Below are 72,089 nucleotides of genomic sequence, written 5' to 3'. Positions count from 1 at the left end.
CATACCTTGGCCGATTCCTCCTAATGCCCGAAACACCTCAACTATGTACCGCACCACAAGCTCCACAACTTTGGCCCCTCACCAATGAAACCCAACCTCCAAAGCTTGATTTCAAGCTTCCCAATTCTCAAATTGACTCCATCCAATAATCAATTTCAATCTATTATCATAATTACCACTATAATCAAAATAGAGTTCACTAATTCCACATATATACCAAGGGTTTGAGGGTGCTTACCTGACCCACAGCTCAAGCGAGCTAAATCCGACAATATCCGCAAGTTAATTCAAACCTAAACATTGAAATCATACAAAATTCAACATAATCACACATTGAATTTTGAAATTTGGGGAGGAGAAAACTAAAACTGAAAAGTGGATTCCTTACCAAATTAGTTACTAGGTTTTGTAGAGCTCGTCGCGCTGGTTGTGTGGCCGTAAACAGTGCGACAATTGGAGCTCTGGATTGAAAGATTTGGAAAATTGAAATTGGAGCAAGGGTTTGAGATTTTCCTTCTCTCCCCCCCCCCCCCCCCCCCCGCGCCAAAGTGTTTCTATCATGTTTTATAATGAGAGAGGGAAGAGAGAGCTAAAGCTCTTTTGTTTCACTTGGATTCAAGAAATATTTTCACTTGATGAGTGTAGTTCCAATATTTTCACTTGGATTCAAGAAATATGAATTTTTGAGATCCATGGAAGGAATACATTGATTTCGATTGATCTACGTTTGAAGTGTTGGGTTAATTCAAGAGCTAACTGAGTTGACTCATGTCCACATAGTTTCTAGAGCTATCCATGGCATATAGCTTACCACACCATGTGAAAGAATTTGAGATGAGTTAATTTGCCTAGATGGCAAGGGAATTTGGTATAATAGAAGAGGGAGAAGTTACAGATGAGATGAGAAAGAAGTGAAGATACACAAGGATCATTGAGTGAGGGAGCAACTTGGAGGGAGAGTGTAATAGAACTCTTTGACTCTGAAAAACTGACTTGCTGCATAATCTCTACTCACTTAACTAATTTTATCTAGTTTCTCTATTTTCTTTATGTACAAGAAAGTGAAGTAATTAGCTTGCTAGTTTTGCCAACTTTACTGATCGGTAACATGAAGGATGCATTCTTATTCTATGAAATAGTTGAAGAAGAATTATAAATTAAAAAATTAAACATAATGCTTTGCCTCTAAACTTAAACTCAAGAACAATATAAAAAAACCAATATATATAACCTTTAGTCGCACGAAATTAATTATGAAAATTTTCAATTAATATATGTGTTACTAATACACGTGCATAATAAAGTTATAAACGTAAATATCATATAAATGCTAATTATGTATGATTAACAATTATATTAGAATGATTGACAGTTAGTATAATTAGAATTAGAATGATTTATAATTGAAATGATTGACAATTAGTATAATTATTCATTAAATACTAATTTTTATATAATTATAAAGTAGAAACTTTCTTAAAATAAGTTAAGAAGACAGATATACATACTGGTACCAGAACACGCCACATCAGCATTCTTAGTGCCAGAATACAATTGCTTTATAAAATAATATAATGATAGGTCACTTCTACCATGTCTAACTTTTCAACTCCCAAACACAAATAAAAAAAAAGATGGATCCCACCTTTTTATCTCTCACTTTTTAGACAAATTAAGTATAAATACTTTAGATATCATAGAATTTTTCTTTCAAGTATCACTTCATTTTTTAAAAAAAATAAGTATACTTTTAATTGTTCATTCAAAGGTTTGACAAACATAAGACTTATTGTAATCTTGTCAATAAAATAACTGTAATGAAAGGTAATTTTATATTCAAATTTATGCAGAGACAGTACTTTTTAATTATTATTTAACTTTTTCAACTCAAAAATCTTATTTATTTATCTTAAAAAAGTTGAATTTGATTTGCATATATTTTTTTGAAATATAAACATATGGACGCAAATATTATAGATATGAACCCAAATATTAGTGTCTAGATATTGTGTTTGATAAAGTAATATACAAAATACCATAAATTATGAAAAATCTATTTTACCCTTTATCTCTTATCACTCTCAATGATTCACTACCAACATAAAAAAAACACTAATGCAACATCCACTACAAGAGAAATGGAGATTAGCAGTGAAACCAATTCAAGCGGTATAGTGAACTGCCGTGGTTAGTGACGTGGGCAATTGATTTTGTGACTTTTTCTAGCAACCGCTAGTATAACCACTGCTATTTCAATATTTTGTGGAAGATAATTTGGCGGCGATTCAAAACTGCCGCGATATGCTTTTGTTAGCATTGACTGCATGTTTCCAATATGCCTCAATTGTTGCCGCGTAAGTTTTAAACTTTTTTCTGCGGTTTTAAAACCGCTGCTAATTTCAATACAAAGTGCCGTAAAAAATTTGGATTTTTATTTAAAAATCCCAACTATTTTTTTAATATATTATAGGTATATTTTTAGCGCTTTTTGAATTTTTTTAATATTATAAATCTTATTTTTTTCATCTAAAAATCTAAATTGATGGAAAAAAATAAACTGCAAAACAAATTAATATATTTATAAAAATAACAATCTTGTTAAGAGTTGCATAGTCAAATTCTAAACAATGTTTGCTTCAAACCAAAATAATTCCAATCTTAATATTCTATTTTTTGCTCTGTCCTTCCATGAAATTCATCCCTACAGAGATGCCTGGGGGCAGCTCCTCACCCTGCCGTTGAAATAGATATCTCAAAGCATTTTCTATTGTTTGCCTTTTTTTCTTCTCTGCTACTACATCATCTCCCATCACCTTCCTTTTCAACTTCTCGACTTCCAACTCTACCTGTAGTTTAAGCAGCTTCCTTTGGGTCTCCTCTATTTGAAATCCGTTTCCCGGAGGATGTGAATTAGACCGAAGAGTTGACTAGGAGTCGGTTTGAAACCCACGCCGCGTACTTTCTCTTTTTCGAGAGCTTGAGCAAGTGAATCATTTTGAGACAACACTCTAGAAGACTCATCCTGTTGCTCAATCTCTACAATTCTTTCCTATAGATATAAATCCGCATACATAAGCCATCGCGAACTATAGCATATGATATTAGACTTTCCACCGAAATTTATAATTAAAACCAACCGGATACAACAATGAAAGACAACATCGTACTTGCACCAATTGTCCTAGCTTCTTCATGTATATAGGAGCTATCTTTTGTTTTGTGCACTGCGGTCCATAACTTTCCTTTACTGACTTTTCTCCCTTGTAGTTCCGACTGTAACAATATAAATTATGCCATTACTGTATTCCACACAATTAAGAAAAATTATAGATGAATAGATAGTTCAAAGAGTGAATTCAAATGTAAATTACCTCTTCTTCCTTTTGCCTTGTCAAGCTTTTCGAACCGCCAGTGTGGGTGTATACTTGTTTTGATCGATTCACAGTATTTTCCTGCACTTTTTCTATTGTGCCATCAGAGATAAGAGTGATGAAAAACTGATTTTATCAGACTCAATGCAAGATAAATAGTGTTATTATGTTACATATGATATATTAGATTAGCTGTATCTCAGGTTTACTACAATACTTAAGGAACCACTCCAATACTCTCTATCAATTCCCAGCGGACGTTCTCAATATTTTGTTCAATCGTTGATTTTGGGTGGTAATAATCATCATCCTTCCAGGATTTTCCTATATTTTTCAAAATAGTGTTCTTGATAGTTCCTCCACTATCTTCATCAAAGTAAAAAATTTGCTGCAAAGATAAGTTCAATTTGTTAATAATTGTTAAATGAAGCAGATTTAATTTAACACCATTATAAAATTTTACCTTTACACATTCGTTATAAACTTTGTCTTTAGTGGTAATCGTTTTCCAACTTTTCTAACAGATAGAAAATTTTTCATAGTCAGCACCTAATAGACCAAGAACGCCGCTCAATAGACCAGCTTCATCTCCAATTGGTTGTAGTTTGCTATTGAACTTGAGTATGATCCTTCTACCGTTAGGCTGCTCTATAACCCCCCTCACACTTAAATGAGCTTTCTTGATTGTGCCATTGGAATCTGTGAAGATTATAATAACCTTATATATGTAACCATTGTGGACAAGATACAAGAAAAATAAAAAAATAGAGTCTAAATTATGTTGAACAAGAAAAATTCAAGATACGTTACTGATGACCTTAACATTCCAAAATTATGTAGTCTTGCATCGTTTGCGCATCTGAGCTCCAGATGCAACAAAGAGGTCGTCAACGTGTTGATCAAATGAATCTACCTGATTTGCATTAGCATCCAAGTCTTCAATGTGCCAATTAAAAATATACTACTCAGCAGAATGCGATAGTGTTTCAACATATCTTGTAATAAGAAAAACGGTAGACTAAGGCCCTTCAATGTGGCATAATACCAATCCTTAACAAACTAAACATTTATCAAGTCACGAAAAATTCAACAACCAAGTCCAATTATCCTATACAACCTGAAAAAAATTCTTCAACTAAACTACTACATTATCCTCAAGGCTTCAAGTGTCATTATGCCTACACATCTAAGACCTACTCATTCCTCTTCTTGGGAGACATTTCACCGTAAGATCCCTCGCTCTCTTCTAGTGTTTTATTGAGGTCATAAGATAGTATGGAAGCATTTTGTCTAGCAAAATCATCCTGATCAAAACTATCGCCAGAGACAACGTCATCGTTCTCCATTGAATCTGGAACTACCTCCCCAGGTTCTCCAGATGTCTCTTGAATCTTGTCTCGAGATAATCCTGAAAGTTAGATCATAGCCAAACCAGCCCAATATATGAAGAATTAGAGTGAAAACATAGTCTTATTACATTAACATCATAAAATTCGTGTCTTCCTTATGTTTTCAAAGTTGTGCAAGGCCATGTTCTATGAGTTTGAATTCCTCCCATGCTGCAATATCCAGTTAAACGATAAGAGGATTTTCATAACGTGCCTGTACAATATACAAAATTAATATCGAAGAGGGTGTAATAGTTAAAGCCATCGGGTGATCATATATATCAGATGTATATAATACATACAAGTATATAGATATGTTATCTTAGAGTCCTTCCCTATTTGCAGCAGGTGAAATATGACTGTAATAAATTCTAATACTCGTTGCCTATCCTATATTCCTTCAAGAGTCGACCACTTTAAAGCATGAGCATCAAAAGTAGTCAAGAATAGGATATCCACTACCACCACCATCTTAAATTGATCATTAACATCACACATTCATTGCCGTTACTACTGCATATTCATCGTCATCCCCCACCACCACATATTAAAAAACATTACCATACAATCACCACCACAACCACCCAAAATAAAAAACACAAATCAAAAGGAAAGAAAATATGAAACAGAGGCAGTAGGAGGAAGAAGAAAGGTTCGATGCCACGATGGTTGAGCCATAATGAGAAAGGCACAACATGACAAAGGTGTCGCAATAGCCTAGATTTGGGTTGATAATAGTGAAATATGGGCAATTAGGTTCATGATGATAGAGGCAAACGGAAATGGAAGGAGGAGAGGGTAAGAAGGTAAGAGCAGAGAAAAAAGATTTCGGTTGATAACAGTAAAGAGGAATTGGATAATGAGAAAGAATACAGTGGTAGGTTTGCAGTAGTGAAAACATAGGAAATGGCTATAGTTGGGTTGGCATTAGTAGTTAGAGAAGTAGATAAAAAGAGAAAGATTATGAGAAAGAAGAGGCAACAGAAAAACAAAAGTAAAAAATATGAAAAGAGAATTTTAAAATTTTAAAAATTAAATAAGAGAAAAAATATAAAAGATTAGTGTAATTTGCATCTTAATGTCTTAATTATATGAAATACACAAATTTAATGTCTTCTTGTCTATTCATATACTTTAATATATCAAAGAATTATTTGTCTTAATAAAACAAATAAAAAATTGTATTATCACGTTTGTGTCCAGTAGACATACACACAAAAAAAAATTATATAAACTAATTACTAACTCAAAAAACCGTGTTTTTTTTATCAAAAAACAAAAGAACAATAACAAAAAAAAGTCTTGATAAAAGTACAGAATTTAAATTCTATACATTGATAATATAAATAATTTTTACACAAATATTTAATTATATATTATCATATTATTATAAATAACTAATTTTTAAATTTATTGTTTATAAAAATTTATATAAAACATTAATTAATTTAATTAAATAACTATATAAAACTATTTACATAATAAATACATCAAAATTAAACTCTAAAGTCTATTAAAACATGAAAAATATGTTAAAACGTACTAAGAAGCATGATCCTTAGTCCTTACTCATATTCCGGTATTTTTTCCTTTTTGACAGATCTGCTTCAGAACGGGCCGGCCTAGACAACAGAAGGAGACTGGAGCTTGGATGCGGAAAAACCTTCGACCCGAATCCTACCACTACCCACGAGCCGCTCCACATACCGTAAGCGTGAAGTAGGAGTTTCGACAGTTTTTTGGGCTTACGGAAGTGAACTAATCACTATACTCTTTGGACCATTTTCATTGATGTCTATATTCGTGGGAACGCCCAAATAAAAATGATAATTGTCATTAAGGCCCAAATTGCCCCAACGATTTGGGCCATTTTGCATGAGCAGAAGGTGCACGTTGACGTCGGCTTGCACCAGCAGAGACAGAGACCATATCGCTGAGTACGATGCGAACTGCGAAGCATATAGAGAGCGTATATTCGTAAAATGTCCGGTCTCACAGCTCACAGGTAACAACTTCAACCGCTACCACTGACTCTTAAAGTACCATAATACCCCAGTCCAGCAATGATCATTAGCAAATATCTAAATGTCATTTGCATCAATCTACTACTTTAATACTCAATAGTCAACAACACACTACCAAAGATGGCACGCACAGCATCCCGAAAAAGGCTTTCTTGCTTCTCTCTTTCTTCAATTAAGGTACACGCCACTATCTTCAATTCATCCATTACTTCTTCTCAGTAGTTCTGTTATATTCTGTTCGACCCTTGCAAGGTTTTGGTTTCCTATGCTTTATTTTCCTTGGTGGCAGGCTTTAATATGTTTGTATATAGAATATAGTTGTAATCGTTTATTATATATTGCAAATATTATAAAGCATTTGTCACACACTCTGTTTACTCTTGAAATTGTGGTGCTGGTGGTGGAATGAATGTAGGGTTCTACTTAATACATGCCAACTTATGCATTAGTTGACATATTTATCTTCACATCATTGTTTCGTTTCTCTACTATTGCCTGTCATTAGCTACAATATAATGTATAATTGTATTGTGTGTCTGTTATAGTTGGCTTTTATGTTTTTCTCTTTATTCTGCTTGTCCATTACTGCGTTGCTCAATATGATGATGTATAAATTGTAAACCTACTTGAATACTGGAAAGAGCGGGGGGTTTATTTGGTTTTGGGTTCCTCTTTTTACTTTTAAATGAATTCCAACACTATATATATGGTCATCAATCACACTAATGATGAACGTTATAATATATTGCTATAACTTGTTTGGCCCACTGCAATTTGGAATGTCTTAAGTCTCAACCTCATCACTAATTAACTAACTACCTATTATGGATACATCTTTTGAGCTTAAGAGAAAGGCCACTATTCCAGCAGTAACTTTCAATTAGTAATAATATCTCTAGTAAGACTAGGGACAGCCACAAAAATTCTTGAGCGTTATTTGTGTTACTAATGATAATTTAGCCTTACTAAATATGGTCCCCTTTAGTTAATACTAGCAGATAGAAACATCCTTATAGTTGTAGTTCTTTGTAAATATTCCAGATGATCCTTGTTTTACACCGTTAAGCAAACCAAACTAACTTTAGATTTAACAAGGAGTGCTTGGGGCATCTCCTCATGGCTCATGCTCTGCTTAGAAGTTTGTTGCTATTTAATTTCCTTGGGAGAGCTATGAAATTATTGTTTTGTGCTTTAGGCGCTTTTTCGTACACAATTGTGAGTGGTCTCTGATAATTAAACAAGTTGAACATGGGGTCGTGAACTGCTTTAGCCTTTAGGAGTTATAAGTATGCGCGACTCTTTCCAGCTCTCATTCTGCAGTTTGTCCTAGAATGAGATATTAATTACATTATAAATTATAAATAAATAAATAAATACTGGTATCTCACAAGTTTTTTTGGTGACTAGGTATCTCACAAGTTTGATAAAGCATTAAAAATATAAAAATATTACTAGTTTTTTCCCATAATATAAATCATTTGAAATTATGTCGATTTTGTCCTGACATTATATATTATATCAGATAAAATTTATAGAACTAAACTACTTTTACAAAAAGATCGTAGCTCGTAGGGGACAAAATTACACATTGACTAAAAAGATCAGAGTCTCTGTAAAAAAAACAAATAATAAATTTTTTAGTTATTATTTTCACGTAAAAGAGTTTAATTTTTTACTAGTAATTAATTTTAACATTCATTATCTAAAACTTAAAAGAATTTAATGTGTATATTTTTTATATTTGATTTGGTATTAAATCTATTGTACAAATAAAAATAATTAATTTTTATGTTTATTGTTTAAAAATAATATTTTTTCTCTATCTCTATATATATAAAAATATAATTTGATATTAGTATAAAAAATTTATATTGATAGTTATAAATTAACTTAAATTCTCTTTTTGAAATAATTGAATCTTGATTCTAATTATTAATTATAATATTAGTATACTCTCTAAATTATATATAATAAATATTTGAAGGAAGATGGTTGAAAATATAAATTAGAAAGATAAGCGATAAAAATTTAAAATTAAATAAAAAATAAAAAATATATATAAAATAATAATATATTTTTTATGTGAATAATATTGTATGATATTTCTTAATTATATTTAATTATAAATTTAATATATTTTTTATAATTTTATGAATTTATTTGTATTATATTAATATTTTTTTGTAGAATAGAAAGATAAAAAATGAGAGAGAAGAGAAAGAGAAAGATAAAGATGAAGAAGAAGGAGACAGAGAGAATTTGTTAATTTCAGAAGAAAAGATTTTAATTTAATTGTATTAAAAGAATATCTTATGACATATTTTGGTTTGTCAAATTAGTAATATAAAATATATATTATAAGTTATATATAGAATGGGAAGGATAGAGAGAAATAGATAAGAAGATGGAGGAAGGAAATTTGTTAATTTTGGAGAGAAATATTTCATCTCGATTTTAATGAGAGAATATTAAGTGATATATTTTGGTTGTTAAATTAGTAATTTAATATAGTTATATTTTAATTTTAATATTGTCAAATTTGTAAGTAATCATTGATAATGACATATAAGAGAGATAGAGTGGATAAAAGAACAAAAGAGATAGAGAAAGAGCGAGGGAAGAGGAGAGAACTCTTTGATTTTGAAGAAAAAAATTTGATTTCAATTATAATCAAAGACTGATATTGATACATTTTATATTAATTGTAAAATTAGTAATATATAATAGATATAATAGATAGATGTGCAAACTAAAAGCTAATTATTAAGTATTTGTGTATAAATGCATGTGTTATTAATTTATTTTTAAAGTGTATTTTATATTTTAATATATATTTTATGCTAATAATTAATTTAATAATTGATTTTTGTGTATAAAGTATAATTGTTAAAAATAACTTTATAGGCATATAGACTTACTAAATATCATAGGGTGTTTGAAAAATTTATATAAAAATCTTTAAGAATTAAGAATCCATGATGAGAGAGAGAGGGGGAGAGGGAGAGAAAAAGGGGGGTGGGAAACCCTAGGAGGGGTAGAAGTAGGTTTTTTGGTAGAGATCTTAAGGTTTGGAATCGAGAAGAATACTATCGGTTGGAAAACAAATCATTCTCTATTTTTGTAGAACATCCTCCTAAAGATATTTCTAGGAATGAGCTGCATCATTTGTTCAACTAGACTGGGTGAATAAGTGATATATATTTGTCACGAAAACAAAAAATGCAACATTTTATATTTTTGTGTTCATCCGATATACAACGAAGGGGGAGAGCTATGAAGGCTATTGCAGAAATGAATAGGATGAGGTTACGAGGCAAGATTGTCATAGTAGGAGAAGTTAGGTATCAACGTACAAATGAAATGAAGAATACGAAGGGACATCAAGAGGCAAATGACGTGCAGAATACTGTCAAGATTCAACCTCAACATGAAGAGCGCCAAAAGGTTGCAGGGATCAATGTAAAAGAGCTGAAGAAGAAGAAAATAACAGGTGGCCCACACGGCAATGGGTGGACGAAGAAGTTGGAAGTGCCTGTGGCAAAAGTGAATCTGCACTGGCTACAGAGGAGCTTAATAGGCAGAACGACAAAGGCTATTGACTATAACTCTTTGAAGACCATGATCAGTAAGAATTTACCTCAAGTGGTGGAAGTCCAAGAAATAGGAGCGTACAAAGCACTCCTGACATTTGAAAGTATACTCAGTGCTGAAGAAGCCTACACGTTTGAATTGAACAACCTCCTGAAGGTTTTTCATAGTGTATGGAGATGGGATGAGGAGGAGCGTAGTGAAACTCGAAGGGTATGGTTAGAGTGCTTTGGCATTCCCTTACATACGTGGTCAACAGAGACATTCAAGATGATAGGAAGGCAATGGGGAGAAGTTGTTGGATGTGACAAAGCCATGGAATCATGCCTCTCTTTGAGTGTGGCACGGGTGCAAATTAACACTTATATTATAGACAGAATCAACGAGTGGATTCACATCACAATTGGTACTAGTGGATTTAACATCCTAGTTAAAGAGGTTGGACACGAGAGTTTTGGATTGGAGTGTAAGGTTGAGGAGATAGGTAAACCTTATTCCTTAGAAACATGTGAGATCTTAGGTGCTAGCAGTTTGATAGTGCCATTTGTAAGCAGAGATCCGATGGCTGAGTTGGTGATGACGGTGCCAAGGGAGGAAGAAGGTGAAAAGGATAGATTGGTAATTACTGAAAACATATTGAATGAATGGAGTTATGGCAAATCAATTCAAATTCAAATTCCAAGGGTTACGGATGGCACTGATGTAGAAGGAATCGTTGATTTGAAGGGATATTGTGATTTGGTTAAAGATACGGAATCAGAAAAAATGTTCAGTTAAGGATATGATAATGTTAGGCCGGATGAAGGGTGCTGTTGGAGAAAAAAGGCTGACCAAATAAGGCTAATTGGTTGGGCCAAAAATAATGTGGGAGACACATGTGCTGAAGGAAGCAGTATGGGATGCTCCTTATTAAACAAAGGCCCATTCCATGCTGAGCAGAAAGCAGATGGCCCAATTCACGTGGAGAAGAGAACAGATGGGAGGCTAACGTATTCGGGTCGGGTTGGACTCCATCCGGGTCGCTGCTCTCCAATTGCCATGATGAGCACCGCTGCTGAGGACCAAAACGAAGAGGAGAACCTGAACCTGGACCAAAACAGAGCAGCCAATACACAAAGAGAAGGAGACCACCGTGACGACAACCAAGGACCCAACTGGAGAGATGATAGGGTCGTAGGTTTCGTGACGGGAAACGACACGGGCGTACATGAGCCAACAAGACGTTGTCCTATGCTTGTTGGGAACCCATTGCCGGCAACGACAAGAGTCTGTCCCTCTAGTGAGGACGAGCTTGACAGAGACACTGAGGAGACTGGCTTGGTGCCCGAAAAGAACATAGTGAGCCTCTAGGATGAGCTCCTTGAAGATTGCAACGATGCAATAGATGATGGGATGATATTGGGTGCTGCAAGAATTGATAAGGGCAGTGATGCGTGAGCATCTTTCCTATCTTTTCCTAGTGAATTTGCATCTAAATTGTTGAGTTTAATAAAGAATTAATTATATTTTAGCCAATATGGATGCTACTTTGAGTCTTTTACAATTTTGTTTATTTTAGGTAGCATTCGGCGGGATTTAATGGAGGTTCTGCAGCACAAGAATCAATGGAGATGGCAGCGAGGAGCGACGCGCACGCGTGACTGACGCGTACGCGTGATTTGAAGATTTGCAGGGCGACGCGTGCGCGTACCTGACGCGTACGCGTGATTTAAAGATTCGCACGGCGACGCGTGCGTGTACCTGACGCGTCCGCGTGACTTGCAGAAAAGACCATCGACGCATACACGTGACTGACGCGTACGTGTGACATGCGCCACGTGCAGAAAAATGCAGAAAACACTGGGGGCAATTTCTGGGATGTTTTGACCCAGTTTTCAGCCCAGAAAACACCGATTCGAAGCTACAAAATGGACAAAATAAGTGGTCCCCACCCATCAGCTGAAGACTTATTAATTAATTCGAATTTAAATTCAAATCTTATTTGGAGGAAAAGATATTATTTTTAGTTTTAGATAGATTTTAAATTAATTAGGATTAATTATAAAAGGAATGCCAACATGGTGATTCAAACGCAACATTATTCCATTCCAATTTACAATGCTAGTTTTCTTCTCTGAACCATGAGCAACTAATCCTTCATTGTTAAGGTTAGGAGCTCTGTCTATTTGTATGGATTGATTCGTTTGCTCTTTCTAATTTAATTCATGTTTTGATTTATATTTCAATAATTGTTTTCGTTCTTTATTTTATGAATTTGGGTAGAATAGAAGTATGACCCATGTTCTAATTGAGTTCTTGTAAAACTTGGAAAAGCTCCTTACTTAAGCAACAGCTTGAAAATATATTATCATGAATTTCTAATTGTTTGTATTTAACGGGATACGTGATATATAATCCCCTTATTTTTGGATAATTAGGATTCTTGTGCCATATAAACTGGAATTTGATCATCACCTTCTAATTGGAATTAATTGACCAAGGAATTGGCAGTTAATGAATTTTAGAAGAGAATAGGAAGGTCTAAGGAATTAGGGTCTAGTCACATATAGTTTGCCATGAATTAAATCTTGCATGATTAAAATAGTTAGTAAGAAAAATCAATCCGGAAAATAGATAACTCTGAAGCCTTAACTGTTTTCTCCATATTTTATTCCCAACTCATTGCTGCTTGCTTTTTGAAATTCTTAATTTACTGTTAATGCTCTTTGAATACCAAAACATTCTTTTCTGTTTGTCTAACTAAGCCAATCAATTAACCATTATTGATTAGTCCATCAATCCTCGTGAGATCGACCCTTACTCACGTAAGGTATTACTTGGTACGACCCGGTGCACTTGCCGGTTAGTCTGTGGTTAGAAACACCGCACCAAGTTTTTGGCGCCGTTACCGGGGATTGATGGTGATTAACAACTATCAGTTGTTTGATTGCTTAGATTATGCGTTTTAGTTTTAATTTTATTTAAATTTTATTAAAAAATTTCGAAAAAAAATTTAATAAATAAATAGCACCAATATTTTTCTTAATTTCTGAAATTAAGTTTGGTGTTGACTAGTTATTTTTATTTTATTTATTTATTTATTTATTTTATTTAGTATTTTTATTTCTTTACACATGTTACCTCACTGGGAATTCTCTGTACTCTGACATAGAGATTCCCATCCTTTCTTGTTTTCTGTTTGTGTATGCGCAGGAACAAAGACAAAGAACTGAACCTGAAAGGACTTTCAGGCGACGTTTACAACAGGCAAGACTTTACAAGGCTGCAGAGTCACTATGGATCCTAATGATGCTGATAATGCCAATATGGCAAACCCGAATGGGAATGAACAACAAAGGAGAGTACTTGGCTCTTTCTCTGCTCTTACTGCAGATCTGTATGGAAAAAGCATTGTGGTGCCTTCTATAGCTGTGAACAACTTTGAGTTGAAGCCACAACTAGTCACCCTGGTGTAACAAATCTGCCAGTATCATGGTCTTCCCCACGAAGACCCAAATCAATTTATTTCCAATTTTCTGCAGATTTATGATACTGTGAAGACAAATAGAGTGAACCCAGAGGTGTACAAACTCATGCTCTTCCCGTTTGCTCTGAAGGATAGAGCAAAGCTATGGCTAGATTCTCAACCCAATGAGAGTTTGGATACTTAGAACAAGGTGGTTACTGAGTTTCTCACTAAATTTTTCCCACCAAAGAAGCTAACTAAGCTTAGGGTGGAGGTTCAGACCTTCAGGCAGAAGGATGGTGAAACTCTGTATAAAGCTTGGGAGAGATACAAGCTACTGACTAGGTAATGACCTCCGGACATATTCTCCAAATGGACTCAACTAGATATCTTTTATGAAGGTTTGGGTGAAATGTCCAAGATGTACTTAGATAATTCTACAGGAGGTTCATTGCACAAGAAGAAGACACCGGAGGAGACTATTGAGCTTATTGAATTGGTTGCTAGCAACCAATATTTATACTCATCTAACAGGAATCCTGTGAACTCTGAGGCTCCTTAGAAGAAGGGTGTCATGGTAGTAGAAGCTCTTAATGCTATTCTGGCTCAGAACAAGCTTATGTCTCAGCAAATAAGTCTACTTACTCAACACATGGGTGGCATGCAAGTCTCAGCTATCAATACCCAAAATCCACCTTAAGAGGTTTCCTATGACATGGCAGGAAATTTAGTGCAAAATGATAACTATGATTATGCTCAATCCTCTTCCGAACAAGTCAATTAAATGGGGAGTGGTTCTAGAAATCCCAATAATGACCTATATTCTCAGACATACAATCAAAGATGAAGAAATCACCCAAATTTTGGGTGGAAAGACCAACCTCAAAGACCTCAGAATTTCAACAATAATTCTCAGGGCGGCTTCCAACAGAACAATTACAATAACCGCCAATCTCAACCTCAGGAGGCTAACTCTAAATCCAAGGAAGATTCTAATTGGGAGATGATGAGGAGTTTTATGCAGGAAACCAGAGCCTCCATTAGAAACTTGGAAGTACAAATGGGCCAGCTGAGCAAGCGAATATCGGAGAGGTCTGCGAGTACATTTCCAGGTGATACAGTGGTGAACCCAAGAGAAGACTGCAAGGTTATTCAATTGAGAAGTGGTAAAACAGCTGGCTCTGGGACAAGGGCAAATGAAGAGCTAGTTGAAAAGAAAGCTCCAGAGGAGAAAAAGGAAGAAGTGGAGCACGTCCCTCCAAAGCGTGCAGACAACCCGTTCCCTGATTCTCTAGACACGTATCCTACATTGCCAAAGGCTCCTGAATACAAGCCAAAAATGCCATATCCTCAGAGACTTCAGAAGGCTTCCAAAAGAAAAGCATTTCTCTAAATTTTTAGATGTCTTCAAAAAGCTACAGATCAACATTCCCTTTGCAGAGGCTCTTGAGCAAATGCCTCTCTATGCTAAATTTATGAAAGAACTATTGACCCACAAGAGGAATTGGAATGAACAAGAAACAGTGGTGTTAACCAAGGAATGTAGTACAATTATTCAACACAACCTTCCTGAGAAGATGCCCGACCCTGGGAGCTTTGTTATTCCTTGCACCATTGAAGATGTCACCATTCAGAGAGCTTTATGTGACCTTGGAGCTAGCATCAATCTCATGCCACTTTCAGTAATAAAAAAGCTTCAAATTGAGAAGGTAAAACCCACTCTTATTTTTCTTCAACTTGTTGATCTTTCTATTAAATTACATGTGGGTGTTGTTGAGGATTTACTTGTTAAAGTAGGACCATTCATCTTTCCTGTTGATTTTATTATATTAGACATGGAAGAGGAGGTAAAATCCTCTATTATACTTGGTAGACCCTTTTTAGCTACAGGTAGAGCTCTGATTGATGTACAAAACGGTTAATTGACCCTGAGGGTCAATGAAAAACAGGTGGTCCTTCATATTTTTGAAGCTTTCAAGTACCCTAATGATTCTAAAGGGTGTATGAAAATAGATGTTATTGAACCACTTGTTCAAGAGGTACTAAAAGCTTAGGTGCTTGATGACATTCTGTATCCTATCTCTGAGTATGAATTAGTTGAAGTTGATAATTCACCACCCTAGAAGGCTATGGTTCACACGCCTAAAGAAGAGGAGGAAGCCCCCAAGCTAGAGCTCAAATCCTTACCTCCTTCTCTGAAATATGTGTTCTTGGGTGAGAATGACTCATATCCAGTGATTATTAGCTCTTCCCTGAAGCCTGAAAAGGAAGAGGCGCTTATTTCAATGCTCAAGAGCCATAAAACAGCTCTTGGATGGACCATTAGTGACTTGAAGGGGATTAGTCCAACCAAGTGTATGCACAAGATCCTCCTTGAAGATGGTGCTAAAGCAGTTGTACAACCACAAAAGAGACTCAATCCAACCATGAAAGAGGTGGTCCAAAAAGAGGTAATAAAACTATGGGAAGCAGGAATTATTTACCCTATTTCTGACAATCTTTGGGTAAGTCCTGTGCAGGTAGTTCCCAAGAAAGGAGGGATTACAGTGATCAAGAATGAAAAGAATGAGCTTATTCCCACAAGAACAGTCACAGGATGGAGAATGTGTATAGACTACAGGAGGCTCAACAATGCTACAAGGAAGGATTATTTCCCCCTGCCTTTCATTGATCAAATGCTTGAGAGGTTAGCCGGTCATGCATTTTATTGCTTTCTAGATGGATACTCTGAATATAACCAAATTGCAGTGGACCCTCAAGATCAAGAAAAGACAGCATTCACATGCCCCTTTGGAGTATTTGCCTACAGAAGAATGCATTTTGGACTTTACAATGCTCCAGCAACTTTTCAGAGGTGTATGCTTTCAATTTTTTCTGATATAGTTGAAAAGTTTATTGAGGTATTTATGGATGACTTTTCTATTTTTGGTAATTCTTTTGAAACCTGCCTTAAGCATTTATCTCTTGTCTTGAAACGATGTCAAGAATCAAAGCTTGTTTTAAATTGGAAAAAATGTCATTTTATGGTTACAGAAGGTATTGTTCTTGGACATCGGATTTCAAGTAAGGGAATTGAGGTTGATAGAGCAAAGGTAGAGGTAATTAAAAAATTACCACCACCAACTAATGTTAAGGCAGTCAGGAGTTTCTTGGGTCATGCAGGATTCTATAGAAGATTTATAAAGGATTTCTCTAAAATTGCTAAACCTCTAAGCAACCTGTTGGTTGCTGATGTTCCTTTTATCTTTGATTCTGATTGTTTGCATGCTTTTGAAACTCTAAAAGCAAACCTTACCTCTGCTCCCATTATAGCTCCCCCTGACTGGGATCTACCATTTGAATTAATGTGTGATGCTAGTGACTTTGCTATAGGAGCTGTTTTAGGATAGAGGCATGGTAAGCTTGTACATGTCATTTACTATGCCAGTCGTGTGTTAAATGATGCCCAGAAGAATTACACAACTACAGAAAAGGAATTATTAGTTGTTGTGTATGCTGTTGATAAGTTTAGGTCCTATTTACTTGGTTCTAAGGTTATTATTTATACTGATCATGCTGCTTTGAAGTACCTTCTAACCAAACAGGATTCTAAACCAAGATTAATCAGATGGGTGTTGCTCCTTCAAGAGTTTGATATTGAGATAAAAGACAAGAAAGGGTTAAAAAATCAAGTAGCTAACCATCTTTCCATAATTGAGCCTGAAGCAGGAGTACAACCACCCACAACTGTGACTGAGACGTTTCCGGATGAGCAATTGTTCCTCATTTAGCAGGCACCATAGTTTGCAGACATTGCAAATTATAAGGCCATGAATTTTTCCCAAGGAAGTACAGTAGGCAACAAGTGAAGAAGCTATTGACTGATGCAAAGTACTACATTTGGGAGGAACCATACCTTTTTAAAAGGTGTTCAGATGGAATCATCCGGAGATGTGTCCCAGATGAAGAAAAACAGTAGATTCTTTGGCACTGTCATGGTTCTGAGTATGGAGGCCACTTTGGTGGTGAAATGACAGCTACAAAGGTCCTTCAGAGCGGGTTTTACTAGCCGACTCTCTTCGGGAACTCAAGAACATTTGTAAAGCACTGTGACAGATGTGAAAAAGCCATAAATATCCCTATCAACCATGAAATGCCACAGCAGGGGATTGTTGAGGTTGAGTTGTTTAATGTGTGGGGTATTGATTTCATAGGACCTTTCCCACCCTCACATTCAAACAACTATATTCTAGTGGCAGTTGACTATGTGTCCAAGTGGGTGGAAGCTGTGGCTTTGCCCACCAATGATGCCAAAGTGGTAATGAGCTTTCTTCAGAGATATATCTTTAGCCAGTTTGGTGTCCCAAGGACACTCATTAGTGATGGAGGAAGCCATTTCTGCAACAGACAGCTGGACTCTCTTCTGCAGAGATATGGAGTCCATCATAAAGTGGCAACCCCCTATCACCCTCAGACAAGTGGACAGGTTGAAGTTTCCAATAGAGAACTTAAGAGGATTCTAGAGAAGACCGTCAATGTTTCAAGAAAGGATTGGTCTAGGAAGCTTGATGATGCTCTCTGGGCTTACCGGACAGCGTACAAGACTCCCATTGGCATGTCTCCTTATCAGTTGGTCTATGGCAAAGCCTGTCACTTGCCAGCTGAGCTGGAGCATAAAGCTTACTAGGCAATCAGGTATCTGAATCTTGATTCAGAAGCTGCAGGAATCAAGCGAATGCTTCAGTTGAATGAGCTTGATGAATTCAGATATTCAGCCTATGAGAATGCCAAGCTCTATAAGGAGAGAACCAAGCTACTTCATGACAAAAAGATTGCCATCAGAGTCTTTGAGCCAGGACAAAGAGTGCTTCTATATAATTCAAGGCTCAAATTCTTTCCCGGGAAGTTGAAATTCCGATGGTCAGGACCGTTTGTGATTACCAGAGCTTCACCATATGGTCATGTGGAAATACAGGAAGAGAATTCTGACAGAAAATTTACAGTGAATGCACAGAGGTTGAAGCACTATCTTGGAGGCGAGATTGATCGCTAGAGGTCCACTCATCTGCTGAACTAGCAGAACTGGCCGTCAAGCTAATGACGTTAAACAAGCACTTGTCGAGAGGCAACCCGATAAATTCGTATCCTTAGCTATTTTTTATAGTAATAGTTTTCTTTTTTTATTTTTATTGAGTTTTTACTATTTCTCTGATCATGCAGCTATGTTATTCCAGGAACCGAACACCTCAAGCTAAAAAAAAGGCACACGACGTGCAAGCGTTGCTCACGCGAACGCGTCAGTCATGTGTGTGTGAAAAACAAAATTTGACAGAGAGTTGCGCGGGAGTGGCGCTTGACACATGCTTGGCACAGAAACAATACCACGCGTGCGCGTCGTTTGCAATTATCGCCAACCACGCGTGCGCGTGCGCGTGACTTGCAAAATCGACGTAAAGGAGTGTTTGGGCAGAGAATTGTGCTGCCTTGGGGCTGGAAGCGTGTTAGAGGCACAAATTTACTCATGCGTACGCGTTCCTGACGCGTGCGCGTCATTTGCAAAAATGGTCCTCCACGCGTGCGCGTGCATGACGCGCACGCGTCGTATGAAATTATTGGCTCCCAAGCCACGCGAACAGAGAGTTTCGCGTGTGCACGGCTGGATTCACGCGAATCGCACAAAACCAAGGCGCGTGCATGACGCCCATGCGTCATTAAGGAAAATTCGCGACCCACGCGTACGCGTGCTGCACGCGTACGCGTCGCCTTCGCCGCACAACTACACTTGTTCGCTGTACAGTTTTCACTTTTCTTTCTCTCTCTTCCAATCCTAATTCTCTCTTGTTCTTTTATCTTTATATTCTTCTTTCCTCTCACTATTTGTTTTTATTTTTAGTTCTTCTTTGCTTGAGGACAAGGAAACCTTTAAGTTTGGTGTTGACGCTTCGCTTATAGGTTTTCTGGCACAAAAGGGAGGCAAATCATCTTCACGGAAGAGCACAACCTGAAGAATAAAGCGACCACTAGGATAACTAAGGTGGTTGAGTTCCTTTCATTCTATATTCCTTCCCGCTTTTACTATGTTATATTCTGGTTTCCTGCTATTTTTCCTGGTTGTTGCATAACCCTTTATTAGTTAGATTCCTAGGTTCTAGTTTAGTTTTCTCTTAATTGCTCTAATTTTGAAAAGATGTCTCATGTATTACTCACTAAGCTTGAATTCAAAAAAAAAATACAAAAGTGATGTATTGCGTGAGAAATTGAGTTTAATTTTAAGAGTAGTCCTATTTACTTAAATGTGGTGGTATTTTCTGTGATCTTGAATGCATGACATGAACAGTGCATATTTAAATTTGAATCAAAGAATGTTGATGTACAAGGAATAGGAATTTAGAAAATTATTATGATTTCTCTAAAATTAATGAAATTTTAATCCTTGAAGCAAAAGAAACAGCAAAAGAAAAATAAAAGCAAAGTCCAAGGCTCTGAGCATTGATGAGCGGATAATTTGTATACTTTTTGGCATTGTTTTTAGTATGTTTTTGATATGATCTAGTTAGTTTTTAGTATATTTTTATTAGTTTTTAGTTAAAATTCACTTTTCTGGACTTTACTATGAGTTTGTGTGTTTTTCTGTGATTTCAGGTATTTTCTGGCTGAAATTGAGGGACCTGAGCAAAAATCTGATCCAGAGACTCAAAAGGACTGCAGATGCTGTTGGATTCTGACCTCCCTGCACTCGAAGTGGATTTTCTGGAGCTACAGAAGCCCAATTGGCGCGCTCTCAACGGCGTTGGAAAGTAGACATCCTGGGCTTTCCAGCAATATATGATAGTCCATACTTTGCCCAAGATTTGATGGCCCAAATCGGCGTTCAAAGTCACCTCAAGAAATCCCAGCGTTAAACGCTGGAACTGGCACCCAAATGGGAGTTAAACGCCCAAACTGGCACTAAAGCTGGCGTTTAACTCCAAGGAGAGTCTCTACACGAAATTTCTTCATTGCTCAGCCCAAACACACACCAAGTGGGCCCGGAAGTGGATTTTTATGTCATTTACTCATCTATGTACTAGTTTTCTATAAGTAGGACCTTTTACTATTGTATTAGGGACATCTTGGTAGCTATCTTTGAGTTTTATGCTATCCTAGACCATTGGGAGGCTGGCCTCACGGCCATGCCTAGACCTTGTTCTTATGTATTTTCAACGGTGGAGTTTCTACACACCATAGATTAAGGTGTGGAGCTCTGCTGTACCTCGAGTATTAATGCAATTACTATTGTTCTTCCATTCAATTCCGCTTGTTCTTTGTCCAAGATATCACTTGTTCTTCAACATGATGAAGGTGATGATTGACGCCCATCACCATTCTCACCCATGAACAAGGTGACTGACAACCATTCTTGTTCTACAAGCATCTGAGGCTTAGTGAATATCTCTTGGATTCCTGATTGCACGATGCATGGTTGATCGCCTGACAACCGAGTGCTCGCCTGACAAACGAGCCAGCCATTCCGTGAGGTCAGAGTCTTCGTGGTATAGGCAGGACCTGATGGCAGCATTCAAGAGAATCCGGAAGGTCTAACCTTGTCTGTGGTATTCTGAGTAGGATTCAATGATTGAATGACTGTGACGTGCTTCAAACCTATAACCTACTGGGCGTTAGTGACAGACGCAAAAGAGTGATTCTATTCCGGTAGGGGAGGGAACCAAACCGGTGATTGGCAGCACTGTGACAGAGTGCGTGCATTAGCTTTCACTGCGCGGATGGGAGGTAGCTGCTGACAACAGTGAAACCCTACACGAGCTTGCCATGGAAAGGAGTAAGAAGGATTGGATGAAGACAGTAGGAAAGCAGAGAGACGGAAGGGAAGGCATCTTCATAAACTTGTCTGAAGCTCTTACACCAATGATATACATAAGTATCACTATCCTTAGCTTCTATGTTATTTTCGTTCATCACCATATACATCTGAGTTTGCCTGACTAAGATTTACAAGATGACCATAGCTTGCTTCAATACTAACAATCTCCGTGGGATCGACCCTTACTCACGTAAGGTTTATTACTTGGACGACCCAGTGCACTTGCTGGTTAGTTGTGCGAAGTTGTGTAATGCCATGGTATTGAGCCACCAAGTTCTTGGAGCCATTACCGGGGATTATTTGAGTTGTGAAAAAGTATTGTTCACAATTTCGCGACACCAAGTTTTTGGCGCCGTTGCCGGGGATTGTTTAGGCTGGACAACTGACGGTTCATCTTGTTGCTTAGATTAGGTATTATTTTTTTTCGAAATTCTTGAAGATGAATTCTAGAGTTTCATGATGATTTGTTGAAATCTGGCTGGCTGAGAAGCCATGTCTAATCTCATTGGACCGAGGTTTCAACTTATCACCACAAGAACTTGTTGATTTCTTATCAATCTTGCTTTTGGAGCAGTGATTTGCTAAGGCTTGGCTGGCCTCTGGCCATGTCTAGTGTTTTGGACCGAAGCTTTCTTTGAAAGCTTGGCTGGCTGTGAAGCCATGTCTAATTCCTAGACCGGAGTCTTAGACTAGCATTGCACTGATTCCTAGAATTCTCATTAAGAATTTTGATACCTTTTCCCACTTAATTTTCGAAAAACACAAAAAAAAAATTACAAAATCATAAAAAGACCAAAAATATTTGATGTTTCTTGCATAAGTTTAGTGTCTCATCCTAAGTTTGGTGTCAAATGCATGTTTTTGTTATAATTTTCGAATCCATGCATATATTTCTTTGTTTTGATCTTTGAATTCTATTGACTTGAAGCATTTTGTGTGTCTCATATGCATTCTCATATTGTTAGTGTCAGTAGTATACAAACTGCTAAGTTTGGTGTCTTGCATGCATTGTTAATTGATTCCTTTTGCATTTTGATTATTAAAAATCCAAAAATATTTTTAATTTGTGTCTTTTCAAGTCAATGATACAAAGAATTGAAGATTCAGAACATACTGCAGAGGAATTACACAGAAAAAGCTGAGCATTCAAAAATGCCCAGTGAAGAAGGCAGACTGGCGTTTAAACGCCAGCCAGGGCACCTGGTTGGGCGTTTAACGCCCAAAGAGGTAGCATTTTGGGCGTTAAACGCCAGAATGTATACCATTCTGGGCGTTTAACGCCAGGATGGTGCTAGGGGAAGATTTTGTTTTCAAATCAATTTTTTTAGTTTTTCAAAATCAAATCTTTTTCAAATCAAATCTTTTCAATCAAATGTTTTCAAAATCAATTTCTTTCCTTTTTAAAAGATACTTACTAACAATTAATGATTTGATTGAACATCTCAAAATTGTTGCCTTTTCTGTTGAGGAAGGTTTTATGTTTGAATCATATCTTTTCTTGTTAGGCAAGTCATTAATTTTTAAAATCATATCTTTTCAAATTGTTTTCAAATCATATCTTTTAAAATTGTTTTCAAATCATATCTTCTCAATCACATCTTTTTAAAACCATAACTTTTCAATTAAATCTTTTTAACCACATCTTTTTCAAAATAGTTTTCAATCAAATCTTTTTAATTTCTAATTTCAAAATCTTTTTTCAAAAATCACTTGATTTCTTTTTCACTTTTAATTTTCGAAAATTATCAATCAAATTTTCAAAATGTTTTCAAAATCTTTTAAATGAATTTTCGAAAATTCTCTTCCCTCCTTCCCACATCCTTCTATTTATGGAGTACCACTCCTTCTGAATGCACAATTCGAACCTTATCTAACTAAAGTTCGAATTCTTCTTCTCCTTCTTCTTTCTATTTCTCTTTTCCTCTGACATTTCAAGGAATCTCTATACTGTGACATAGAGGATTCCACATTTTCTTTTTCTCTTCTCTTTCATATGAGCAGGAGCAGAGACAAAGGCATTCTTGTTGAAGCTGACCCTGAACCTGAAAGGACCTTGAAGAGAAAACTAAGAGAAGCCAAAGCACAACTCTCTTTGGAGGACCTGACCGAATTCTTCAAAGAAGAAGAAGACATGGCAGCCGAAAACAACAATAATGCAAACAATGCAAGGAAGGTGCTTGGTGACTTTACTGCACCTACTCCTGATTTCTATGGGAGAAGCATCTCTATCCCTGCCATTGGAGCAAACAACTTTGAGCTTAAGCCTCAATTAGTTTCTCTAATGCAACAGAATTGCAAGTTCCATGGACTTCCAATGGAAGATCCTCATCAGTTCTTAGCTGAATTCTTGCAAATCTGTGACACAGTCAAGACTAATGGGGTTAACCCTGAGGTCTATAGACTGATGCTATTCCCTTTTACTGTGAGAGACAGAGCTAGAATATGGTTGGACTCTCAACCTAAAGAAAGCCTGGACTCTTGGGAAAAGCTAGTCAATGCCTTCTTGGCAAAGTTCTTTCCACCACAAAGATGGAGTAAGCTTAGAGTGGAAGTCCAAACCTTCAGACAGAAGGATGGAGAATCCCTCTATGAAGCTTGGGAAAGATACAAACAATTAATCAGAAAATGTCCTTCTGACATGCTTTCTGAATGGAGCATCATAGGTATTTTCTATGATGGTCTCTCTGAACTATCCAAGATGTCTTTGGATAGCTCTGCCGGAGGATCTCTTCATCTGAAGAAGACGCCTGCTGAGGCTCAAGAACTGATTGAAATGGTTGCAAATAACCAATTCATGTACACTTCTGAAAGGAATCCTGTGAACAATGGGACTAGTCAGAAGAAAGGAGTTCTTGAAATTGACACTCTGAATGCCATTTTGGCTCAGAATAAAATATTGACTCAACAAGTCAATTTGATTTCTCAAAGTCTGTCTGGAATGCAAAATGCACCAAGCAGTACTAAGGAGGCTTCATCTGAGGAAGAAGCTTATGATCCTGAGAACCCTTCCATGGAAGAGGTAAATTACCTGGGAGAACCCTATGGTAACACCTATAATTCTTCATGGAGAAATCACCCAAATCTCTCATGGAAGAATCAAGAGAGACCTCAACAAGGTTTCAATAATAATGGTGGAAGAAACAGGTTTAACAATGGTAAACCTTTTCCATCATCTTCTCAGCAACAGACAGAGAGCTCTAAGCAGAATACCTCTGACTTAGCAACCATGGTCTCTGATCTAATCAAAACCACTCAAAGTTTCATGACTGAAACTAGATCCTCCATTAGGAATTTGGAAGGACAAGTGGGTCAGCTGAGCAAGAAAATTACTGAACTTCCCCCAAGCACTCTCCCAAGTAACACTGAAGAAAATCCAAAAGGAGAGTGCAAAGCCATAAATATGGCCGAATTCTGGGAGGAAGAAGAGGCAGTGAACGCCACTGAGGAAGGCCTCACTGGACGTCCACTGGCCTCCAATGAGTTCCCCAATGAGGAACCTTGGGAATCTGAGGCTCAAACTGAGACCATAGAGATTCCTTTAGACTTACTGCTGCCATTCTTGAGCTCTGATGAGTATTCTTCCTCTGAAGAGGATGAGTATGTCACTGAAGAGCAAGTTGCTAAATACCTTGGAGCAATCATGAAGCTGAATGACAGGTTATTTGGAAATGAGACTTGGGAGGATGAACCCCCTTTGCTCACCAAAGAACTGGATAACTTGTCTAGGCAGCATTTGCCTCAAAAGAGGCAGGATCCTGGGAAGTTTTCTATACCCTGTACCATAGGCACCATGACCTTCAAGAAGGCCTTGTGTGACTTGGGGTCAAGTGTAAACCTCATGCCCCTCTCTGTAATGGAGAAATTAGGGATCTTTGAGGTGCAAGCTGTAAAAATCTCACTAGAGATGGCAGACAATTCAAGAAAACAAGCTCATGGACTTGTAGAGAATGTTTTGGTGAAGATTGAAGACCATTACATCCCTACTGACTTCATAGTCCTGGAGACTGGGAAGTGCATGGATGAATCAATCATCCTTGGCAGACCCTTCCTAGCCACAGCAAAGGCTGTGATTGATGTTGATAGAGGAGAGTTGATCATTCAAGTGAATGAAGAATCCTTGGTGTTTAAGGCCCAAGGATATCCCTCTGTCATCATGGAGAAGAAGCATGAAGAGCTTCTCTCAAAACAGAGCCAAACAGAGCCCCCACAGTCAGACTCTAAGTTTGGTGTTGGGAGGCCACAATCAAACTCTAAGTTTGGTGTTGAAACCCCACATTCAAACTCTAAGTTTGGTGTTGGGAGGTTCCAACACGGTTCTGAGTATTTCTGAGGCTCCATGAGAGTCCTCTGTCAAGCTAATGACATTAAAGAAGCGCTTGTTGGGAGGCAACCCAATGTTTTATGGTTGACTATTTTCTTTTGTTATTTTATCTTTTTTTTGTAGGATGATGATCATAAGAAGTCACAAAAACAATGAAAAAAGCAAAAACAAAATGAAAAACAGGAAGAAAAACAGCACACCCTGGAGAAGAAGAAGCTGGCGTTCAAACGCCAGTAATGCTAGCAGTTGGGCGTTTAACGCCCAGTCTGGCACCATTCTGGGCGTTTAACGCCAGAAAGGGGCACCAGACTGGCGTTAAACGCCAGTAAAGGGTAAAAACCTGGCGTTAAACGCCAGGAATGGGCACCAGCCCGGCGTTTAACGCCAGAAAAGGCTCAAAACGTGGATTTTGATGCCATTTGGTGCAAGGATGCCTTTTCCTTGACACTACAGGATCTGTGGACCCCACAGGACCCTACCATCACTCTCTCTCTTCTTCCCCCACTCACCAATCACCTCAACACCTCTTCCCCAAAAACCCCTCACCTATCAAATCCCATCTTTCTCTTCACCACTCACATCCATCCTTCATAAAACCCCACCAACCTCACCCTTCAAATTCAAACCACTTTCCCTCCCAAACCCACCCTCAAATGGCCGAACCATTCACCCTCCCTCTCTCCTATATATACCCTTCTTCAACCCTTCATTTTCACACAACCTAAACACCCTTTCTTCCCCTTCTAGGCCGAACACACCACCTTCCCCCTCTTCCTCATTTCTTCTTCTTCTACTCTCTTCTTTCTTCTTTTGCTCGAGGACGAGCAAACATTTTAAGTTTGGTGTGGTAAAAGCGTTGCTTTTTCGTTTTTCCATAACCATTGATGGCATCCAAGGCCGGAGAAACCTCTAGAAAGAGGAAAGGGAAGGCAAAGGCTTCCACCTCCGAGTCATGGGAGATGGATAGATTCCTCTCAAGGGTGCATCAAGACCACTTCTATGAAGTTGTGGCCTTGAAGAAGGTGATCCCCGAAGTCCCCTTTTCACTCAAAAAGGGTGAATATCCGGAGATCCGCCATGAGATCCGAAGAAGAGGTTGGGAAGTACTTACCAACCCCATTCAACAAGTCGGAATCTTGATGGTTCAAGAGTTCTATGCCAATGCATGGATCACCAAGAACCATGACCAAGGTGTGAACCCGGATCCAAAGAATTATCTTACTATGGTTCGGGGGAAATACTTGGATTTTAGTCCGGAAAGTGTGAGGGTGGCGTTCAACTTGCCTATGATGCAAGGAGATGAGCATCCTTACACTAGAAGGGTCAACTTTGATCAAAGGTTGGACCAAGTCCTCACAACCATATGTGAAGAGGGCGCACAATGGAAGCAAGATTCAAGAGGAAAGCCGGTCCAATTGAGAAGGCATGACCTCAAACCCGTGGCTAGAGGATGGTTAGAGTTCATACAACGCTCAATCATTCCCACTAGCAACCGGTCCGAAGTTACCATAGATCGGGCCATCATGATCCATAGCATCATGATTGGAGAAGAAATAGAAGTTCATGAGGTTATAGCCCAAGAACTCTATAGGGTGGCGGACAAGACCTCTACCTTGGCAAGGTTAGCCTTTCCTCACCTCATTTGTCACCTCTGTTATTCAGTGGGAGTTGACATAGAGGGAGACATCACCATTGATGAGGACAAGCCCATCACTAAGAAAAGGATGGAGTACACAAGAGATCCCACTCATCATGAGATCCCTGAGATTCCTCAAGGGATGAATTTTCCTCCACAAGACTATTGGGGGCAACTAAACACCTCCCTAGGAGAGTTGAGTTCCAATATGGGACAACTAAGGGTGGAGCACCAAGAACACTCCATTCTCCTCCATGAAATTAGAGAGGAACAAAGAATCATGAGAGAGGAGCAACAAAGGCAAGGAAGAGACATTGAGGAGCTCAAGCACTCCATAGGACCTTCAAAGGCAAGGAAGAGCCGCCATCACTGAGGTGGACCCATTCCTTGATTTCCTTGTTCTTTATTCCTTTGTTTTTCGAATTTTAGTGCTTTATGTTATCCATGCTTGTGTCTTATGATCATTAGTGTCTTAGTGTCTATGCCTTAAAGTTATGAATGTCCTATGAATCCATCACCTTTCTTGAATAAAAATGTGCTTAATTGAAAAAGGAAAAATTGCATGAATTTTGAATTTTATAATAGTTTAATTATTTTGATGTGGTGGCAATATTTTTGTTCTCTGAATGTATGCTTAAACAGTGCATATGTATCTTGAATTTGTGGTTCATGAATGTTGGCTCTTGAAAGAATGATGAAAAAGGAGACATGTTATTGAGGATCTGAAAAATCAATAAAATGATTCTTGAAGCAAGAAAAAGCATTGCTATTCAAAAAAAAAAAGAAAAAAAAAAGAGAAAACGAAATAATAATAAGAGTTGTGATCCAAGGCAAATAAGAGTGTGCTTAAGAACCCTGGACACCTCTAATTGGGGACTTTAGCAAAGCTAAGTCACAATCTGAAAAGGTTCACCCAATTATGTGTCTGTGGCATGTATGTATCCGGTGGTAATACTGGAAAGACAGAGTGCTTTGGGCCACAGCCAAGACTCAATAAATAGCTATGTTCAAGAACCATCATACTTTACTAGGAGAATCATTAACACTATCTGGATTCTAAGTTCCTAAAGAAGCCAACCATTCTGAATTTCAAAGGATAGATTGAGATGCCAAAACTGTTCAGAGGCAAAAAGTTAAAAGCCCCGCTCATCTAATTAATACTGACGCCCATGCGTCATTAAGGAAAATTCGCGACCCACGCGTACGCGTGCTGCACGCGTACGCGTCGCCTTCGCCGCACAACTACACTTGTTCGCTGTACAGTTTTCACTTTTCTTTCTCTCTCTCCCAATCCTAATTCTCTCTTGTTCTTTTATCTTTATATTCTTCTTTCCTCTCACTATTTGTTTTTATTTTTAGTTCTTCTTTGCTTGAGGACAAGGAAACCTTTAAGTTTGGTGTTGACGCTTCGCTTATAGGTTTTCTGGCACAAAAGGGAGGCAAATCATCTTCACGGAAGAGCACAACCTGAAGAATAAAGCGACCACTAGGATAACTAAGGTGGTTGAGTTCCTTTCATTCTATATTCCTTCCCGCTTTTACTATGTTATATTCTGGTTTCCTGCTATTTTTCCTGGTTGTTGCATAACCCTTTATTAGTTAGATTCCTAGGTTCTAGTTTAGTTTTCTCTTAATTGCTCTAATTTGAAAAGATGTCTCATGTATTACTCACTAAGCTTGAATTCAAAAAAAAAATACAAAAGTGATGTATTGCGTGAGAAATTGAGTTTAATTTTAAGAGTAGTCCTATTTACTTAAATGTGGTGGTATTTTCTGTGATCTTGAATGCATGACATGAACAGTGCATATTTAAATTTGAATCAAAGAATGTTGATGTACAAGGAATAGGAATTTAGAAAATTATTATGATTTCTCTAAAATTAATGAAATTTTAATCCTTGAAGCAAAAGAAACAGCAAAAGAAAAATAAAAGCAAAGTCCAAGGCTCTGAGCATTGATGAGCGGATAATTTGTATACTTTTTGGCATTGTTTTTAGTATGTTTTTGATATGATCTAGTTAGTTTTTAGTATATTTTTATTAGTTTTTAGTTAAAATTCACTTTTCTGGACTTTACTATGAGTTTGTGTGTTTTTCTGTGATTTCAGGTATTTTCTGGCTGAAATTGAGGGACCTGAGCAAAAATCTGATCCAGAGACTCAAAAGGACTGCAGATGCTGTTGGATTCTGACCTCCCTGCACTCGAAGTGGATTTTCTGGAGCTACAGAAGCCCAATTGGCGCGCTCTCAACGGCGTTGGAAAGTAGACATCCTGGGCTTTCCAGCAATATATGATAGTCCATACTTTGCCCAAGATTTGATGGCCCAAACCGGCGTTCAAAGTCACCTCAAGAAATCCCAGCGTTAAACGCTGGAACTGGCACCCAAATGGGAGTTAAACGCCCAAACTGGCACTAAAGCTGGCGTTTAACTCCAAGGAGAGTCTCTACACGAAATTTCTTCATTGCTCAGCCCAAACACACACCAAGTGGGCCCGGAAGTGGATTTTTATGTCATTTACTCATCTATGTACTAGTTTTCTATAAGTAGGACCTTTTACTATTGTATTAGGGACATCTTGGTAGCTATCTTTGAGTTTTATGCTATCCTAGACCATTGGGAGGCTGGCCTCACGGCCATGCCTAGACCTTGTTCTTATGTATTTTCAACGGTGGAGTTTCTACACACCATAGATTAAGGTGTGGAGCTCTGCTGTACCTCGAGTATTAATGCAATTACTATTGTTCTTCCATTCAATTCCGCTTGTTCTTTGTCCAAGATATCACTTGTTCTTCAACATGATGAAGGTGATGATTGACGCCCATCACCATTCTCACCCATGAACAAGGTGACTGACAACCATTCTTGTTCTACAAGCATCTGAGGCTTAGTGAATATCTCTTGGATTCCTGATTGCACGATGCATGGTTGATCGCCTGACAACCGAGTGCTCGCCTGACAAACGAGCCAGCCATTCCGTGAGGTCAGAGTCTTCGTGGTATAGGCAGGACCTGATGGCAGCATTCAAGAGAATCCGGAAGGTCTAACCTTGTCTGTGGTATTCTGAGTAGGATTCAATGATTGAATGACTGTGACGTGCTTCAAACCTGTAACCTACTGGGCGTTAGTGACAGACGCAAAAGAGTGATTCTATTCCGGTAGGGGAGGGAACCAAACCGGTGATTGGCAGCACTGTGACAGAGTGCGTGCATTAGCTTTCACTGCGCGGATGGGAGGTAGCTGCTGACAACAGTGAAACCCTACACGAGCTTGCCATGGAAAGGAGTAAGAAGGATTGGATGAAGACAGTAGGAAAGCAGAGAGACGGAAGGGAAGGCATCTTCATACACTTGTCTGAAGCTCTTACACCAATGATATACATAAGTATCACTATCCTTAGCTTCTATGTTATTTTCGTTCATCACCATATACATCTGAGTTTGCCTGACTAAGATTTACAAGATGACCATAGCTTGCTTCAATACTAACAATCTCCGTGGGATCGACCCTTACTCACGTAAGGTTTATTACTTGGACGACCCAGTGCACTTGCTGGTTAGTTGTGCGAAGTTGTGTAATGCCATGGTATTGAGCCACCAAGTTCTTGGAGCCATTACCGGGGATTATTTGAGTTGTGAAAAAGTATTGTTCACAATTTCGCGACACCAAGCATCAATGACTAGGGAGGTCGGACATGATTAAAAGCTCAAAGAGTTGTTTCCCTAGTCACATGCTTGTGGTGTTTCTGTGTCAAGTAATCCTTGAGACAAAACATTTAGAGTCGAGATCAATTGCAGAGTACACCAAAGCCTTTGAGAAAAAAATATTTAGAACCAAAGAGAGTTCCCCAGTTAAGTGCTTGTGGTATTTCTGTGTCAAGTAAAGTTTGAGACAAAACATTTAAAGTCACGGCTAGGCTCAAGGTGCAAAGCACCAAAGAAAAATTGATGTGTTCAAGGATTAAATTGAATTACAAAAGATTAGAGAATTCATAATATTATCCGGATTCTAATTCTGAATGACAGTGACATCCTTCTGATTCAAAGGAGATTGAGATGCCAAAACTATTCACAATTGCTGTTGAAAACCCCACTGTAAGAAGAGACATGAGCTTAATCGAACTCTTATTCTCATGCAAATTCACATCCAAAACTTATATTAGTTTTGGTTGCTTGAGGACAAGCAACAATTCAAGTTTAGTATTGTGATGTGTGAGCATCTTTCCTATCTTTTCCTAGTGAATTTGCATATAAATTGTTGAGTTTAATAAAGAATTAATTATATTTTAGCCAATATGGATGCTACTTTGAGTCTTTTGCAATTTTGTTTATTTTAGGTAGCATTCGGCAGGATTTGATGGAGTTTCTGTAGCACAAGAACCAAAGGAGATGGTAGCGAGGAGTGACGCGCACGCGTGACTGACGCGTGCGCGTGATCTGGAGATTTCCATGGCGACGCGTACGCGTGACTGACGCGTACGCGTGATTTGAAGATTTGCACAGCGACGCGTGCGTGTATCTGACGCGTATGCTTGATTTGAAGATTTGCACGGCAACGCGTGCGTGTACCTGACGCGTCCGCGTGACTCGCAGAGAAGACCATCAACGCGTATGCGTGGCTGACGCGTACGCGTGACATGCGCCACGTGCAGAAAAATGCAGAAAACGCTGGGGGTGATTTCTGGGCTGTTTTGACCCAGTTTTTAGCCCAGAAAACACAGTTTAGAAGCTGCAGAATGGACAAAACAAGTGGTCCCCACCCATCAGCTGAAGACTTGTTAATTAATTCGAATTTAAATTCAAATCTTATTTGGAGGAAAAGATATTATTTTTAGTTTTAGATAGATTTTAAATTAATTAGGATTAATTATAAAAGAAATGCCAACCGGGTGATTCAAACACAACATTATTCCATTCTAATTTACAATCCTAGTTTTCTTCTCTGAACCATGAGCAACTAATCCTTCATTGTTAAGGTTAGGAGCTCTGTCTATTTGTATGGATTGATTTATTTGCTCTTTCTAATTTAATTCATGTTTTGATTTATATTTCAATAATTGTTTTTGTTCTTTATTTTATGAATTTGGGTGGAACGGAAGTATGACCCATGTTCTAATTGAGTTCTTGTAAAACTTGGAAAAGCTCCTTACTTGAACAACAGCTTGAAAATATATTATCCTGAATTTCTAATTGTTTGTATTTAATGGGATACGTGACATATAATCCCCTTATTTTTGGATAATTAGGATTCTTGTGGTATATAAACTAGAATTTGATTATCACCTTCTAATTGGAATTAATTGACCAAGGAATTGGCAGTTAATGAATTTTAGAGGAGATTAGGAAGGTCTAAGGAATTAGGGTCTAGTCACATATAGTTTGCCATGAATTAAATCTTGCATGATTAAAATAGTTAGTAAGAAAAATCACTCCAGAAAATAGATAACTCTGAAGCATTAATTGTTTTCTCCATATTTTATTTCCAACTCATTGCTACTTGCTTTCTGAAATTCTTAATTTTCTATTAATGCTCTTTGAATACCAAAACACTCTTTTCTGTTTGTCTAACTAAGCCAATCACTTAACCATTATTGATTAGTCCATCAATCCTCGTGGGATCAACCCTTACTCACATAAGGTATTATTTGGTACGACATGGTGCACTTGCCGGTTAGTCTGTGGTTAGAAATACCGCACCAAGCAGCAATGAAACTGGGGCAGGCGTGGATACCGACGACAGACAACAAGTGATTAATAATGGTAATGATTCGAAAAGGAAAGAGCGGATGCTCAAAAATAAGAAGGCATGGGAATTGGCTGTTGAATATGGAGCAGTGCAGTACAACGAAGATGACGACTTAATGATGATTTTACAAGAACAAAATGAAGCGTTAGCTCAAAAGAGGAGGTTAGCAAAGCAGAAAGAGAAGGCACAAAGATGCAGACCGAAAAAACTCAAAAAGGTGTGTAACAATATTTTAAAATGATTTTTAGCTCTTGGAATGTTAGGGGATTACGGGGGGGTTGGAAAGATGAGTATGATAAAAGAGCTCAAAAAGAAACAAAAACTGAATATGCTAGGTTTGGTTGAATAAAAAATGTAAGTTGTGACTAAATTTGATGTAGTACGTGTTTCGGGGAGCGATGCGGTAGGATGGGAGTTTGTAGGATCGGAAGGCATGTTAGGGGATCTATTATTAATGTAGGACGACATGCTGTTTAGAATGAATAAGTGCTACAAAGGGGAGAGATAGTTATGTGTTGTAGGGGTCTTATTAAAAAATGATTTTCATTGTGCTTTTTGTTTGGTTTATGGTCCTCATTCTAGAGTGGAAAAACTTGTTGTATGGGAGGAAGGGAGCTTTATAGCTGGCTTATATCAAGTTTCGATATGCTAAATGGGGGATTTTAATAAGGTTATACAGGTTGATGAGAGAAAAAATCAGGAGAGGTTAACAGCGTCTGCAGAAGAATTTAAGAGCTGGATTCAAGATATGCAGTTAGTGGACATACCGTTGAATGATCGTAAATTTACATGGTATAAAGGCGGCTCTTGTAGTTGGATTGACAGAGCCCTAGTGAGTGTAGAATGGACTGAGGAGTTCCCGGAGATTCGTTTAAAAGGTGGACCGAGAGGTCTGTCAGATCACTGCCCAATAATAGTTGAAGATACCATATACAGAGGTGGCCCATGTCCGTTCTGGAGTTTAGATTCCCGGTTTACACATGAAGGGTTCCTAAGAATGGTCAAAGAGGAATGGAGGAATATTGGAGAGGGGCAGTTCACAGATAAGTTGAAGGTGCTAACGGTGCCTGTGGGAAAATGGAATAAAAACAAATTTAGTGACATGGATAAGAAAATTCAGCGTTTTAAGGAGGAGATCAGGTAGGTAGATGAGATGGTTGGGAATGGAGTTTATGATGGTATAGTGGAGGCTAGAAGGAAGGCTCTAGTAAGCTATTGCAAGCAGTGGTATGTGAGAAAAGAGATACACTGGAAACAGATGTCGTGCTCCAGGCATGCAAATGATATGGATAAAAAAATGAGGTACTTTCATAACTTGGCATCGGCAAGATGGAGGATTAATAGAATTGATGCTTTGGTGATTAATAGAAGGTAGATAAGAAATCAAGTGGGGATCAAGATTTTCATCAAAGAGTTTTACAAAGATTTGTATCATCAGGAGAGATCACCGGTTGTGGGTTTTAGGGACGGACTGGTAAATCGGATTGATGAAGAAGAGTCGACTGCTTTGGAGAGAATATCGACAATGGAGGAGATTAGAGAGGTTGTTTGGGATTTTGAATCATCTAAGGCTCCAGGTAGCGACTGGTATAATATGAACTTCATTAAAAAAAAGTGCTGGGATGAGATTGGTACAGAGTTCACGATAGCTGTTCTGAATTTCTTTCAGTCATCAAGGTTGCCTTCTGGCTCCAATATTACTTGGGTGGCCCTTGCACCAAAGTACTAACGGAGAAAAATTGTTGGTAAAGAATTTCTCAAAATAACTTTGCTGCAAGTATAGTTCTAAACCGACAAGCAATCCTCGGTCAACGTTTAATTAGGTTGTCACAAGTACAAACCCCAATAAAAATAAACCAAAGTATTCAAACCTCGAGTCGTCTCTCAGAGAAATTGCAGGGAAGTGTGTTTATTATTGGTTATGATGTACTTCTTTTTGGGGTTGTGAAATAAGGAACAAGAAAGTAAAATGGCAAGAAAATAAACTAACAACTAAGAAAGGTCCTAGCAAGGATTGAGAATTGGAATTCCTATCCTCATTATCATCATCAATTGTGATGGTAAGTGCGACTCGCTTTCACTTAGTTATCCTCTAACAAATGAAGAAAAGTCAAGCGAGCAAAATCGACTTAAATTCACAAGTCCGAATCAAAGACTAGATTTAGTGAGACTCAAGCAAACTAGCAACTTTCAATCACCAATCAACAAAAGAATTTTGATAACTCAAGAGTCTCTAATTAATCAATCCAAGTCAAGAACATAAAAATCTATTTTAAAATTCAACCAAGTATTTTATCAAACACTTAGAAGGCACAAAATAAAAGCATAGAAAAGTAACAAGAAATAGTACAATCTAATTAACAAATGCAAGGAATCAATAACCAAAAAATAATGAAAGAAGCAATAAACATAAAAAACCTCAAACTGCATTAAAAGGAAATTGAATCTAATAAAAAGAGTTCATAAACTAAATTGGAAAAATAAAGAAATCAACAAGAGAAGATAAACGAAGATACTAGAACAATAAAAGGTAGAAAAGAAACTAAGTTAAAGCAAGATAGAAATCTGAATTTGAGAAGAAATAAAACTAAAAGAAACCCTAAAACCTAGAGAGAGGAGAGAGCCTCTCTCTCTAAAAACCTACATCTAAAACCTAAAGTGTGAATGAATGAATCATAATCCCTTTTCCAGCTCTACTCTACAGCCTCTTGTCTTCATTTTCGGGCCTGGAACTGGGTCAAAAACAGCCCAAAAATTGCCCTGGCATTTTTCTGTTACTGAGGCACGTGACGCTCGTCACGCGTACGCGTCAGCCACGCGTACACGTCGGTTGTAGGATGGTGTGATCATGCATGCGCTTCAGCCACGCGCGCGTGCCAGTTCTTGCTTCTCAAAACTTCAATTTCTTGTGTTCCTTCCACTTTTGCATGCTTCCTTTCCATTCTCCATACCATTCCTACCCTATAAACTCTGAAATCACTTAACAAACATATCACCGCATCGAACTATACTAAAAGAGGATTAAAAATTAGTAGTTTTAAGGCCTAGGAATCATGTTTTCAACCATATCACACAATTTGGAAGGAAACGTAAAAACATGCAATTTACATGAATAAGTGTGAGAATAATTGACAAAATCCACTCAATTCAGTCCAGAATATACCATAAAATATTGGTTTATCAAGTATACTGGAGCCAAGGAGATTAAAGACCTCCGACCGATTAGCATGGTAGGCTGCATATACAAAGTAATATCCAAGGTGATGGTTAGAAGGATGAGATCAGTGATGCTAGGTCTAGTAGGAGAGACTCAAAGCGCATTTGTGAAGGGTCGAAAAATCCACGACGGGGCACTTATTGCATGCGAAACAATGCAATGGTTGAAGATTTGGAAGAAGAAAGCGGCAATCATTAAATTAGACTTTCAGAAGGCTTATGAGCGGGTAAAATAGAACTTTGTGGATATTGTTGTGCAGAAGATGGGCTTTGACTGGAGATGGAGAGAATGGGTTAGAGAGTGTATTGGTACAGCATCTATGTTAATCCTGATAAATGGATCACCATCTAAACCGTTCAAAATAGAAAGGGGTTTGAGACAAGGTGATCCACTGTCTCCTTTTTTGTTTGTTATGGTTGTTGATGTTCTACACATGATGATAGAGGAGGCAGTTAGGAACAGATGTATTTCGCCTCTGCTGGTTGGTAAGAAAAATATAGAGTTGTCACACCTCTAGTTTGTAGATGACACTATATTATTCTATCCACCGGAGGAAGAGACCATCAGAAACTATGCCAGATTGCTAAGGCATTTTGAGGTGATGTCGGGGTTAACTATTAACTTCGATAAATTAAGTTTAATCCCAATGAACTGTGAACAGCAGTGGACTGACAACATGTGCAACTTATTGGGATGTAAAGAGGCTAACCTTCTAGTCAGATATCTTAGCATTCCTCTAGGAGCAAACCCAAAGCTGGTCAAGACTTGAAAACCAATAATTGATAAGGTTGAGGAGAAGCTCAATTTGTGGAAGGTAAAGGTGCTAAATAAAGTAGGTAAGTTAGTCCTGATTAAGTCTGTGTTGAATAGCTTGCCAGTGTACTACCTGAGCCTATACAAGATGCCAAAGACTATGGCAGAAAAATTGATATCGTTGCAGAGAAGATTCCTATGGAGCAAGGAGGAAGGTAAGAATGGTGTAGTGCTAGTTAAGTGGGAAGTGGTTAAGTAGGAATGGTGTAGTGCTAGTTAAGTGAGAAGTGGTTCAGGCCCCTAAAAAGGAGGGTGATTTGGGGGTAGGTGATGTTGTGATTAGAAACAGTGTTCCTCTTTTCAATTGGTGCTGGCGCTTTTCAAAAGGGGAGTGTCCTTTATGGAAGAAGGTTGTATGTTCTTGCTATGACTTGAATCCCAATGTGATGTTATCAGCTAAGCCACTACCTACTAGAGGGGGGCTATGGAAGGATATCTGTCAGTTGCAATTCAAGGATAGCAATGTAAGAGATAAGATGATTGCTGAGTTGTCTATGGAGGTGGGTAATGGAAGGAGGACTCGATTCTGGGAAGATGTCTGGATAAAGGGTGGTTTGCTAAAGATGAGATTTTCGAGACTTTTCTCTGTTTCAAACCAAAAAAGATCTGCCATAGGGGATTGTGGATTTTGGGATGGGTTAGAGGGGATTTGGAACTTCAAGTGGAGGCAAGACTTGTACCAATGGGAGTTGGAATTAGTGGATCTTTTGCATGAGTCTTTACAGCTTGTAAAACTAGCATGTGATAAGCAAGACAGAGTTGTTTGGAAGTTTGACAAATAATGAATTTTTTCAATTAACTCTTTTGTGCAAGTGGTGAAGGTAGATACTCTTCCGGAGGATATCACCAGCTACAGTTTCACCAGAACTATATGGAAAGATTTGGTTCCACCACGAGTGGAGTTATTTATTTGGTTTGCTTTGATAGGAAGAGTAAATACTAAAGAAAGACTACTTAGAATTGGAATTTTTAGTCATGGAGACAACATATGCGTATTATGTAAAAGAGACGTTGAACATATTCACTACTTGTTTCTGGGTTGTGAGTTTACTTAGCAGGTGTGGTGTCGTGGCTTTCTGACTTCGGGAGATCGTGGTCTGTCCTGGGTTCACTAAAAGAACATTTTGAGAGTTGGACAGGTGTTATTAACAGAAAGAAGGAGCGTAACAGGTGGATGATATGCTTCTTTGTGGTTATTTGGAATGTCTGGTTAGAGAGGAATGGACGAATTTTTAATAACAAGGAAGGTGGTCCAGAAGAAGTGTTTCAGAGATCTTTAACCAGTTATAGAGAGTGGAGTAGTTTGGATTTCTTTTGTTGTTGATGGCAATGCCGGAAATGACATCAGGGGATAGTTTGCTTTTTTCTTATTTTACTTTTCTTATATGATAATGGTTGCAGTTTTGGTTATTTGTCGCTCCACTATATTATGTTGAGCTCCCTTATTCAAAAAAGAAAAAAAACTCTATAGGCATATATTGATAATATAGTTGCTTATATTTAAAATGTACACTAAAAAAATTATTAAAATTAATTATTAATATAAAATATATATTAAAAATAAATATTTATACATAAATATATAATAATTAATTTTGTTGACCGATTTTTTTATTGCAAAAAACATTTTTGATTAACTAATTAATATCAATTTGAGGTACTCACCAAAAAAAAAAAATTAATATCAATTTGAGGATTTAATGTTATTGCCTTATTGGTAAGGCACGCGAGATAAGATGCCTTTCTTTGTTTTGGCACAAGTATGTGTTTTGAAGAGATTCAGTCCCCTAAAATGTTGTTTAAAGCTACTCCTCCTCTCATCATTATTATTATTATCTTTACAAAAGGAACCAAGCATGCAAAACGTATGTGTCACTATCATGTTTGAAAAATACAACAATGCGATAGAAAAGGATCCTATTTTCTAAAAGATGTGCATATTACCATTACGTTCTTCTCTAATTTGTTTAATTTAATACAAAACTATACGGAAGATAAGGTAGGATCTGCGGGGATATCATGTTTCCACCCTTGTCCTCACCCATGTAATTTCCTTCTTTCTTTTCGTGTCTCTTGATTTCCTTCATATTGTTTCATTCGGTGGCATTTGAATTCCAGTGTGGTGAGGTAAATGGGAATAGTGATGTGATCAGCGGTGGGCTGGTTGAGTTGACAATTTGGCTGGCCCACTCAAATGAATTACCACACATTCACATCTATGTGGGACCGACACGTGTCCCTCCCGTTGGACCCGCTTCCACCAAAACATGATTCTGCGCTTCACACCCAAACAAGTACTAGAATCTTCTATTTCATTACGGGCTGGGCCTCCTAAGCCGAACCTACTTTCTTAAATCTTAAGAGCTAAGTTTATTTGTTTTTGTTTTTCCCATTCTAGATGATGTATGGTATTATGTATATTAAATAAATTCAGTTTAAAGATTTGAAATTCAATTTATGCATCCGAGATTATAGTGTTGTGGTCCCTACACATTCCACGCGTCGAAGATCTGTGTTCTGCTATTGTGTCATGTACACCGGATTCATTTTTTCTTCAGCAGTTAAACTCCATCTGTGACTTTGAATTGCCGATTATTCTACTAATGCCACGCGTCCGAACTCAGCTCCATTCCTTTTATTATTTATTTATTTATTATTATTTTCCGGTCGTAAAAATTCAGAGTCATTTAAATTAAAAGTGAACGGCTTGGACCCCTTGGCCCTTGTGAAACGAGAAAACGATCCACTGTCAATTTGGATTCGTATCCCAGCTATACGGGTCGGCGAGCATTACCCAGCCCGGATTTGAATATGCAAGATCCCGGGTCAAATAATTAAACGGCCACGATTGCATCGATCAAGATCAAAGCATGGGGTGGGAGTATTTAGAGGGCGTAAATAGCAGTAGGGGTTACCTTTTGCTTTGGGCACAGCAGAGAGCGCACACACACAGTGTGGTTTTTGATAAGTGAAGGAGGAGGAGTTTCTTATTCCTTCGAGACGTTTCGATTGGGAATCTAGAGTTTAGGGTTTGTTCGTTTGGATTGCGATTTTGGTGTTTTTGAGAGACATGGCGGAGCATCACGAGCACGAGGAAGGGAAGGGGGAATCGCTGTTGGATAAGATATCTGGAAAGATCCACGACCACGACGACTCATCGTCTTCCTCCGATTCCGACAACGAGAAGAATAGCACCTCTGAATCCATCAAGAACAAGGTCTTCAGGCTCTTCGGCAGGGAGAAGCCAGTTCACAAGGTCCTTGGTGGTGGAAAACGTATGCTATTATTCTCCTTTTCTTTCATTTCTAGGTTCTTGATGTTCTAATTGGGGTTTATAGTAGGTTTCATTGAGTTCTTATTCGTTTTGATTGTGCTTCTTTTCGTGTTACATGCTCTCTTTTTTAATATTCTATTTCCCCTTTTCAATTTTTTAGTACATCGCATTTGTGTCTAGATCTGAAATAAACTTAGTTGTTTTCGCTAAATTCTCGTCAATAAGGGAGCCCATCAAATTTCTAGCTACTCCGATCATTTCTTGAAAAAAAATTGCATCTCTTGCAATTTTAATGACTGTCGATCAAGAAAAACATAGACGATCCACCCTGACTATAATATTGATCCCCCTTTTGTGAGGTTGATTCATTTTGACTATGGATACTAATTCTTGATTTCCCTCTGACTATGAATTTGACTAGCCTTGACTGTGATCTTGATTCTTCATTATCCTGATAATAGAAACAGAGTCATGTTGAATATAAATAATGATTCTCTGTTTCCCATCTCATGAAATTTTGCCTATCCTAGTTTTGATTTCAAAATGACTCAGGTTGACCTGTTTGCTGTTTTGACTGTGAACTGATCTGCTTCTTTTGCAACAGCGGCTGATGTGTTTCTTTGGAGAAACAAGAAGATATCTGCAACGGTGCTTGGAGTTGCGACTGCTGTGTGGGTTCTGTTTGAATTGCTTGAATACCATCTCCTCACTTTGGTTTGTCACCTCCTGATTTTTGCACTGGCCGGGTTGTTTTTGTGGTCCAATGCCTCAAATTTCATCAACAAGTAAAGTGCTAAAGCTATGATTCTGTTCAATTCACTGGTCTTCTGCCCTATCTATGGCTTGATTAAATTTCTTGTTTTGATCGTAATTAGGAGGCCACCTCAGATTCCAAACCTCCATATTCCCGAGGACCCTGTTCTACAATTTGCCTCTGCTCTTAGAATTGAAATTAACACAGCTCTTGATGTATTACGGGATATTGCATCAGGAAGGGATCTCAAGATGTTCCTCACGGTATGTAGATTATTACCTTTGTTCACTCTATTTTGTGGTTTTCTGTTGCATTTCAAAGAGGACAATGACAGATTACACGTCATGCAGTCGCAGCTTGTTGTATCCGAATTTCCAACGTACTTGCTAGTGTATTGACCATGGTCTCTGCTTTGTGATTAATTAGGTCATTGCTGGATTATGGGTTTTCTCCATTCTGGGAAGCTGTTGCAACTTCTTGACGTTGTTCTACATTGGTAATGAAGTCTATCGGCTTAAGAATTTTATCCCTATCGTTTTGAGTAGTTGTATGTATTCTAATGTGCTTCTGTGATTTGTTGAAACAGCCTTTGTTTTGCTTCACACTGTTCCTGTGCTTTATGAGAAGTATGAAGACCAGGTGGATTCCTTTGCTGAGAAGGCAACAGTGGAGATTAAGAAGCAGTATGCAGTGTTTGATGCCAAGGTTTTGAGCAAGATTCCCAGAGGACCTTTGAAAGATAAAAAGAAGGATTGAAGTGGTTGAAGGACTGGTTCGGACAAAGTATATGTTGTAGTTGAGTCGCGTGGATGTCCTGTTTAGTTCATGATACATTTTATTTTTTTTAGGGTCTCTTGGTGCACATTGTGGAATGAACTTATATATTTATTTCTGCTGCTTACATGTTAGTCTCAAGAAACGCCTATATGTTGTGAATTACATGCTAGTATGTTATAGCATCATGAATTACATCCTTTTTATTTGAATGCTTTAATAGATAGCAGTGAAACAGAGAAGGCATCAGTGTGCAAGGCTCATGTTATAAGGTGAATATCTGATACTACTTAGGCCCCCGCCGACCTCTCTTCATTTATGATTGTTTAGAACTTATTGCGTGCCTCAAGATATTTGGTGTTTTTATAAAAACAGAAAAGTAATGGGATTTTTTGGTGCTCAATAGAAAGATTGCACTGCCAAAACCTTCGAATTTCTAACCACGTTTTTTATATTTCATTTTGAAAAAAGAAAACTAAGAATTCCCAGGTTGAGCAGTTGAGTCATTTAACAACTAGCGATAAAATGTAGTAGACTAAGTTACTATAAAAGCCTTTTCCTGCACACCAGGCTTCAGGTTAATTATAGCAATGTCCGGTATGATTGATTTTCCCTTGTTTTGCAGGTCTTCGTCCACTCGGTCCTTTCTTATAAATTTATTTGGGAAGTTTTGTGAATCTCTTATAGCATAATGTAATAACGTGGAAAAACCTTATGATATGTATCAAGAAAAACCTTGATTTGTTTTCTTGTTTTTTGTTTTTTGGTTTTTGAGAAAAATGACAAATAGGTCTTAATTTTTTAATTCGAAAACAAAAATAAGTCATTCACTAATTGAAAATACAAAAATATATTGTGTTTTAAAATGCAAGATATTTAAATTTTTTTGAAGGACTAATTGTTCTCATACTTTTTTTTTGAGCGGAAGAATTTAAATGTTTTGCGTTTTAAAAGGTGAATATTGATTACTTAAGAATTTATTTGTCTGAATTAAACGTCGGAGATTTATTTCTCTTTTTTTTTTCTTTTTTCAAAGAAAGGTCCTCTTTGAGCATTTCATGAGAAAGGGAATAAGGTTTATATATATGTGTAACTAAGTACTTGTATAATGAAAGTTGTCATCGGTATTGAATTATCTTTAAATTCATATCTATTTATACTGATTTTGGAGGTGTTAATAGAATATATATATGAGATTTGTATCATAGTATAGCCTTTTCTATACGATATGGTTTTTATTTTATAGGAGAATTAAAGAAATAATTAAATGAGAACTGAAACAAATTTTTAAGGTACATGCTATGGAACTAGTCATAATCGCACTAAGACGGAATATATAGTACAAATTCGATAGAAGAAAAAGAAATACCAAGAGAGGTTAAAATTAGAAAAAAATTTTATAAGTAAAGAAATTTAAGTATCTTAATTGCAGCTATAATTATAGATAGAATTAGTACGAGTAGATCAAAGTATTGTGTCACTAAATGGTGGATTAATGATCAAAATGTTTATTTTAAAATTAATTATTAGAAATAAACGAAAATATGAAATATAAAATATAAGATAAAATACAAGTTAATTGTATTTAATATATATAATAATTAACTGTTAGTTACACAATTATAGCATTATACTAGTGATAAAAAACTTTCGGACTCAAAATTGATGATCTCCGGTCGCTAGTAGATGATAAAAGTATAAAACTCATAAAACCATTTTTTATTTAATAGTAGGGGTGAGTACGGATTGCGGGTACTCGATTATTCGTTCGAATTCGAATTGAATTTTTTTTTAATCAAAAGCTCAACACAACAAGATAGAGCAACAAAGCAAATAGAACAAGACAAGAAAATTATAAATAAACTCTAAACATTTTCGACAGTGTCATCAACAAAAAAAGTCCAAAATCACTCCTCTTATAGCTCCTAATCGACCTGATAATTATTTCCGCAACACTTGCTTCTTGATTTTTGAAGATTCTATCATTCTTTTTCGGCCAAGAACTCCAAACAATAACAAAAAATCAAACAATCACTTGTTACGTTCTTCTTTTTCGACAAGTGTACCTGTTCAACACTAAAAAGTTGCTTAATAGTTCTTAAAACAGACCATGGTTTATCATAGGCCAACAATCAAGCACACCACACCTTCCTGATTTCACCCTCCAGTTGCTGTATCCTCAACTCAATATCACCAAACTTTTCCGTATGCCATCTACTCAAAGGTACCGTCAAATCCGTCAATATTCCAGTAAAACGAATCTCTCCTAAACCCTGCCATTTCTCCTTCGCCATTCTAAGAAAACCCTCAAGTGTGAACAAATTTAATTCTTCCCATATAGTACACGTCTCCTCTCTTGTACACAACCCTTTCTCCTCTTAGTAGTAGTTACCCAACCTAAATATCATATCATCCCACATAAACAATACACCTCCAGAAGCACCCTCTGAACCCACAAATTCCCAACCCACTACATCATTTTTCCAAACCTACACTACATCAAACTTAGTAACCACTTCTTTTTTTTGTCTCTATCAATCCTAACATATTCACAACAACCTCCCGCTTAAATTTTTTTTTATCATTCTCAACTTTTCAATACCCCTAAACTCCTCACATTCCATAAACTAAAAATCATTAAATTTTTTTTGTTACACACCTTATTCCGGTTTTTAGGGCAGCTCCTTCTTGCTTTCTCCTTTTGTTTTGCTAGCATATTTTTTTGTGCAATTACTTCATTCTGTTCTTGGAGAATAGCCATGATGTCGTCATCCTCATCATATAAAATAGCTCGTGACTCCATTGCCAAATCCCACTGCTCTATTTTCTTCCATATCAGCTTTTCGGCTTCCTCCTTGAGTTTCTTGATTATTTTCACTGTCTGTATCCTTTTCTGAATTCCCCGAATCCTCCAAATTCCTTAAATCCCCTTCTTCCCTCAAACTGGTTTTCTCTATCACTGTATTTCCATCCTCAGAGTCTGATGTCTCTGCTTTAGCCCCCCTTATCGGTCCTAATCTATCCAAATTCTTCAACTCCTTACTAGGTGTTATCTCCCTTGTCTCATTGTTCTGCATATGACACCAATATCATTACTAAGGACGGCGGGCATCTTGCTCGACCCCATCGTCAGAACTCGTCTTCAAACACATTCCATGTACCGCACTTGTATTTTTCTTCCCCTCCCTCGTGTTGTTCAGGAGCTACACCTCCGGTTGATCAACCTCCTTCCTGGCGCAGTTCTGTTTCGTGAGTGCGCCCAAAATTGCGGCCGTTTCATTGCCTTTCACGATAGTACCCCCTGCACAAATAACATCAATGCCGCCGCTAGTGGCTTCCGCCCGCACTGCTCCCTGTCCTGTCGCTTCCTTATTATCCACAACAACATCTTTCCCTTCCACACCCCTCCCCTCACCGTCTTCCGCACCAGCCAAAGTCGCCCACAACGCCCTCACCAAGGAGTCCCTGTGGAGTCGCACCACAATATACCCGGCTTCACACCGCACAGTAGAACCATGGTCACATCGCGTACCAGCAGTGCCGTCGGCCGGGGCGACACCGTCGGCTGGGCTAGCGCCATTCCCTGCAACAATCCGCAACACTTCCCTCCCCATGTTATGCATTCTTGGTTCTCCTCCATGTGGGTTAACCCCTTCTGCCCAACACCCAAGGCCAGATTCAACAAATGGCCCTTTTTGTGTTTGGCCCAAGCCACACCTCTCCCCTTTAAAGAACTGGACTCCTCTATTGGGCCTCATATGATTTAAAGGAGCCTTATCTGAACTTATATCCATCAACTCAGCTACCTTATGCCTTATACTCCCATACTCCCAGGTTCTTGTTCTTTCAGATATTCCTTTATCACTAATTGAATTGGATCCCAATAAATCCGTGCTCACTGTAACTGCCGCTTTTTTCATAGGATTAGCCATTTTCCATTTCAAGAATTCCTCATGCCATTCATCCAAAATATCTATAGAAATTACCTTTCTATCCTTGTCTTCATCTTCTTTTCGAATCACCATCTTTGCCGCATCCCAGCCTAGCTCCAATGGTTCCTTCCGAACATCAATTTTTTTGCTTCCATTATGTCCCAAGACAATTCTATCCTTCTCAAGACATCCACTGTTAGCCTCAAACTGGTTATCCACCCTTACCATGCCCGCAACCCTCGTTCTATACTTAGCCTCCCCCACGAAGATTGTTTTACTCCTCAAATGCATTCCATTCATCTCCTTTATGGCCTTTGATGCTCCTCCTTTTGTAGTATACTTTATGAAAGCAAATAAATGTATCCATCCAGGTTTCTCCTTATGAGACAGATATATATCAATTATCCGTCCTGTCCACTTGAACATATGAAATAATTCCTTCTTCAAAACATCTTCCGGTAAATTGTCCAAAAAATAGTAAAAAATTCACTCTCTAAACGTTGATACTATTTCCGGTTCCAAAACCATAGATCTTTGCCATGGTACGATTGTCTATCTCTCCCCCACTTTGTGTTTTCCCAACTTTGATGATCTCTCATTGTTGAAGGCTGAATTTTTAGAATAAAGGAGCCTCCATCAAGTGGCAGCGCTGCTGGTTTTATGGGTGAGATGCTCAGCACCTAACTTTAACCGGTGAAAAGCCTAAACCTCACGTACTACCAAATTCAAAAAAAATAACTCGAACTGAACTAATTAAATTGGTTCTGAAACTAATGGGTAATCCGGATCCAATTCGAACTAAACCAATGACTCTCTCTAGTAATTGGTTCGAGTAACGGTTCTGGGGTGCAGAATCCAGACCAACTCGTAGACTCGATCATATATTAATTAAATAAAAAATAAAAATTTAAAAAATATATATACACCTTTTAATATGTTTGGATTTTAATGTTTTTAGTGATTAAAAGGTTTATAAATGTGTTTAGTTTTTAATGTATTTTGTGTTTAACATGTTTAGATTATTTCTATTAACGTTATATGTTTATTGTATTTACAGAATTTTTAAGATAAAAATTTCATTTTTTATTTTTTTTTATGAATTTCTGTTCGGGTACCCAATTACCCAAACCGAACCAATCCATTTTTAATCGGTTTGGTTTGGTTTGGGTACACAAAAAAAAATACAAATTCGAACCAAACCAAACCAATTACAATTCAATTGATTCAGTTATAATTTCACCTTAAACCCAACCCGACCCGTGCGCACCCCTATTTAATAGGATAACATTTGATTGCTTCTGAATGTTATACTTTTTGTTAAAATACCAACAAGTTCTACACACAAGAGTTAGATATAGCGAAATTATATTTTCTCATAATTTTTTTTTGTTTTTTTGGTTTGCACTAGGGTATCCCATTAGGCCGGAAGTTCGATGACTAATCCCTTGAATACTATAGTGCAGAGGCACAAAATGAATGACCCTCTCAAACAAGTAAGCTCCATTCCCATCTCTCAGTGAATATAAAAGCCTCATAAATTTGTTGTCAAACATCTATCTACCACAGAACCTAAATTATGGCCTTTAAGATAATAGGTACGATTTTGGAAGAAATTTACAATTTTAGAAAATTTTTAAATATTTTATAAAAGAAATATTAGTCATATATTAAGCACTCTTAACCCTTGTGTAATTATACGATATGGATTATAAAAGATGTATATGTAGTAGGATTATTTTAAATATATTGTTCTTATATAGTAATAACTTTGAGATATATCTCATCTCTTGCAACTGTTTTTCTGATTGTAAGAGCTATAACTTGGACCACCAAAATAAAAAAATATGGATATTTGCAAAAGACATTTTGACGCTCAAGTCAATATATGTATTAGATAATGCGTCTCTTTCTAAATTCTAAAAAATACCTGTTCTGAGGATTATCTGAAACTGAGTTGCTTATTGGGCCGAGACATAAGGTTCAGACACCCTTCATGACAGCGTCTGATTTCTTTAAGGGCCGAGGTGCCAACGTTCGTGTTCCTTGGAAGGAGGTGGGGGTGGTACCTGTAAGAGACTCCAATACCTAAGTCAGCAATGGTGTTAGCAGGTTTTTTAGTAGATTGGGTCTGAATATACCTTAGGGTGTCAGTGTATTTATAGTAAAAAAGATAACCACTTTTTTAGAGTAGTTTCACCTTTGATGGTGGATGGCCGTTCCCTCTTGATAGAGAAGTTATTGTGATCCTAACTCCTCCTTAGTTTCCTCAGTATGTAACATCACCTTTACTTCTTTCTTCTCTTTCAGGGCAGACTTCAGATTCTCCGAGGTTGATTCATTGGTTGCTTCTTTCAGGTTAGTGTCACTAATATCAATCTTTATGCAGTCCTCTTCTTCATCTTGATTATGTGATCGTTTGAAGACATGGAAGGTAAGTTGCTCATTATGTATTCTCAATATTAACTCGCCTTGCTCCACATCTATAAGTGCCCTGGCAGTGGCTAGGAATAGTCTCCCCAGAATGATTGGATGAAGGTAGCTTTCTTCCATCTCAAGAATAACAAAATCTGCAGGTAGGAAGTACTTCCCCACCTTCACCAGTATGTTTTCAACCACTCCTAGTGCTCTTTTCTGTGTCTTGTCGGCCAACTGAAGGATCACATCTGTGGGTTTCAACTCATTAATTTTCAGCTTCTTCATGAGAGATAGAGGCATTACATTTATGCTTGCTCCCAGGTCACAAAACTTTCTATCAATCATTGTCTCTCCTATGGCACAAGGGATGTGAAAACTCCCTGGATCCTTCTTCTTTGTAGGAAAGTCTTTCTGTGTGATGACACTACATTTCTTGTTCATCACCACTGTTTGTCCTCCTTTCAGGGTGCTCTTTTTGGTCATCAGCTCCTTCATACATTTAATGTATGTGGGCATTTGTTGTAGGGTCTCAAGGAAGGGAATGTTGACATGAAGCGACTTAAATATATCCAAGAATCTAGTGTATGTCCTCTCCTTCTTACCTCCCCTGAGTCTTTGGGGAAATGGTGCTTGTGGCAAATAGGGGTTAAGGATTTCTTTCTGGGGAAATGGTATTTGCATATACTTATTGGGAACACAATAAAATACTATATACTGTCCATGGATGTAGCAAACAGTAATAGTTTCAAACAGTTATAACATCTCGTGAAACAGAGCTAAGGGATTTTACAAAAAATAGCCAAACGTTCAGCCCAAAACTGAATCAAAATATCTTAGCTATAATAACAATTATCCAGCTCAAGCTTTAACCAAAACAGAGCATCAAGACTAACAAGGGCAAAACAGCAACATATCATATAAAGCAAGTTCAAATTTTCATTCCAAAAAAAATCACAGCAGCGGCAAAATTAGCAAATTAAATGCTACTAAATTCAATTCATACAACTACTCCCCCTTTTGTCATCAAGGGTGTAAGAGACTTTCCTTTGATGATACCAGATTAACTTGATGTGCTCCCTCTTAATGTATGCTTATTTCTTAACCTGAGGACACAAACAATAATGCCAACACAACAATCCAATGTATATACATGCTTATCTAGAATTCTATGGTTGCACAAAAGTCTAATAATCCATACAAGCACATATTGCAAACTACGACAGCATGTAAGCAACAATTCACCAGCACAACATAAAGTTCAAATGACTTAAAGTCATCCAAGTTTAGTTCACAAACAAGTCAGCCAAGTTCAGTTCACAAACAAGTCAAACAGATTTCAGTTCATAAACACCAGTCAATTACAAACACAAGACTAATCAAAACTAATATCCAATAATCTCAGTAAGTCTTATGTCTTATCATGCCTTATATATGCATTTTTCTCCCCCTTTTTGTCATCAAGGTGGGAAAAATCAAAACAAAACAGAACCAGCAAAATAGTGTGTTAGAGGCACGTTAAAGCTAAGTGTTGCGTTTTGAAATATTAAGAAAAATTCGGAAGAGAAATAAAGATCATATTTCAACTAACAACACCATAGTTATATAACAAACTCACAATGTGCAAAGACCAATTCTTGGTAAAAACTCATTAGGACCAAAAAGAGAGTTTCATATCACTTGAAGGTTTTAGAAAACAAAAAAAGACCATATGTGTAATAAGATTCAAGCATGGTCCATGTCCATTTTTATACTATAAAAACCAGATCTCTCATTTCTTATTCAACAAATGTCTCTTTGACCTGCAAAATGGAATTCTCAAACTAGACATTAGCACAATTAAAATAGAAGTTGCAATTTTTCAAAAATTGAAATGATGATAATGAGAAATGAAAAAAATGTGCACAATACATGAATAGGTTTGCAATTGTAGCAAGTTAAAAATGTTCTTGAAAAAAGAAAGTTCAGAATCCTATTCCAAGAAAGTTTAGAGCCCAGAAGATAAAATTCAGAATGATGATTCTTCTTCTGCCCAGAATTGTCTCATCCGAACCTATGAAACAAAAACTTCAACAAACACATCAGTAATCTTCAAACAATGAATCATGACTTAAAATCCATAGACTAGTCCTAAGCATGCAAAATCTGTCCTCAACTAGTGGTTTAGTGAAAATATCAACTAATTGCTCCTCTGATTTTACAAATTGAATGCTAATATCTCCTTTTTGAACATGTTTTCTTATTGAGTGAAATCTCACTTCAATATGCTTAGTCCTAGAGTACAAAATTAGATTTTTAGAAATATTAATGGCACTTATATTATCACACGACAAGGAAATATTTTCAGCATTTAATTTGTAATCAGCAAGTTGTGTTTTTAACCACATAAGCTGATAACAAGAAAAAGCAGCTATATACTTAGCCTCTGCAGTGGATAAAGCCATTGTTGGCTTCTTCTTACTTGACCAAACATTCAAGGACTTTCCAAGGAAGCAACATAAGCCTGATGTGCTCCTTCTATCAACTCTATCTTTGGCAAAATGTGCATCACAATAACCAAATGTAGAAAAATAATCAATCTTAGGATACCAAAGACCAAAGTTGGATGTGCCATGAACATATCTAATGATCCTTTTAACTGCAGAAAGATGAGACTTTTTAGGTTTAGATTGAAATCTTGAACACATTCCAACACTTTGCACAATATCGAGTCTAGAGGAAGTTAAGCACAAAAGAGAGCTAATCATTCCTCTATCCCTAGTCTCTTCTACATCTTTCTCAGTTTCTCCCTTATCTAATTTTGAATTAGGGTGCATGGGAGTTTCCATGGGTTTGGCATTTTCCATACCAAATTTCTTAACTAGTTCCTTGGCATACTTTTCTTGATGAATAAAAATACCATTTTTAGTTTGCTTAATTTGCAGCCCAAGAAAAAATTAAGTTCACCCATCATACTCATGTCAAATTCACTTGTCATGAGTTTCCCAAATTCAGAACAAAGAAATTTATTGGCTGATCCAAAAATAATGTCATCAACATATATTTGGAGTAGAATGAAAGAATCATTAGAATTTTTGATAAAGAGAGTAGTGTCTGTGGTGCCTCTTTGAAAACCATTTTTCAAAAAAAAAAAGTGCTAAGTCTTTCATACCAAGCTCTAGGAGCTTGTCTCAAACCATAGAGAGCTTTTGATAATTTAAAAACATGGTTGAAAAATTCTTTATTTTCAAAACTTGGTGGCTGTTCCACATACACTTCTCTATCTATCACACCATTCAAAAATGCACATTTCACATCCATTTGATATAATTTAAAACTACAAAAGTAGCATAAGCTAAGAGAAGTCTTATGGCTTCCATTCGAGCAACAGGGACAAAGGATTCATCAAAGTCTATTCCTTCTTCTTGGTCATATGCTTGTGCCACTAGCCTTGCTTTGTTTCTTGCAATGCTACCATCCTCTCCTAGCTTGTTACGAAAAATCCACTTGGTGCCGGTCACTTTCTTTCCATTCGGCCTTGGAACCAATGTCCACACTTGGTTCTTCTCAAATTCAAGAAGCTCATCTTCCATTGCCTTTACCCAAGAAGGGTCATCAAGGGCTTCCTTGACATTTTGAGGCTCCATATGAGAGAGAAGGGCTATGTTTGTCCCTTCACTTGCCTTTCTAGTTGAATAATGAGTTCTAACCCCATGAGAGACGTCCCCAATAACAAATTCCTCAAGATAATTCTTCAAGAATCTCCATTCACAAGGTCTGGTGGACTTGGAGGTAGATTCAGTCACCAAGGGATTCTGGTACTGCTGGTTTCAGGATCTCTTTCAGATTCATGAGACAAAATAGAATTGTCTCTTAAATTTTCAGCCACTGCAGTTTCTGGTTCAGCTTGTCCAAAATTTTTATATTCATGATTTTGTGCAGTCTCATTGGCCTTTTGAGCTTGATTCCCTGCATCACAGTCTTCCAAAACACTTTGCACCAAGTTAGTATCACAAAATGTAACATGTATGGACTCCTCAATAATCCTAGCATCTTGATGATAAACCATATATGCTTTACTAGTTGTGGAATATCCTACAAACAAGCACTCATACGCCTTTGGATTAAATTTTCCCAAATTATCTTTGTTATTAAGAACAAAATATTTGCATCCAAAGATGTGCAAGTAGTCCAAGTTTGGTGGGTAACCTTTCCAAAGTTCATAAGGGATTTTCTTCAAAAATTTCCTTATGATAGTTTTATTCAAAATGTGGCAAGCTGTGTTAACTCCTTCAACCCAAAGGAATTTTGGAACATTGCTCTCACAAAGCATAGCTCTTGTCATTTCTTGAATACTTCTATTTCTTCTTTCCACAAAACTATTTTGTTGTGGTGTCCTTGGACAAGAGAAGTTGTGAGATATTTCAAATTCCTTACAAAAGGATTCAAATAAATTGTTTTCAAATTCGGTTCCATGATCACTTCTAATAGAAGAGATCTTTAAATCCTTTTTATTTTGAATTTTCTTGCAAAAGATTTCAAAGGCCAAAAAGGCTTCATTTTTGTGTGCAAGAAATAAAACCCAACCAAACCTAGAATAGTCATCCACAATCACTAAACCATAATGTTTACCACCTAGGCTTTGAGTTCTTGTTGGACCAAATAAATCAATGTGTAGCAATTCAAGTGGCCTTTGATGCCAGTGCATCTTGGCTAGTTTTACTAGCCATTTTTTGTATGCTTTAGGTTGGTTTCATGCATTTTCTTAGGAAATAAGCAAGTATTTGGTTGAAAATGCAATCATACCATGATTCAAGCAAACATTGTAAATTTTGAATGATTTCATGAGAATTATGCATGAATTGAATGATAAATTGGATTATACATGATCCCATGATTAAGAGCAAGACTTTGATGCACTTTGTTTGATTGATTTCAGGTAACAAGAAGCAGAGAAAAGCCACGTTAGTGGTTACGTTAGTGCCACTAACGTGGCCATTAACGTGGAAGAAAAAGAGAAGCCCCAACGTTAGTGAGAAAGTTAGTGGCATTAACTTTGAAGAAGGAGAGCATGGAACGTTAGTGGTAAAAGTGAACGCCACTAACGTTTGGGAAGCAAAGAAGGCCTACGTTAGCTTCCACGTTAACTACATTAATGTGGTAGTTAACGTGGAAGGAAAGGGAAACACCAACGTTAGTGGAAAAAGTGAGTGCCACTAACATTTGCGAAGTAAAAAGACCCACGTTAATGGCCACGTTAACTACATTAACGTGGTAGTTAACGTGGAAGAAAAGGGAGATGCCAACGTTAGTGGTAAAGGTGATCTCCACTAACGTTTGCAAAGCAAAAAGACCCACGTTAACGGCCACGTTAACTACATTAACGTGGTAGTTAACGTGGGCAAAAGTCTCACCTCGCAGCCTGACCATGCCTTCTTCAAACAAGAATAACTTGAGCCACAAAGCTTCAAATGAGGTGATTCCAAAGGCGTTGGAAAGTAGGATTCCAGAGCTTTTCAAGCATATATGGCACTACATGGTGGACACTAAATTTGAGGGAGAAAACCTACCCCGAAAGTGCAAAGATGAATATGGTATCAACCTGTAGTAAGGCCAACTGACCTCTTCACCTTCCAAGAAGTGTAACTCGAGCCGTAGAGCTCCAAATGATGCGCTTTTAAAGGCGTTGGAAAGTAGACATCCAGGGCTTTTCAACAATATATAATAGTATGGGGTGGACATTAAGTTTAAGCTCCAGAACCTGGCAATATTAAATCCCCTAATCGCTAGCGTTATTGTGACTCACGTTTTCCAGTAACGCTAGCGACTATGCCAGCGACCATGTCCACTTCAAAGGAGCATAACTTGAGTTACAGAGGTCCAATTGAGGTGATTTCAGTTGCGTTAGAAAGCTGACATTCAGAGCTTTCCAAAGATATATAATACTTCATAGTGGGTGGTGCACGAATTTGCAATCCGTACAACTAACCAGCAAGTGCACTGGGTCGTCCAAGTAATACCTTACGTGAGTAAGGGTCGATCCCACGGAGATTATTGGTTTGAAGCAAGCTATGTTTATTTTATTAATCTTAGTCAGGATGCCAATAAGGTTATTTGGATTTAATTGTATGAAGTAAAAGTGTTTGGAATAAGTAATTGTTACTTTATTAATGGAGAATATGTTAGAGTTTTGGAGATGCTTTGTCCTCTGAATTTCTGCAATGTAATATTCAACTCAATTGTTTGTAAAGTTCCATCCATGGCAAGCTGTATGTAGGGTGTCACCATTGTCAATGGCTACTTCCCATTCTCTCAGTGAAAATGGTCCAGATGCTCTGTCACAGCACGGCTAATCAGCTGTTGGTTCTCGATCATGTTGGAATAGGATCCATTGATCCTTTTGCGTTTGTCATCACGCCCAGCAATCGCGAGTTTGAAGCTCGTCACAGCCATTCAATCCTTGAATCCTACTCGGAATACCACAACAAGGTTTAGACTTTCCGGATCCTCAAGAGTGGCCGCCATCAGTTCTAGCTTATACCACGAAGATTCTGATTAAGGAAGCTAAGAGATGCTCATTCAATCTGATGTAGAACGGAGGTGTTTATCAGGCACACGTTCATGGATTGAGGAAGGTGATGAGTGTCACGGATCATCACCTCCTTCACAATTAAGCGCGAATGAACATCTTAGATAGGAACACACACACGTTTGAATTGAGAAATAGAAACAATTGCATTAATTCATTGAGACGCTGCAGAGCTCCTCACCCCCAACAATGGAGTTTAGAGACTCATGCCGTCAAAGTGTATAAAATTCAGATCTCTAAAAGTTGTTTAAATAGTAAACTAATAACCTAGGTTTACAGAAAATGAGTAAACTATGATAGATAGTGCAGAAATCCACTTCTGGGGCCCACTTGGTGTGTGCTGGGGCTGAGACTTAAGCTTCTCACGTGCCTGGGCTGTTTTGGGCGTTCAACGCCAGGTTGTAACCTGTTTCTGGTGTTGAACTCCAAGTTGTAACTTGTTTCTGGCGCTGGACGCCAGACTGCAACATGGAACTGGCGTTGAACGCCAGTTTATGTCGTCTATCTTCGCGCAAAGTATGGACTATTATATTTCTGGAAAGCCCTGGATGTCTACTTTCCAACCCAATTGAGAGCGCGGCAATTGGACTCCTATAGCTCCAAAAAATCCATTCCGAGTGCAGGGAGGTCAGGATCCAACAGCATCAGCAGTCCTTTTTTCAGCCTAACTCAGATTTTTGCTCAGCTCCCTCAATTTCAGCCAGAAAATACCTGAAATCACAGAAAAACACACAAACTCATAGTAAAGTCCAGAAATATGATTTTTGCCTAAAACTAATAGTATTCTACTAAAAACTAATTAAAACATACTAAAATCTACATGAAATTACCCCCAAAAAGCGTATAAAATATCCGCTCATCACAACACCAAACTTAAACTGTTGCTTGTCCTCAAGCAACTAGACAAATAAAATAGGATGAAAAGAAATTAAGAAGTAATAATATCTCAGAGTTTTAAATGGAGCTAAGATTCTTATTAGATGAGCGGGGCTTGTAGCTTTTTGTTTCTGAACAGTTTTGGCATCTCCCTTTATCCTTTGAAATTTAGAATGATTGGCATCCATAGGAACTTAGAATTCCGATAGTATTATTGATTCTCCTAGTGTAGTATGTTGATTCTTGAACACAGTCACTTTATGAGTCTTGGCCGTGGCCCTAAGCACTTTGTTTTCCAGTATTACCACCGAATACATAAATGCTACAGACACATGACTGGGTGAACCTTTTCAGATTGTGACTCAGCTTTGCTAAAGTCCCCAGTTAGAGGTGTCCAGAGCTCTTAAGCACACTCTTTTTGCTTTGGATCACGACTTTAACCACTCAGTCTCAAGCTTTTCACTTGGACCTGCATGCCACAAGCACATGGTTAGGGACAGCTTGATTTAGCCGCTTAGGCCTGGAACTACTTCCTTGGGCCCTCCTATCCACTGATGCTCAAAGCCTTGGATCCTTTTCACCCTTGCCTTTTGTTTTTAAAGGCTATTGGCTTTTGTTCCTTTTCTTGATCCAATGATTCCTTGTAATTTTTTTTTTCACTGCTTTTTCTTTCTTCAAGAATCAAATTTATGATTTTTCAGATCATCAATAATATTTTTCGTGTTCTTCATTCTTTCAGGAGCCAACATTCGTCAAATTCAGGATAAAATATGCACTGTTCAAGCATTCATTCAGAGAACAAAAGTATTGCTACCACATATAATTAATTATAATTTTCATTATTAAGAACTCGAAAAACATAAATTACTTCTTTATTCTAGAAATCTACTATTTTATTCATGTTTGATGATGATGAGAAAAATAAATTATAACTTAATTGGAAATAAAACCAGAATAGATATGCTAATTACTACTACTACTACTATATATCTTCAAAGGTAAATTTTTATAATAATACTATCACAGAGTTAAAGCTAAAATTAGAACTCAACAACCTGTGTTTTAGGAAGTGGATGTTCCTCTGATCTGTGGGGTGCTTGGTCCTTCAAGGATTAATTTCTGGCGCTTCAGCTCCCTTAAATCACGCCCTTGCTCTTCTTGTTCCTTAAGCAGTTTGCAAAGCATGCTACTTTGATTGTTCTGTTCTTCCTTTATTTGGTTCATAGCTTCTTGCAATTTGGAAATAGATGCCTCAAGATGTTCCCAATATTCGAATTGAGGAAGTTCTGGGAGGACTTTTTGTGCTCTTCTCTTGATTGGATCATCCTGCAGCTGTTGTCTTTCCATTGATATTTTAGTGATTGGCCTCTCAACTGAGATATACTCAGTTATTCCCATCTTCACACCGGCATCTCTGCAGAGCATAGAAATTAAGCTTGGATAGGCCAATCTGGCATCCTTGGAGTTCTTGTTTGCTATTTTGTATAGTTCACACGAGATCAGTTGATGGACTTCTACTTCTTTTCCCAACATGATGCAGTAAATCATCACTGCTCTTTTAACAATAACTTCAGAACGGTTGCTGGTGGGCAATATAGAACGCCCAATGAAGTCCAGCCAGCCTCTGGCAGCTAGTTTGAGATCTTCTCTTTTGAGTTGATTTGGGGTGCCAGTGGTGCTGGTGGTCCACCTGGCTTCAGGGATGCATATATCCTCTAGAATCTTGTCCAAGCCTTTGTTTACCCTCATCATTCTCCTATTAAAGGAGTCTGGGTCATCTTTCAGTTGAGGAAGCTTAAAGATTTCCCTGATTTTGCTAGGATGGGTATGAACAATCTTTCCTCTGACTAAGGTCCGATGGTCATAGAGGGCAGCTCCAATTATTCTTTGCCTGTCTGTCTGCCATAGATTAGCATAGAACTCCTGAACCATGTTCCTTCCTACTTTCGTTTCAGGATTAGCTAGGATTTCCCAGTTCCTGTTTCGAATTTGTTCTTGGATCTCCGGATATTCATCTTCTTTCAGATCGAACTTGACTTCCGGGATAACTGATCTTAGACTCATTATTTTGTAGTAATGGTCTGAATGTTCTTTAGTTAAGAACTTCCCTTGATTCCAAAGTGGCTTTGGAGTATTCTCTTTCTTGCCTCTTGGGTTGGGTTGTTTTCCTTTAGGGGCCATGATCAAAGTGGGTATATTTTTGTGATCACGGATAAGCACACCAAACTTAGAGTTTTGCTTGTCCTCAAGCAAAGGAAAAGAGAGGAGAGGGATAAGAGGAGAGCAAGTGTGGAATGGTGGATGATGAGAGGGGGCCGAAAGTGGATATAAAGGGAGGGGGTGGGTTTTCGAGAATAAGAAAAAGATATAAGATAAAAGATGAATATGATAAGAAAAGTATATAATTTAAAAAGATATGAATGATATTTAAAAATAAATTTGAAATTTATAATTTGAAAAAGATTTTAAAAGATAAATAAGTTTGAAAAAAATTGGAAAAAGAGTTGGATTGGATTGGAAAAGGTTTGTGTTTATGAATTAAGATACATTTGATATTTTTGAAAAAGGGATTTTAGAAATTAGGGTTTTTAGAAATTAGGATTAAAATTTTTGGAATTAAAGGATGATATTTTGAAACATGTTTTATGCAAGAAATCATGAATTGAAACATAAAAATTAGAAAATTTGTGAAGAAAAACGAATTTTACCTCCTCCCCACCATCCTGGCGTTAAACGCCCAACTGCTGCATGTTTTGGGCGTTTAACGCCCAATTGTTGCTTCTCCTGGGCGTTCAACGCCCAGCTGTTGCTTCTTTCTGGCGTTGAACGCCAGGAAGTCCTTTGTCACTGGGCGTTTTTCTGGACGCCCAGGATGCTGTCAATCTGGCGTTAAACGCCCAGAAGGTGCTTCTTTCTGGCGTTCAACGCCCAGAAGATGCTCCTTTCTGGCGTTTAACGCCCAAATGGCTACCCTTACTGGCGTTGAACGCCCAGTGGGTGCTTCTTTTGGGCGTTCAACGCCCAAAATGTTTCTTACTGGCTTTTTTTGCCGGTGAACTTCCAAATTCTCTTATAACTTTGTGAATTCAAGCAATTGCTATTTTACCTTGAAGATACTTTGACATATACCTGTAAAAATCAATTAATTAAAAAAAACAAATAAAATTAAATTTTGTGAATGGCTGGGTTGCCTCCCAGCAAGCGCTTCTTTAATGTCGTTAGCTGGACTATTGCTGAGCTTTAATCAAGTATCAGTTTTGAGCATTCTTGCTCAAAATTGCTTTCAAGATAATGTTTAACTCTCTGTCCATTAACAATGAACTTTTTGTTAGAGTCATTATCCTGAAGCTCTACGTATCCATATGGTGATACACTTGTAATTACATATGGATCTCTCCACCGGGATTTTAATTTCCCGGGAAATAATTTGAGCCTAGAATTAAATAGCAGAACTTTCTGCCCCGGCTCAAAGACTCTAGATGACAATTTCTTATCATGCCATCTTTTTGCTTTCTCTTTGTAAATTTTTGCATTCTCGAAAGCATTGAGTCTAAATTCCTCTAGCTCATTTAACTGAAGCAATCGTTTTTCTCCAGCTAACTTGGCATCAAGGTTTAGGAATCTGGTTGCCCAGTAGGCCTTATGTTCCAGTTCCACTGGCAAGTGACATGCCTTTCCATACACAAGCTGGTATGGAGAGGTCCCTATAGGGGTCTTGAATGCTGTTCTATATGCCCACAGAGCATCATCCAAGCTTCTTGCCCAATCCCTTCTACGGTTAATTACAGTCTGTTCCAGGATTTTTTTGAGTTCTCTATTTGAGACTTCAGGTTGCCCATTAGTCTGTGGGTGATATGGAGTGGCCACCCTGTGGCTAACTCCATAACGAACCAAAGCAGAATAGAGTTGTTTATTGCAGAAATGAGTGCCCCCATCACTGATTAGTACTCTAAGGGTGCCAAATCTGCTGAAGATGTGTTTCTGGAGGAATTTTAACACTGTCTTAGTGTCATTAGTGGGTGTTGCAATAGCTTTCACCCAATTGGATACATAATTCACTGCCACCAGAATATAAGTGTTTGAGTATGATGGTGGGAAAGGTCCCATGAAATCAATACCCCATACATCAAACAACTCAATCTCCAAGATCCCTTGTTGAGGCATGGCATAACTGTGAGGCAGATTGCCAGATCTTTGGCAACTGTCATAATTAAGTACAAACACTCGGGAATCTTTATAGAGAGTAGGCCAGTAGAAGCCATATTGGAGGACTCTTGTGGCTGTTCGCTCACTTCCAAAATGTCCTCCATACTGTGATCCATGGCAGTGCCAGAGGATCTTCTGTGCTTCTTCTTTAGGCACACATCTACGGATTACTCCGTCTGCACATCTCTTGAAGAGATATGGTTCATCCCAAAGATAGTACTTTGCATCCGTGATCAATTTCTTTGATTGCTGCCTACTATAATCTTTGGGTATGAATCTCACTACCTTGTAGTTTGCATTGTCTTCAAACCACGGCACTTCTTGGATTGCAAAGAGTTGCTCATCCGAAAAGTTTTCGGAGATCTCAGTAAGAGGGAGGGACGCCCCTTCTACTGGTTCTATTCGGGACAGGTGATCTGCTACCTGATTCTCTGTCCCTTTTCCGTCTCTTATTTCTATATCAAACTCTTGCAGAAGCAACACCCATCTTATAAATCTGGGTTTTGAATCCTGCTTTGTGAGTAGATATTTAAGAGCAGCATGATCAGTGTATACAATCACTTTTGATCCTACTAAATAGGATCTGAATTCGTCAATGGCGTAAACCACTGCAAGTAGCTCTTTTTCTGTAGTTGTGTAGTTCTTCTGTGCGTCATTTAGAACTCGACTGGCATAGTAAATGACGTCCAGAAGCTTGTCATGCCTTTGTCCCAACACTGCACCAATGGCATGGTCACTGGCGTCACACATTAGTTCAAATGGCAATGTCCAGTTTGGTGCAGAGATTATTGATGCTGTGACCAATTTAGCTTTCAGAGTCTCAAATGCCTGCAGACACTATTTATCAAAGATAAATGGCGTGTCAGCAGCTAGCAGGTTGCTCAGAGGTTTGGCAATTTTTGAAAAATTCGTTTATAAACCTCCTATTGAATCCTGCATGCCCCATAAAGCTTCTGATTGCCTTAACATTGGCAAGTGGTGGTAATTTTTCAATTACCTCTACCTTAGCTTGATCCACCTCTATTCCCTTGTTCAAAATTTTGTGCCCAAGGACAATTCCTTCAGTCACCATAAAGTGACACTTCTCCCAGTTTAAAACCAGGTTAGTCTCTTGGCATCTCTTTAGAGCAAGTGCTAGATGGTCAAGACAGGAGCTGAATGAGTCTCCAAATACTGAAAAGTCATCCATGAAAACTTCCAGAAAATTTTCCACCATATCAGAGAAAATTGAGAGCATGCACCTCTGAAAGGTTGCAGGTGCATTGCACAGGCCAAATGGCATCCTTCTGTATGCAAATACTCCAGATGGACATGTGAATGCCGTTTTCTCTTGATCCTGGAGATCTACTGCAATTTGATTATAACCTGAATATCCATCCAGGAAGCAGTAGTATTCATGACCTGCTAGTCTTTCTAGCATCTGGTCTATGAATGGTAAAGGAAAATGATCCTTTCTGGTGGCTGTATTGAGCCTTCTATAATCAATACACATACGCCACCCTGTAACTGTTCTTGTAGGAACCAGTTCATTTTTTTCATTATGAACCACTGTCATGCCTCCCTTTTTAGGGACAACTTGGACAGGGCTTACCCAGGGGCTGTCAGAAATAGGATAAATAATCCCAGCCTCTAGTAATTTAGTGACCTCCTTCTGCACCACTTCCTTCATGGCTGGATTCAGCCGCCTTTGTGGTTGGACCACTGGCTTGGCGTCACCCTCCAATAGGATCTTGTGCATGCATCTGGCTAGGCTAATGCCCTTAAGATCACTGATGGACCACCCAAGAGCTGTCTTGTGTATCCTTAGCACTTGAATTAGTGCTTCCTCTTCCTGTGGCTCTAAGGTAGAGCTTATGATTATAGGAAAGGTATCATTTTCTCCCAGAAATGCATATTTTAGGGATGGTGGTAATGGTTTGAGTTCGGGTTTGGGAGGTTTCTCCTCTTCCTGAGGGATTTTCAGAGGTTCTATTATTCTCTATGATTCCTCCAAATCAGGCTGAACATCTTTAAAGATGTCCTCTAGCTCTGATTCGAGACTCTCAGCCATATTGACCTCTCTTACCAGAGAGTCAATGATATCAACACTCATGCAGTCATTTGGGGTGTCTGGATGTTGCATGGCTTTGACAACATTCAACTTGAACTCCTCCTCATTGACTCTCAGGGTTACTTCCCCTTTTTGGACGTCAATGAGGGTTCGGCCAGTTGCTAGGAAAGGTCTTCCTAGAATGAGAGTTGCACTCTTGTGTTCCTCTATTTCCAGCACCACAAAGTTAGTAGGAAAGGCAAATGGCCCAACCTTGACAATCATGTCTTCAATCACGCCTGATGGGTATTTAATGGAGCCATCAGCAAGTTGAAGACATATCCGGGTTGGTTTGACTTCTTCAGTCAAACCAAGCTTTGTGATAATAGATGCAGGTATTAAGTTGATACTTGCCCCAAGATCACATAGAGCCTGCTTGGTACAAGTACCCTCTAATGTGCATGGTATCATAAAGCTTCCGGGATCCTTAAGCTTCTCAGGTAAGCTTTCCAGGATAACTGCACTGCATTCTTTAGTGAGGTAAACTTTTTCAGTTTCCCTCCAATCCTTCTTATGACTTAAGATCTCTTTCATGAACTTGGCATAAGAGGGTATTTGCTCAAGTGCTTCTGCAAACGGAATTTCAAGAGTCCTGAGATAGTCTGCAAAGCGGGCAAATTGCTTATCCTGTTCCGCTTGGCGGAGTTTTTGAGGATAAGGCATTTTGGCTTTGTATTCCTCAACCTTAGTTGCTGCAGGTTTATTACCTGTAGAAGTGGGTTGGGAAGCCTTTTTAGAAGGGTTGTTATCAGCACTTGTATGTGACTGATCCCCCACTGGTGTTTGAATGCCAGGGGTGGCAGCTGGAGTGGCGTTAGACGCCAACTCCTCATCTGTTACTGGCGTCTGAACGCCAGAACTGTGCTCCCTTTGGGCGTTCAACGCCGGATTCATGCTTGTTTCTGGCGTTGAACGCCAGGAATGAGCATGGTCTGGGCGTTCAGCGCCAGCCTTATTCCTCTCTGGGCTCTGATTGTCCTCAGAGGGATTTTGAGTAGCCATTTGTTCATTTCTTGGCTTCCTGCTGCTTTGAAGTGAGGTATTTAATGTTTTCCCACTTCTTAATTGAACTGCTTGGCATTCTTCTGTTATTTATTTTGACAGTTGCTTTTTTGTTTGCTTTAACTGTCTTTCATATTCCTGTTAGCCATTCTTGTTTCCTGTAGTATTTCCTTGAATTCGGCTAGCTGCTGAGTTAGAAAGTCTAATTGCTGATTGAATTCATTAGCCTGATCTACAAGACTGAGTTCAGCAGTTACTGTTTTAGCTTCTTCTTTCATGGAAGATTCACTGCTTAGGTACAGATGCTGATTTCTGGCAACTGTATCAATAAGCTCTTGAGCTTTTTCAATTGTTTTTCTCATATGTATAGATCCACCAGCTGAGTAATCTAGAGAAATCTGAGCTTTTTCTGTAAGCCCATAGTAGAAGATGTCTAATTGCACCCACTCTGAAAATATTTCAGAGGGGCATTTTCTCAGCATCTCTCTGTATCTCTCCCAAGCATCATAAAGAGATTCATTATCTCCTTGTTTGAAGCCTTGGATGCTCAGCCTTAGCTGTGTCATCCGTTTTGGAGGAAAATAGTGATTCAGGAATTTTTCTGACAGCTGTTTCCATGTCTTTATGCTGTTCTTAGGTTGGTTATTTAACCACCTCTTAGCTTGATCTTTTACAGCAAATGGAAACAGTAATAATCTGTAGACATCTTGATCTACTTCCTTATCATGCACTGTGTCAGCAATTTGTAAAAATTGTGCCAGAAACTCTGTAGGTTCTTTATGTGGAAGACCGGTATACTGGCAGCTTTGCTGCACCATGATAATGAGCTGAGGATTCAACTCAAAGCTACTAACTCCAATGGAGGGTATACAGATACTACTCCCATATGAAGCAGTAGTGGGGTTAGCATATGACCCCAGAGTCCTCCTGGACTGTTCATTTCCACTTAGTTCCATGATGGAGCAAGGGAGATGGTATAGATGTTGATATTGTCTATTTTATTTAAATTTTTTTATATAAAGAAAATTGATTTTTGAAATAATAAAATAAAATGAAATAAAAATCGAAATAAAAATAAAATAAATAAAGAAAGAAAATTAAAAATTAAAAATTTGAAAACTTTTATGAAGATTTTCGAAAATTTGAGGAGAGAGAAAGTGGTTAGGATATTTTTGAAAAAGATATTTTTTTGAATTTTGAATTTTATGATGAAAGAGAAAAACACACAAGACACAAGACTTAAAATTTTTAGATCTAATGCTCCTTATTTTCGAAAATTTTGGAGGGAAAACACCAAGGAACACCAAACTTAAAAATTTTAAGATCAAAACACAAGAAAGACTCAAGAACACCTTGAAGATTCACAAGAACACCAAGAACAAAAGAAAGAACACCAAACTTAAAATTTTCAGAAAACCAAGATAAATTTTCGAAAATTAAAGAAAGATCAACAAGAAAACACCAAACTTAAAGTTTGGCACAAGATTAAATCAAGAAAAATTATTTTTGAAAGAGATTTTTAAAAAAGAAGATACCCAATTGCCAAGAACATAAGCCAACGCTCTAACCAACTGAGCTAAAAATGTAACATATTTTAAAGATGTATTATTTTTGTAGATAAGAATAAAATTTTTTTGAAAACTAATGTTTTGAAAAAGCACAAGAAAAACAAGAAAAATTGACAAGAACAATTTGAAGATCAAGGAAAAACAAAGAACACTAATTCGAAAATTTAAAGGAGAATACAAGATATGCAATTGACACCAAACTTAGAACAAGACACTAAACTCACGAAAAAAAATTAGAAATTGATAAAGAAAAATAATATTTTTGAAAATTTTTTTGAAAAGGGAATAAAGGACTCAGAATTTAATGACTCTATAACAACAAAAATAAATTATTCCTAATCTAAGCAACAAAATAAACCTTTAGTTGTTCAAACTCGAATAATCCCCGGCAACGGCGCCAAAAACTTGGTGCACGAATTTGCAATCCGTACAACTAACCAGCAAGTGCACTGGGTCGTCCAAGTAATACCTTATGTGAGTAAGGGTCGATCCCACGGAGATTATTGGTTTGAAGCAAGTTATGTTTATTTTATTAATCTTAGTCAGGATGCCAATAAGGTTATTTGGATTTAATTGTAAGAAGTAAAAGTGTTTGGAATAAGTAATTGTTACTTTATTAATGGAGAATATGTTAGAGTTTTGGAGATGCTTTGTCCTCTGAATTTCTGCAATGTAATATTCAACTCAATTGTTTGTAAAGTTCCATCCATGGCAAGCTGTATGTAGGGTGTCACCATTGTCAGTGGCTACTTCCCATCCTCTCAGTGAAAATGGTCCAGATGCTCTGTCACAGCACGGCTAATCAGCTGTTGGTTCTCGATCATGTTGGAATAGGATCCATTGATCCTTTTGCGTTTGTCATCATGCCCAGCAATCGCTAGTTTGAAGCTCGTCACAGCCATTCAATCCTTGAATCCTACTCGGAATACCACAGACAAGGTTTAGACTTTCCGGATCCTCAAGAGTGGCCGCCATCAGTTCTAGCTTATACCACGAAGATTTTGATTAAGGAAGCTAAGAGATGCTCATTCAATCTGATGTAGAACGGAGGTGTTTGTCAGGCACACGTTCATGGATTGAGGAAGGTGATGAGTGTCACGGATCATCACCTCCTTCACAATTAAGCGCGAATGAACATCTTAGATAGGAACACACACACGTTTGAATTGAGAAATAGAAACAATTGCATTAATTCATTGAGACGCTGCAGAGCTCCTCACCCCCAACAATGGAGTTTAGAGACTCATGCTGTCAAAGTGTATAAAATTCAGATATAAAAATGTCATGAGATACAAAATAAGTCTCTAAAAGTTGTTTAAATAGTAAACTAATAATCTAGGTTTACAGAAAATGAGTAAACTATGATAGATAGTGCAGAAATCTACTTTTGGGGCCCACTTGGTGTGTGCTGGGGCTGAGACTTAAGCTTCTCACGTGCCTGGGCTGTTTTGGGCGTTCAACGCCAGGTTGTAACCTGTTTCTGGCGTTGAACTCCAACTTGTAACTTGTTTCTGGCGCTGGACGCCAGACTGCAACATGGAACTGGCGTTGAACGCCAGTTTACGTCGTCTATCTTCGCGCAAAGTATGGACTATTATATATTGCTGGAAAGCCCTGGATGTCTACTTTCCAACCCAAGTGAGAGCGCGTCAATTGGACTTCTGTAGCTCCAAAAAGTTCATTTCGAGTGCAGGGAGGTTAGGATCCAACAGCATCAGCAGTCCTTTTTCAGCCTAACTTAGATTTTTGCTCAGCTCCCTCAATTTCAGCCAGAAAATACCTGAAATCACAAAAAAACACACAAACTCATAGTAAAGTCTAGAAATATGATTTTTGCCTAAAAACTAATAGTATTCTACTAAAAACTAATTAAAATATACTAAAATCTACATGAAATTATCCCCAAAAAGCGTATAAAATATCCGCTCATCAGTGGGCATGAAATTGGAGTACAAACAAGAGGCATCTTTTAAGCCCCAAAAACACCAATTGGTAACAAGTGCAACGTTAGCCACAATAACTTTGGCACTAACGCCACACTTGTAGCGTTAATGTGGCTAACGGTAGCACTAACTTTAGCACCTGGACCTCAACTTGATTCACTTCTCTTTCAAGGACCACCCAACCTCAAGGAAGCAAGCCCACAAGTGTCAACCAATCAAGGCCACAAGAAGCATCTAAAATAGGAATTTTCATTTAATTGTAATTTGCTTTTAATTTCATTTTGTAATTTAGGAGAGCCTATATAAAGGCCTTAGTTTGTACATTCAAGGGGGCTGGAGATTGGGGATTGAAGAGGGGTCTTCGGACTCCCTCCCCTCACACACTTTTCCTTCTCTTTCTTTTCTTTGTACTTTTCATCTATGAATTTGGAAGTTTCAATGTTAGTTTTAATCTTCATCTTCACTTTTTTGCACTTTCTTTCTTTTCTATTTTGGTAGAGCAATGATCAACTAACTCTTTTCATTGGGTTAGAGAGCTCTATTGTGATTCAATGGATCAATTGTAGTTCTTATTCTTCTTCTTCTTTCTTTTCTCTTGATTTTACTAGAGAGCTTTCGATCTTCATCCAATTGGGTAATTGTCTTGGAAGAGAAATTGCTCATACTTGGATTTCCTCGAAACCTTGGAAGAGGAATGAGGAAATCATGCTAGAAATGCTCTCTCACATTGGATTAGGTTGGGGGTTGGATGGATATTGTGAAATTTAATCCTACCAATACTTTGATCTATGAATGTGTGTGGTATAATCAGTGACCAAACTTCATCTCTTCCCATGAGCAATTAAATCAAGGAATTGGGAAATTGTTCAAGCTTAGAGAGATTAGATTGCCAAGGAATTGGGATCTAATCACTTAAGATTGCCAAGGAGATCAATGAATGCATTGATTGAGGAAGAGATGAGAATGAACTTGATCCGGAGGATTGCAATATCTCTTGATCCCAATGTTCATTTTATTTTTAGTTCTTACATTTACTTTTCTTGCCATTTTACTTTTCTGCACTTTATTGCTTTCTTTATTTTTATGCCATTTACATTTTCTTGTTACTTATCACTCCAATATGATTCGTCTAACTAGGATAATCAATTAACCATTGATTGCTTAATCCGTTAATCTCTGTGGGATTTGACCTCACTCTTTTGTAAGTTATTACTTGACGATAATTCGGTATACTTGCCGAAGGAAATTTGTTGAGAGACAAGTTTTCATGCATCAGCCTTTTAGTAGAGATGTCTTCCTTTGGTTTAAATGAACTTTTTGTTTGTTTTTCCATTTGGCAAGCATCACAAGTGATGTCTTTATCAAACCTTATCTAAGGAAGACCTCTTACTAACCCTTTCTTTACAAGTTTATTTATTTGAAACATACTTGTATGGCCCAATGTCTTGTGCCATAGCCACTTTTTAGATTCTTTAGAATGAAAACAAGCTACATTTTGATTCTTTAGTTCATCAAGGGTAAGTCCATAAACATTATTACAATGCTTAGCAACAAAAAGTAATTCATTGGTCTTTTCATTTACAACACAGCACTCAAGTCTTTTGAAAGTCACTAAATATCCTAAATCACATAGCTGACTTATACTCAAAAGATTATGCTTCAATCCACATACCAAAAATACATCATCAATGAAGGTAGAGTGTTCATTACCTACCTTTCCAACAGCAATTATTTTACCTTTACCATCATCTCCAAAGGTCACAAAACCTCCATCATACTTGTTTAGTTTGATGAAGTAAGTTGACCTTCCAGTCATGTACCTTGAGCATCCACTATCCAAGTACCACATATCCTTTTTGTTCATGGATGCTAGGAAAATCTGCATGAAAAACTTCAAGTAACCTTAGGTATCCAAATTAATTTGGATCCTTTGAAGTTAATCCATCTTAGTTGCCCAAGTGCATTGAAATCACACATAACATTGTAAATTTGGTTTCCTACAATTCTTTTTTCAATGAAGCATTGTGAATATGAATGACCAATTTTTTTCAACTAAAACAATGATTTCTTGATGCATGTTGCTGAAATTGAGATGAGCTACAATGCTGTAAATGATTAAAGGGCTAAAATTTTCCGGTTTTTGGAAGACGTGCATTTCTTTTGACAAACTGATTTTTGTTATTATTGTTCCTCTTTGCAAAAGCATTTTCACCAGAATTTTTGAGAACTTTTGGACTTCTCAAATATGAGGTTTTATTGTAAAATGGTGGTTTCTTGAAAGCAACCTCATTTTTCGAAGTGTACCCCAGACCTGACCTATTTGAAGTAGGTTTGGTTCTTGGTGAAGGCTCAGTTTCACTTGTGTAAATTTCATCAAACTTCTCCTCAAATGTGGGAATATATCCAATACCAGATTTGTTGGATGTGGATTTAGTATTTGATGAAGAAGCCACAAATTTCATAGAAGAGTCATTAAAAACTGCACTTTCCTTGGTTATATAACCTAAGCCAGATTTTTTAAACAATGGTCTTTTAAGTAAAATTTGCTAGAACTTTGTCCAAGTAAATTTTGCTAGAACTTTGTCCAAGTAAATTTTTAAGTAAAGTTTTCAAACAATTGTCCAAGTAACTAGAACTTTGAGTAAATTTTGCTAAGTCACCGTTCAGCCTTTTAATCATATTATTTAATCTTTCATTTTCAGCAATTAACTCTTGAGAAGGATCCACAATGTGCTTTCCTTTTAATTTTTCAAGTTCAGATTTTAGAAATTTGTTTTCTTCAATAATGTCCAAAGCACATTCAGTTTCCTTCACTTTTTCTTTTAAGAAATCATTTTCATATTCATATTTTAACACGTCTTTTTCAGATTTGCACTTATTGTACTTATCTAGCAGTTTTGAGGTGCTTAGAGTGAGATAATCAATAATGGCATGTAAATCATCTATAGACAAGTCATAGTAATTTATCTCATCAAGATTATTCTTTCCAGCCAAGAAGCAGTCTTTATCTTCACCTTCAGAATCTTCTTCTTCATTGGAGTCGTTCTCAAGATCCTCCCAAGCTGCCATGAGCACTCTCTTCTTTTTTTTTCTTTGCTTTGTCCTCCTTCTTGAGCATTGGACAGTTTAGCTTGAAATGTCCAGCCTCCTTGCAATGATGACACGTCACCTTGCTCAAGTCCATCTTGTGTTCCTTTGAGCTTGAACCCTTGTACTTGCCCTTGTTCTTCATCATCCTTCTAAATCTCCTAACAAAAAACATAAGCTCATCATCTGAAATACCATCACTAGACTCACTTTCTTTTGATTCTATTTTTGACTTGAGGGCTATTCTTTTTTTCTTCGAGTCCGGGTTAGTATGTGTGGTTTCATAGGCAAAGAGTTTTCCTCTCAGCTCATCATAGGTTATAGGGCTTATGTTATTGCTCTCGGCTAGGACAGTGGCAGTGGTTTTCCATTCTTTTGTGAGACTTTCTAAGGAGTTTTCTCACTAGGGTTTGTTTTGAGTAGTTTGTACCCATAGCATCAAGGTTGTTGATTATGATTGAGAATCTCTTAAACACTTCATCAATATTTTTCCATCCTTCATGTTAAACATCTCGTACTCTTTTCACAGCATATCAGTCCTCGTTTCTTTGACCTGTTTAGTGCCTTCGTATGTAACCTGGAGTTTTTCTGAGATTTCTTTGGCTGTCTTGCATCTAGACACCTTTCGGTACTCTTCAAACCTGATAGCACAGTGAAGAAGGTTGATTGCTTTAGCATTCAGCTCCATCTTCTTCTTATCGTCTTCATTCCATTCAGCTTCTTCTTTTGGAGTCACTACTCCATCAACACTTATTTTTGTTGGGATCTTGGGACTGCTCACAACAATCTTCCATATGTTGTAGTCAATGGATTGGATGAAAATCTTCATCCTCTCTTTCCAGTAGGCATAGTTCTTCCCATTGAAGAAGGGTGGCCTGTTGTTTGACTGGCCTTCAGTTAGAGTGTAGGCAAATATGGTTGAGCTCAAGTTGTTTGCAATTGGACCTTTGGTCCAAGCGGTGAAGCTTGATTCTTGAGACCAAAGCTCCTGATACCAATTGAAGGTTGTAGAAGGCTTAGAGAAGGGGGGGGGGAGGTTGAATCTATGACCTTCTTTAAAGTTACTAAACTTAACCCTTTAAAACAAACTTGCAAACTGAAACTGTTTGAATTCAGCAGCGGAAAATTTATGAGATAATTTCATTTTGTTTCATTAATATCAGAAAATAGAACAGAGCAGAAAGAGAAAAGCTAACACCATCATGTATCCTGGTTCGGTTGCCTTGTGCTATGCAACCCACGTCGAGTCTCCACTACAACAGAGGTGGAATTTTCCCTATAGTTAAAGTATTACATACACAAATTCCACAGGATTGACACAATCCTTTCACACTCAAGTTCTAACCTAACTTGACATTGCCTATGCTAATACCTAACTCTTCACTCTTAGTGCTAACCCAACTAAGAAAGGGATACCTCACAGGTACAAGATATAAGACACATACTTAGCTAAAGAAATCTGAAATAACTCTAGGCTTTTCTCTCAAGTGTATCACTCAGCCTCTTTCCACTAATTGGCTTTTACTTGAGCTCTCTCAATATGCCTTTTCACTCAAGAAATTACAGAAAGATAAACATTGAAAAGCAAAATGCAATCTGTAAAACATGAAGGAGATTGACTCTTCAACAGCCTCATTGCTATGTGATAAACCATATTTGCATGTCTCTGATTCAGTTCTTCATTTTTGGCAGAATGCTTCTTTGAAAGAAAGTATTGCCCAAGTAGATGAACTTCTTCAGAGAGCTTCTTCATAGAACAAAATCTCAATACACTGGGTTATCTCTCCTTAGCTTCTGAATGATAAAAAATCTTCTTTTGTATCTCCTTGCATGTTGTTGAATTGCTCTCTCCTAGGTCAACCCTCGAGCAGTGTGCTTCACCAAATCACCTTCTACTTTCTTCTATTTTCCTCCAAAAATGGAATTCTAGAACAGACCCTTTTTTGCTTGACCGAAGGCCTTAGATCAGCAAAGATACAAGTTTTAAAGGTAAACTTGAATCTGAACCAATGATGATGTCCTTTGGCTCCAGAAACTGTGAACCCTTGATTTACATCAGCAGAGATCAAAGGCTTCTTTCTTCATTTAACCAGAAATGGGTATGAGGGGAAAGGAAGCTTCAACAAGTTACTTTGGGGTACTAATAATGGAAAGATCTTTTTGATTTGCCTAAGATCTGATTTTTCCCTAGCTTCTGATTTCTTCTTCTTTAATCTT

At 37.6% G+C, this 72,089-nt stretch overlaps 4 protein-coding genes and 1 non-coding gene across 6 annotated transcripts; 3 read left to right on the top strand and 2 right to left on the bottom strand.

Moving 5' to 3' along the window:
- Window positions 1-24,192: 24,192 nt before the first annotated feature.
- Window positions 24,193-24,300, bottom strand: LOC130972532 (small nucleolar RNA R71). Its single transcript, XR_009083694.1, has one exon. It is a non-coding gene; the product is annotated as a small nucleolar RNA R71 (small nucleolar RNA).
- Window positions 24,301-25,100: 800 nt separating this feature from the next.
- LOC130967343 (uncharacterized) lies at window positions 25,101-30,352 on the top strand. 2 transcript variants are annotated; one of them, XM_057892156.1, is made up of 2 exons: window positions 25,101-27,987; window positions 29,032-30,352. In XM_057892156.1, exon 1 carries the CDS (start codon window positions 26,862-26,864, stop codon window positions 27,984-27,986), a length of 1,125 nt encoding a protein of 374 aa, XP_057748139.1. In that variant the 5' UTR covers window positions 25,101-26,861; the 3' UTR covers window position 27,987; window positions 29,032-30,352. The 2 variants fall into 2 exon arrangements, with proteins under 2 accessions (XP_057748139.1, XP_057748138.1); XM_057892155.1 differs by having other exon boundaries at window positions 28,973-30,352.
- A 3,657-nt stretch (window positions 30,353-34,009) lies between these two features.
- On the top strand, window positions 34,010-35,086 carry LOC130966674 (uncharacterized). The gene is made up of 3 exons (XM_057891494.1): window positions 34,010-34,497; window positions 34,630-34,714; window positions 34,796-35,086. Exons 1-3 carry the CDS (start codon window positions 34,010-34,012, stop codon window positions 35,084-35,086), a joined length of 864 nt encoding a protein of 287 aa, XP_057747477.1.
- A 5,210-nt stretch (window positions 35,087-40,296) lies between these two features.
- Window positions 40,297-42,409, top strand: LOC130968919 (reticulon-like protein B2). Its single transcript, XM_057894422.1, has 5 exons — window positions 40,297-40,662; window positions 41,266-41,446; window positions 41,537-41,678; window positions 41,842-41,911; window positions 42,002-42,409. Exons 1-5 carry the CDS (start codon window positions 40,458-40,460, stop codon window positions 42,169-42,171), a joined length of 768 nt encoding a protein of 255 aa, XP_057750405.1. The 5' UTR covers window positions 40,297-40,457; the 3' UTR covers window positions 42,172-42,409.
- A 5,947-nt stretch (window positions 42,410-48,356) lies between these two features.
- LOC130966673 (uncharacterized) lies at window positions 48,357-49,217 on the bottom strand. The gene has a single exon (XM_057891493.1). It carries the CDS (start codon window positions 49,215-49,217, stop codon window positions 48,357-48,359), a length of 861 nt encoding a protein of 286 aa, XP_057747476.1.
- Between the last annotated feature and the right edge of the window lie 22,872 nt (window positions 49,218-72,089).

Source organism: Arachis stenosperma, chromosome 3 (assembly GCF_014773155.1).
Source record: "Arachis stenosperma cultivar V10309 chromosome 3, arast.V10309.gnm1.PFL2, whole genome shotgun sequence".
NCBI classification, from domain to species: domain Eukaryota; kingdom Viridiplantae; phylum Streptophyta; class Magnoliopsida; order Fabales; family Fabaceae; genus Arachis; species Arachis stenosperma.
Note: the sequence above shows the minus strand (reverse complement) of the source record. Positions and strands in the feature narration are given on the sequence as shown.

Coding starts and splice junctions, on each gene's coding strand:
- LOC130966673 (XM_057891493.1), bottom strand. CDS start 49,217: ATGCAAATACCATTTCCCCAGAAAGAAATCCTTAACCCCTATTTGCCA.
- LOC130966674 (XM_057891494.1), top strand. CDS start 34,010: ATGGGGGATTTTAATAAGGTTATACAGGTTGATGAGAGAAAAAATCAG. Junction 34,498..34,629: donor CGTTTTAAGGAGGAGATCAG/GTAGGTAGATGA, acceptor GTCGTGCTCCAG/GCATGCAAATGATATGGATA. Junction 34,715..34,795: donor TTAATAGAATTGATGCTTTG/GTGATTAATAGA, acceptor TTGTATCATCAG/GAGAGATCACCGGTTGTGGG.
- LOC130967343 (XM_057892156.1), top strand. CDS start 26,862: ATGGCATCCAAGGCCGGAGAAACCTCTAGAAAGAGGAAAGGGAAGGCA.
- LOC130968919 (XM_057894422.1), top strand. CDS start 40,458: ATGGCGGAGCATCACGAGCACGAGGAAGGGAAGGGGGAATCGCTGTTG. Junction 41,679..41,841: donor ATCTCAAGATGTTCCTCACG/GTATGTAGATTA, acceptor GTGATTAATTAG/GTCATTGCTGGATTATGGGT. Junction 41,912..42,001: donor CTTGACGTTGTTCTACATTG/GTAATGAAGTCT, acceptor TTGTTGAAACAG/CCTTTGTTTTGCTTCACACT.